This window comes from Crocodylus siamensis, chromosome 6 (genome assembly GCF_052110815.1).
Source record: "Crocodylus siamensis isolate JL-2025a chromosome 6, ASM5211081v1, whole genome shotgun sequence".
In the NCBI taxonomy this organism is placed as follows: Eukaryota; Metazoa; Chordata; order Crocodylia; family Crocodylidae; genus Crocodylus; species Crocodylus siamensis.
In genome coordinates, this window is record NC_143400.1 from 60,310,720 (window position 1) to 60,363,676 (window position 52,957).

The 52,957-nt window shown below is 44.7% G+C and overlaps 1 long non-coding RNA gene across 3 annotated transcripts; it reads right to left on the reverse strand.

The window, feature by feature from the left end:
- Positions 1 to 23,163: 23,163 nt before the first annotated feature.
- LOC149862887 (uncharacterized) lies at positions 23,164 to 52,010 on the reverse strand. 3 transcript variants are annotated; one of them, XR_016443002.1, is made up of 7 exons: positions 50,821 to 52,010; positions 49,593 to 49,781; positions 40,624 to 42,234; positions 25,316 to 25,406; positions 24,583 to 24,655; positions 24,244 to 24,356; positions 23,164 to 23,351 (listed from the first exon to the last, which is right to left on the reverse strand). It is a non-coding gene; the product is annotated as an uncharacterized LOC149862887 (long non-coding RNA). The 3 variants fall into 3 exon arrangements; XR_016443003.1 differs by having other exon boundaries at positions 42,103 to 42,234; positions 49,593 to 52,010; XR_016443001.1 differs by having other exon boundaries at positions 49,593 to 52,010.
- Between the last annotated feature and the right edge of the window lie 947 nt (positions 52,011 to 52,957).

Here is a 52,957-nt window from a genome sequence, read left to right on the forward strand (position 1 = left end):
CTGCTCTGATCTCTGCTTGGCTTTTGCTGTAGCTTGTTTGTTTGTTTGTGTTTTATTTTGTATTTTTTTTTAATCCTTTGCTTATGAATCAATAAAATAAACCTCTGCCACTAAGGAGCATTATTGAACTTTCCTGGATTGGTGGTTTTGTCCACTGGCCTATGGACCCCAGTTGTGCTTGAGTGTTATCATTCTAATATTATAAAAGCATAAGTCTGTCTGTCTGTCTGTAATGCTATATTTGCACTGTGATTGGCTGACAAATAGCCAATCAGAGCGCAAAGAAGCATTCTGACAGAATGCAGCCCGCCACCATGACGGTGGGAACAGGGGAGACAGAGTGGGGGGTGGCAAGGCCACAACAGCTGGCCTCACCCCCCCCCCCCCGCTCAGCCCTGCTCCCTGGAGGCAGCAGCAACAGAGCGCCCTGCTCCTTGTAGGTAACACAGGGCGGGGAGTGAATCTGGGCCCATGCAGGGGGAGGGGAGTGGGCCTGGCCTCAACATGGAGTGGGGGGAGCAGGCCTAAGGGTCAAGTGGCGGGGGGAGCAGGCCTGGGCCCCAATGCAGGGGGGGAGTGGGCCAAGGGCCAACATGAGGGGGAGGGGAGTGGGTCCGGGTCCAATGTGGGGGTGGGCACAAGTAGGGGAAAAGCTGGACTGCTGCAGTGTGGGGGGGAAAACAGCGGGTGCTGTTGGGCCCAGGCCCACTCCTTCCCCATCCCCCTCCCCCGCATCAGCCCTGAGCCCACTCTTCCTGTCCCCAAGCAGGTCCGACACGGGGAGGAGGAGTGGGCATATCATGTTGTTCGTGGTGATGGTGGGCTCAGGGGAGGACTGGGCCCAGACCTGATGCATGGGGGGGGAGTGAGCCCAACCTGGGGGAAAAGCCGGCCTGTTGCGGTGTGGGGAGGGGACGACGGGCGCAGCCTGGCCTGGTCCAGCCCAACATGGCAACTGCAGGGGGAGGGGAGGATTGAGCCTCCTCCCCCCATTGGGCTCAGTCCTCCCCCACCCCAACTCCCCTGCGTCAGCCCTGAGCCCGCTCCTCCCATCCCCCCAACCACTGCCATGTTGGCCCGGGCCTGCTGCTCCCCTCTGCCCCCTGCCATGGTGAGCCAGCTTCTCCCCACCCTCAGACCTGGTCCTCCCCTGCATTGGGCCTGGGCCTGCTTCTGCATTCCCCCCACTGCTGCGGCAGGGAGGGGGTGAGTGGCCCCTGACCCCAATCAACAGGAGGGAAGGGGGAGTGGGCCCAGACAGAGGGGGGCAGGCTCCATTCTCATCTACTCCCCCCGCCCCATCATTCTTTATGGGCAATTGGCTAGTTACTAAATAAAAAGATAAGTGCTTGGATTGAACAGGCCAGTAAGCTGAAAGGTCAAAGACCTTTCTGAAATAGAATTTGAGTTGTTAAACACAGCCAGAGTTAAGTGCGGCCAAATCTCATTTTACAACATACTGAATTGGCTGAGAGTAGGCTACAGCTGTGTTAAGAGTACATAGCCTCAGCAAACAGCTCTCAGATGAAACTATACCACAACCTATTACAGTAGGAAAAAGAGAGGCTGCTTAATAACATTCAGTTTCCAGCAGTCTAAAGTGGTATTCATGGTGCATGTGGGGGTCATAGCCATAGCCCCTTGCTCTTGCCATGTCATTTTCATTTACCTGAATCTTCTGTCAGTTACATTAATGCAAATTACTGGAGTAACTCCATTGATTTAAGATGTACTTGAGAGCAGCACCTGACTACTTGGGCTCAATTATAACCCACAACCAGAACTGACACTACATGGGGTAGGCACCTGCTGAAGCATAAATTAGGGGTGGGCAAACACGTAAAGCAAAAGCATAACTAGGGATGGGCAAACAGGGCATCAATTTAGAGGGAGTGCCAGAATGGTATCCCATGGGGAGACCATACCACTGCTGCTGTCTGCCTGGGCCCTAAACAGGAGGTAATTTCTCAGCATCATCCTCCACCTCTGCTGGCCCAGAGTGCCAAAATTCCTAGCTGAGCTTCTCCATCCTTACACGCTTTCCACCCTTGCAGAAGTCTGTATTAGTGGTTCTCAACCTTTGGTATATTATGTACCCCCTGCCAATCGATGCGGCAAAAGCAAAACCAGAAGTCCACTGTGGCACTTCTGGTTTTGGTGCTGTGAGTCAAGTCCCACTTTTTCCTCATGGGCCACAGCCCAGGGCAAAACAGCCTGCATGGGGCCTCCCTCCCTATCCCCCAGCTGGCGAGTTAAAGCCTTGGCACACCAGACATGGCGGGAGGGGTGGTGGCCGGAACTTCTGGTCTGAGAAGGCAAAGATGCCTCCAACCCACTAGGTGGGGGCGGGAAAAGGGGCCAAACTCAAAATGCAGCACTTGTGTACCCCTGCCCATGTCTCGAGTACCCCCAGGGGTACGTGTACCATAGGTTGAGAAACACTGGTCTATATAATCCAAGATGTTGATTTTCAGTGACACACCTACACCTTCCTTCAAGATGCAATTTATTACTTTAGACACAAAGGTATAAAGGCTCCAATAAAAGGCTTGCTCCTGGTCAGAACAAATGGGAGTGGGGTTAGTGGCCTTTCACTTCAAACCTCTCTCTTTCCTGGAAAAAAAAAAGATACAGACATCATTATAAACCCCTGCTGAATCACATAAGAGGAAGAAAGCTTTTAGCCCTATCCTTGCGGAGGTCTATATCAGTCATAGAGAAGCAGGGCTGGAAGGGACTGCCAGAGGTCATGTAGTCCAACCCCCTGCCTGAGGCAGGATCATCCCTATCCAAACCATGCTATACAACCATAATCTAAAAATTCTACCAAAGACTACCCTCAACCCTGACACAACACAGACATAAACACCCTAACCTCCCACAGGTAAAGCAGGAGAAGCTTGACAGCCAATATCATGATTCTATAAAATGTTGTCAACCTACGCTCAAGAGGTCCTGGGTGGAGAGCCACACCCTCCAATACAGAGGAAGGCAAAATTCCTCACAGTCCATACCAGTCGGACCACGGGGTAAAATTCCTTCCTTGCCCCCAAAATGGAGCTTAATCTAACCCTGAGTGAAGGGGCAAGACCCTCTAAATCCAGGAACCTCTGGCTTTTATCCTAGGAAGAGAATTGGAACACTCCAGTTAAAGTCCCCAGCCAACATCCAATGCCTCCGGGAATGCTTAAAAATATCTTGACACATATAGCAGAAAAAAAGGAGGGGGCGGGGGGATGGGAGCAACCAACAAAGGCCAGAAGCATGGGAAACACCCATGGTAGAATATAGGCATAGCTACACCTAGTTTAAATTCAGCTGTCCAGATCACCCCTGACCAGTGGCTGTCCAACTTCTTCTTGAACAGTCCCAGTGATGGACAGTCCACAACTTACCTAGATAGTCAGTTCCACAGCCTTACTATTCTCACAGTGAAGTTTTTCCAGATATCCAATCTAAATTTACTTTGCTACAACTTCAGGCCATTGGTCCACATCTTCCTCTTTGCATCAAGAAAGAAAAAGTGCTTTCCCTCTCCTTTACAGCAGCCCTTCAGGTATTTGAAGACTGATCTCATGTCCCCTCTTAAGTGCCATTTTGACAAGCTGAACATTCCTAGCTTCTTGAGCCTCCCCTCATATAACTGGTCTTCCAAACCCTTGATCATCTTTGTTGCCCACCTCTGGACCATGTCTCAATTCTCCATGTCCATTTAAAAATGTGGAGCCCAGACCCACACGCAGTACTCCAGATGCCAAGTAAACAGGCACTATCAACTCTTGTGTCTTGCACCTAATACTTCTACTGATGTAGCCCAGTATTGGCCTTTTGTGCAGCTGCGTCACACTATATATTAATATTGAGTCTGTGGTCTACCAAGACTCCCAAGTCCTTTCCCATCCAGCCATATATCCTCTATTTTGTATTTGTGTTTTTGATTATTACTCCAACGATTTGCATTTGTCTGCAGTGAGATTCATCTTGTTAGCTCTCGCTCAACCTTCCAATCTGTTGAGGTCCTTCTGAATTGCACTTGCCTCCTCCAACATGTTCACAATCCTTCTCAGTTTCATGTCATCTGCAGACTTGCTCAAGAAGCTTTCTATGTCAGCATCCACTTCATCAATAAACATGTTGAATAGCACCAGGGCAGGGCAGACTCTTGTGGGACTCCACTCAAAACTTCTTGCCATTCTGACATGAACCTGTTAATAATTACCCTTTGCTTACAGCTATTAAGCCAGTTATCTATCCACCTTGTAATAGTCTTATCCAGGCCAGGTTTCTCCAATTTATTTATAAGAAGGTCATGCAGGACCTTGTCAAAAGCCTTGCTGAAGTCCAGATACACTATATCCACAGTATTCCCTTCATTCACCCAAGTAGTTACTTTGAGAGTAACTCGTATCTAGTTCCTGGGTCCTCCTTCTTGCCTTTTTTTTTTTTAAAAAGGAACAATACATTAGCCCTTTTCCAGTCCTCTGGTACCGGGTCTGTCTCCCATGACTTCATGAAGATCATTGCCAAGGGCTCCGAGAGCTCTTTTGCCAATTTCTTCAGGGCCCTGGGCTGAAGCTCATCCAGAGCCCTGATGACTTGTACTAATTCAGACCCAACAAAAGCTCTCTGACCATCTGTGACAGAGATCTGATCCCTGCCTCTGTTACATGTGGGAACACGGTGTTTGCCAGGCTCACCAATTCATAGTTTCATAGTTTCATAGTTTGTAGGGTCGGAAGGGACCTGAGCAGATCATCTAGTCCGACCCCCTGCCATGGCAGGAAAGAGTACTGGGGTCAGATGACCCCAGCAAGATGTTCATCTAACCTCCTCTTAAACACCCCCAGGGTAGGAGCCTGCACCACTTCTCTTGGAAGCTGGTTCCAGACCCTAGCTGCCCTGACTGTGAAGTAGCGCCTCCTGATATCTAACCTAAATCTACCCTCTACCAGCTTGTGACCATTATTCCTGGTCACTCCTGGCGGTGCTCGGGGAAACAGTGACTTCCCCAATGCCTGCTGATCCCCCCTGACTAGTTTATAACAGGCCACAAGATCCCCCCTCAGCCTTCTCTTTTGGAGGCTGAACAGGTTCAGTTCCCGCAGCCTCTCCTCATAGGGCCTGCCCTGCTGACCCGATCATACGAGTGGCCCTCCTCTGGACCCTCTCCATGCTGTCGACATCCCTCTTGAAGTGCGCTCTTGACATCCCTCTTGACCCTCCAGAATTGGATGCAGTACTCCAGCTGCGGCCTGACCAGTGCCACATAGAGGGGGAGGATCACCTCCTTGGACCTGCTTGAGATGCATCTGTGGATGCATGCCAAGGTGTGGTTGGCCTTCCTGACTTCCTCTCCACACTGCCGGCCCATGTTCATCTTGGAGTCAATGATGACCCCCAGATCCCTTTCCGCCTCCGTACTGATAAGAGGGGAGTTCCCCAACCTGTAGGTATGGTGCTGGTTGTTCCTCCCCAGGTGCATCACCTTGCACTTGTCTGTGTTGAAACCCATCCTATTCTCATCCGCCCACCCTTGTAACCTGTCGAGGTCTGATTGTAGCCTGTTGCATCCTTCCAGTGTACCCACGTCCCCCCACATCTTAGTGTCATCAGAAAATTTGAACAGGGTGCTTTTTACCCCCTCATCCAAATCACTGATGAAGATGTTGAACAGTGCGGGCCTGAGGACCGAGCCCTGCGGAACCCCACTGCCCACGTCCTTCCAGGTTGAGAAGGACCCATCCACCACCACCCTCTGCCTGCAGCCCTCCAGCCAGTTGGCTACCCATTTGACTGTGTGGGTGTCTATACCACAGCCCCCCAGTTTCTTAATGAGAACGGGGTGAGAGACAGTATCAAAAGCCTTCCGGAAGTCCAGGAAGATTATATCCACTGCAACCCCTGCGTCTAATGATCTGGTGATCTGATCGTAAAAGGCCACCAGGTTGGTCTGACAGGACCTTCCACTGATGAACCCATGTTGGTTGCCCCTAAGTATTGAGACCCATGTGGAGTGCTCACCACACTGAAATGCCTACCTCAACCTGGCTGGGGTCAGGTCTCCTCCAGAGACAACACCTGGGGTTCCAGAGTACGGCAGATTCATTGCGGTGGGGAAGGACCTCAGCTTCACCTGGCAGTCAGGGCATGTAGCTGGGGGTGAATCTGGAAGAGATTAAGATCTAGAAGTTGGGGATTCTGTGACTACAGATGAATATGTGGTGTGAGAGTGGGATCTGATTGACCCATGCAGAGGCAGGTCCATTTAAATTAGAAGATCCAGGATTCAGTTCTCCCTGGAGACAGAAGAGGCATTGTCTCCAGAATAAGAGTGATGCATACCTGTGCAGAGACACAGGACTAGGCTGAGCAGTAAGTTGATGAAACCATCAAACAGAAGGCTTAAGAAGGCCAAAGATGAAGGGTGCAGCGAGATGTGTCAGTGAGTTGTGGCAGCCGAAGAATTCCGGTTGGCTGGCAGCACTGGACTGCTATAGGAAACCTGGATTCAAGGGACAATGAACATAACCAGCGCTTGGTAAAACTGTTTGCAGACTTTAATATTTAGAGAAAGGTGGAGGGAAGGGACAGTATTCTTACCTGGGTTTGGCCGAGGGGTCACATTTAGAGGACTGAGAGAAGAGAAGGGGTGAGACCTTGAACACTCAGGTCAAATTCCTGAGGATAAGCTGTAACCATTGTTCAGAGGATTATGAGTGAAAGATGCTGATTGCATCTACAGGGGTGGTAAAGACAGGGTAAAGGGGAGTTTGGAACCCAATGAAAAGGACCCATCACAACAATGAAGCTCCAGTCCTCATTATCTGCAGTCCTTATTATATATGACTATCAACCAATGGCTTTCCATTTCTTTTCCATCAAGGGATGGCAGGAGAGTGTGAGGACGGAGGCTGTACTCTGGATCCTAAAGACGCAAATAAAACCTACCTGTCCATACCATCTCTTTTGGTATCTCCTCCCTCAGCTTGCCGCCTTCCTTATCCAGATAATCCCAATTAGGTGCCTGGCAGCCTAATTACTCTGTGAAGACTGAGGCAAAATAGCTGTTGAGTGGCTCCACCTTCTTTGTATCTTCAGGCATTTTTACACATGCTGCAATACTTGCAGTTGTATAAGCAGCAAAATGTGTGTCATGCTGAGAAAATAACGGTGATGTGCTTTTGAACTAAAATACATCAGAGGTGCTTTAGTTCAAAAGTGTACTGCCTCCATTTTCTGCATTTTGCCACTTATACAACTGCACATGGCGCAGTGCAGTTTGCATCAGCTTGCATGCAGAGCAGACTCAATTAATGGAGTGTGCTCCAGCACGTCACGGGTCTCTTTTTGCCAGGTGCAGCTCATTCTTTATCTTTGCCTTCCTGATTTTGTCTCTGCAGGTTCTTGCTACTTCCCAGTATGTGTGCTTGGGGACCTGCTCATTCTTCCCTCACCTGTATGCTTTCCTTTAGCATTTGAGGCATTTTAGAAGCGCCTTGTGTAGCCACACTGGGATTTTGTCATTCTTGTGTTTCCATTGTGTTAGGACAGTTTCTTGTTGGGCTTCCTATAGAAATTCCACTGTGCCCTTTAGAAGCTCCCAGCCCTCCTGGGTGCCTTTATCCTTCAATCTGTCCTCCCATGATACCATGCTTATTAGCTATGTGAGTTAGATGAAATCCACCTTTTTTAAATCTACTGTCCTAATTTTGCTGACTTCATGCTTTCCCTGTCTCAGGATCTGGAATTCTAGGGTATCATGATCACTTCCTCCCAAGTTACCTATCACTAGGGCTGTGCAAAGCTTCAGTAGCTGATTTGATTTGGAGGAGATTTGGCCTGATTCATGGACTGAACCTCCAAATCCAAATCAATTTGGGAGACTAAATAAAAGCTCTGAATTGATTCAAAGCATCTGAATATATTCAGAAAAGATTCATCAATTCAGCCATAGACTAAACAGGCAGCTGACAAAGCTGCCTCCAGCGGATAAGTCTGTTGGGGTTGGGGGAGGGGGTGGGAAGGGCGTGGGGGAGGGAGGGATTGGGGCTGGGGTTGGGACAAGCTGCCCAACTGGGTTGTGGGGCATGGGACTTGGGGTGGGGGGGATGCAGGGTGTGGGAATGGCAGCACTTGGAGTGGGGGCTCTGCCCTGTAGGGCTGTATGAAACAAGCTTCGCAAGCTTTTGGGTTGAAAAACCCTTTGTCAAGGCTGAGGAACCACATGCAGTTGGGGTGTGTGTGTGCTGTTCCTGGACGTAAGGAATAGACTTCATACACTTCATAGACATTTGGGCTGGAAGGGACCCCAGAGGATCATCAAGTCCAGCCCCATGCCCCAGGGGAGGAAGTCAGCAGGGATCATAGGATCCCAGCAAGATAAGCATCCAAATGTGTGTTAAAGGCATTTAAAGTGGGTGCTTGAACCGCCTCTGGCAGCAGTCTATTCCAAACCTTGGGGGCTCAGACAGTGAAGAAGTTCTTATGTCCAGCCTGAATCGGTCACGGCAGAGTTTGTGACCATTCGATCTTGTCATTCCTTGGGGCGCTCTGGTGAACAGACATTCCTCCAGATCCTGATGCACACCCCTGATAAACTTATAGGTGGCCACCAGATCACCCCTGAGCGTGTGCTTTTCCAGGCTGAAGAGTCCCATGGCTTTCAGCCTCTCATCATAAGGTTTGTTTTCCTGACTTCTGATCACGTGTGTGGATCTCCTCTGCACCCTCTCAAGCTTCTCCACATCCTTTTTGAATTGTGGAGCCCAAAAACTGGATGCAGTAGTCCAGCTGCGGCCTCACCAAGGCCGAGTACAATGGGAGAATGACATCCCGGGATTGGCTTGAGAAGTATCTATGGATAGTCTATAGTAAAGAAGCCAAAGGCTATCTTGCAATGCAGGCAAGAAAGCCAGTCAGTGAAAATGGAAATGGAGGCATCAGGGGGTTAGGGACAGGCTGGGGTGGGGGGTAGGGAGGCGAAGGAGGATGTAGCAGCACAGGTAAAAGTGGAAAGGTACCTGGGGAGTCAGATGTCTGGCAGGTTGTAGTATGTCAGCATTCCAATGTAAGCATCTCCCCAATGCTCTGGGTGATCTCACTCACCTTGGCAATGCACCCCCCTTTCTGTCTGCCTTTCCCCCACTGTTCCAGTGTGGCCTGCCTCTGCTTTGGGGGGGACAGGGGCTTTAGAGCAAGAGGGGGACTTCCCTTTGGGCATGCTTCCACTGGTGCCAGGCTGAGGAGGAGCAAGGGCAATTGGGTGGTGCCTGTGGAGATGCATCAGCACCCCTATGGTGCTCATGTGTTTTGTTCCCTTGCCCTGGCTGGTTTTGGCTCGGCAGCGCAGGCAGATACTGTATATGGGAACATCTGCCAGCTCAAAATAATCCCAGACCACACTACCCATTCGCTTCTGAGGTGCAAGTGCATGTGTGGATGCTGCAATTTCCACCTCCTCAGCAGGCAGAGGCACAGCAACAGGAGGAGCGGACTCGACTGAGACGCTTGCCTCCGCAACCTCTACCTCAGCCTCCTCTGAAGTGCCTTCTGGGGAAGAAGACCTGGCTCTAGGGGAAACTTGAGGGGTGTGGAGCTGATTCCAGCCGATTCCTCCTCTTTCTCCAGAATTTCCCTTGCTAGCGCACTCATATCCAGATCCAGCTCTAGCTCTTACTCTGGCACTGGAAGGCTCAGTCTGGGAAGTGAAATGGGGGTGGAGGAGACTGTCACGCTAGTGCTGCTGCGTGTTGTCATGGTGGTGGTGGGAGGCGCGGTTATGGCTGGTGCACTTGGAGGGGATACAGTCTCAGGCACAGACAGTGGCACTGGCACTGCTCCCCTCTCCTTACTGTTTCTGGAAGCCTCATCCCTGCTAGGTTGTAGGAAGAGGCTGCATCTCAGTTTGGGGGGAGGGGAACTTACACCTCTCCCTCTACCCCTTCTTCTGCCCCTCCCTGAAGGCTTACCAGCTGCCTTTCTACCACACTTCATGGTGTGTTTCATAGCATCTTGTTTTTATAAAAATATATCTCCCTTCCTATATAAATTCTATAATGTGTATGTAATATGCCGCAAGGTAAAATGTATAGAAATAAAATATAAATGCATCTCCCTTTCATTATAAATTCTATAGTGTAATATCCAATATAATTATAAAATTGGAAAGAATAAATCAGTGCATGTAATAATAAAACAAAAGGGTCAAAGGTATTGTGGAATCCCACTTACTAGGCTAGCAAGTAGGAAATCATTCAAAGCAATGGTAGTAGTAGCTTTTTTTGTCTAATGCTCCTGAGCTGCTGGAAGATAGCTCAGTAACTGTCAGACCCCAACACAGAAAGCAGGCCAGTTCAAACAATGCTGCCTTTTATGCTGTTTTTTCCATCCCTCCCCCAGAACATTGGGATTGAAAGGGACCTCAGGGAAGGATCACAGTCACTGGCCAGCTACACAGTCAATATGAGAGCAGTCCTACCCCTTTCCTTCCGCCCCCTCTCCCCCTCCCCCCCCCCCTTACTCTCAGTTTCCCTGCAGGCAAGCCCAGCTTGAGCTTCAAAACTTGAAACGTTTCAAAACTTTCAAAGCTTTTTGACTGCCTTCATTTCATTTTGAGGCTGTTTTGAAGCCCTTCATTTCATTTTGATTTCACTGTTTCGAGCTCAAAATGAGTCAAAACAGCATTGAAACGAAACAGCTGGCAAAATTTCACACATCCCTACTGCTCTGCTGCCGCTTGCCCAGATGGGGGTGAGGGGCAGGGGGGTGAGATGTGGGCGTGGCTCACTGTGGACGGAAGGGGGCAAGTGGCACCAGGGCACAACCCCCGCTCCCAGCACTGCTGTGCCCTTATCCCACACCCTGCTGCACTGGCTGGCAAGTGGCACCAGCACCCACCCCCAAGTATCTTCATGCCGCTGGGAAAGCAGTGCCTGCCCATTCGTGCTGGCTGGCAAGCGGTGGCAGTGCCTGCTGTTCCATGCCAGCTGGCAAGTGACAGCAGGGCAGAGTCCCCGCTCTCAGCAGTGATGTGGGGTGGCAGCACCAGGAGCGAGGCCAGTGCCCTGCTACTGCTTGCCCCCTTCTGCCCAGAGCGAGCTGTGCCTGCATCCCATCCCCCATCCAGGCAAGTGGCAGCAGGGCAGAGCCCCCACTCCAAGTGCTACCACACCCGCATCCTGCGCCCCTCCCTGAGTAACGTGCCCTGTGCCCCCTGCCCCGGCTGGGCAGCTTGTCTCAGCTCATCCCTCCCTCATGCCCCTTCCCTCTCCCCTCCTCAACAGACCTACCAGCTGGAGGCAGCCATGTCAGCTGCCAGTTTAGTCTACGGCAGAATCTCCGAAGTGGTGCCAAATCTTTTGGATCTGATTCGGCCAAATCAAATTGGGACAGTGATTCGAATCTCCAAATCAAATCACTGTCCTCCGAATCAGGTGAATCCAAAGCCAAAGCCAATAATTGCTGCTTCACACAGACCTATCACCTTCACATCCTCCACCAGTTCTTCCCTGTTGGTCAGGGGACAAGGTCCAAGACAGATTATCTCCTAGTTGTATCCTTCACTTTCTGGAAGAGAAAGTTGTCCTTCACACAAGTTAGGAACCGGCTTGACATTTTTATGTTTGGCTGCATTGTTCTTCCAACGGCTGTCCAGAGAATTGAAGTACCATCCCATCGATTTGATGCCTGCTTGAAGAGTGCCTCATCCACCTCCTTTTCCTGATTAGATGGCCTATAATAAATCTCCACTATTATATCAGTGCCACGTCTTTCACCTCTCATCTTCACCCAAATGCATTCTGCTTTGCTGTCTTCTTCCTCCTGAACCAGGGAACAAGAGTATGCATTTCTGACATACAAGGCAACACCACCACCTTTTATCCCAACTCTGTCCTTCTGAAACAAAGTGCAAACTTCATTGTTTACATTCTAGTCATAAGAGCCATCCCATCAGGTCTCGGTGATGCCAGTCAGATTGTAGTTCTTTTCATAGGCTGCAGCTTCCGACTCATTAGTCATGTCCAGATGCAGACTGCAGACACATGCAGTATGTAGCACCATACATGCAGATATTCACTACACTGCAAATTTGTAGCACAACTGTTTTTTGACACTGGGACATCCTGGTGTCAAAAAAGCCCGTACCTAAAAGAGCAGAGTTGCGTATGTGGCAGTAGGATGTACTGCCTGAAACCAAAGCCTAGATAGCTGGAGCCACACTCCAGCTGCCACCCAGGCTCTGCACACTGGATTCCTGCCACTGAAACCCCAGGAAGCCCCCAAAACCCCAGGTAAGGCTGCTGGGGCCAGCCCAGGTGCTGGCCCCAGCCTCCACTATTCCATCCAGGGCAACTTGCCACAAGCCAAAATGCACATGCATGAGCGTTCCCCAGGGACAAGTAACAACGGCACAACTATGTGCCGCTGCTATTTGTCCTCAGGGAAATGCACCTGCATGATGGTCCACATGTGCCATCTTGTTTATTCCCCATACCTCTCACATACATGCATCTGTTGTATTTTACATTTTTACCTCCTCACTTCCTTTTTTGTGCTACTTGTTGCAGTCCTGTAGCTCTTTGGCCCCTTGCCAGAGTTGAGTTGCTTTTTTGAGTGCCTTCCCTGCCTGGACTGAGTGCTCTGTTGCTGGAGGGTTTTAAACATCATCCCCTGTGAAACCTTATTTAAAGTCCTCCTTGGCGAGATGATACCCAAGGATGGTTTTTCCCATTCTTGTCAAATGGATCCCATCTTTTGATAGCAGCCTTACTCCCAGGAACATCAGCCCACTGTCAAATAAGCCAAAGCCTTCACATCAACACCACCATCTCAGCCACACATTCACTTCCAGGATACAACGGTCTCTGCCTGGACCCCTGCTTTCCACTGGAAGGATTAACGATAAAATCACTTCTGCTCCAAGCTCCTTAATCCTTCTGCCAAAAGCCTTAGTGTCATTCTGGAAGTATCATTGGTGCCTTGCACTTTCTGCTCTCTAGGCTCCTGTGTCCTCTGCCTCATGCGTGTAGCTGTCCTCTCCTCTGCCTCTTTCTCAGCAGTTCCACCACAGAGTGCTTGAAAGCAGCTGCTGACTTCAATCTGCTCCTCATCTGTTCTAGGGCCCTTCTTTCTTCAACTAGTCACATGCTGCCACTTCTCCTCGTTGCCCTCTGGCCCCTCCAGTACCAGCTTCTCATAACTCTTATCCAAATAATCTTTCTGGTCCCAGATCCAATGCAGCATGGGTATCTATGCTTCCAATCTGTGAATCTTTCCTCCAGGGCAGACACCAACTTACACTTGATGCAGGTGAAGTGCTCCTGATCCTCTGGGAGGAACACAAACATGGCACATCCCACACAGGCTACAGCAGCTGACCCAGACTCCATTTGTGCCTCTTTTTCTCCCTGGAGCACGCCCACACTGTAAGGATTTTTTTTTAAAAAGGAAGGGGGGGAAACCTGCAAGAACCTGCATGCCAAGAACCTGTACTAGGGTCCTTGCCCATAGTGCCACCCACACACAGAGGCATGCTTATGCACAGTGGCCTGCTCTCTGGCTCCCTCCTGGGCAAACTCCCTGAGTAGACTACTTCTCTTTTTGCTGCCTTCTATCTTGCATGTTACATATTATTGTACCCCTTTTTTGGACTGCACACAATCAAGTCCTCAGCATGATCTTCTCACAGTGGCTACCTATGCTTGGGCTAACCACATAAAATTAATCTTTTCATTTAGTGCCTGGACAACATTGACTTTCTTTTCAGCTTTTATTTTTTTCTGTTTTTGGCTTTCTTCAGCCAGCTTCTGGGTGGCATTTTTGCAGTCGCGTGGGTTGTACCAGAACTAGATGGATAAACTTTAAAGCTGGAATCCAGCACACTGGCAACAGTGTCTCTCTACTCAGACTTGATTTGGCTGATCAGGTCTGACATCACTCCTAAAATGTTTGTTCTTGTGGCTCCAATGCCTTCCTTTGGAATGACAGAGTTTAAGAAAGTTGTCAAGCCTTGAGCACAGAGGATCGTTAAAGAAATGCTGGCTTGTTTGTCTATCTAATGGGTTAACTCCTTCGCAATTCTGAGTACTTGGATTAGAGTTTCTAGGAAGGTCCACTGAGGTGTAGACAACAGGCTTACACTATCATCTTCTGAACAAAAGACACTGACAGCCATTTTTCTGCTGTAGAATATTAATGAAGTTCCTGCCAGTCTTGGCATCTTAAATCAGCCAGGTATAATTCAGTCTTTGTGCTGTGAAGTTCAGAAATCACAGAAGAACATTTAAATGTCCAGGCAGCTCAGTATGTCTGCAGCTCAAAAATGCCTGCAATTAGTGTCCCCAACTGAAGACTGTTGTAATTATGCATCATGGATGGAGAGCTGCGGGACACTTCTGAAATGACACAAGATGTACATTTTTAAGCCATTATTATATTAGTTCTATTGTCCTGGAACATCACAAAGCTGCTATTTTTGGCAATCTGTCAGTTACTGAGAAGACCCAGAAACATCCTCAGACCTGCACAGTACTTCCTGTGAATGCCTTGTATGAGCCAAAGGCCAAAGGAAAATCACTGGCATTGCTGAGTGTTTGTATCTCTGCTTAAAAAAGAAAAGCATTAAAAAAGGATTATCACTTACTGCTGAATATTCATGTATAGAAGATACTATAATGTTCTATGTGGCTTGCAAGAGAAGAGCAGCTAATTAGGGAGTTTTAAAGGCATCTAAAACCAGTGGGTAACAAGCAAGGTTTGTACCCAGCGGGCACAGGTTCCAGAAGTGGGAATGGGAGGGAGGTGCAGGAGTCTTCCCCGGCTCCTGACTGCTGCTGCACTACCACTGCTGCTGTATGCTCTTTCCACTTTGCCTCTTGCTCTTAAAGCAGACCCGCAGTGTCCATGCACCAGCGGCTGCTGCAAGAGCAAGACATTGTCAGTGTGCTAGTGCCAGTGTGCAAACTCTGCAGGATTGGAGGATGATTTTGGTGCCCCTCTTAATTCAGAGCCCAGGGCTGATGCCCATCTTGCCCACCCTTAGTTATGCTACTGTCCAAAAAAATGCCAGTCTTTAATATCCAGCTCATGCAGAGAGCACTTTAAATTCTCCTTACTTCTGGAGAATCTGTTTTTCAGGGTCATTTCTAGGCATTACATTCTTCAACAGTACTCTGAGATGTGCTTGCTGGGAGCTGTTTTTGTGTTCTAAAATTTAGTCCTCTGGGAGCTTTCTGAAATGTCTCAGTAAGCCTCCAGATACCCAATTTCCATGTGCTTTCTCCTATCAGATACAGAGGGTCCTAATAGATTGTATCAAGCATAATCCAAAAGTACAAATAGAACATTAATGAAAATGAGAATCAGGTCTTTCACTGATGATCTAGTAGGAATTAAAATTCACATTACTATGATGTGAGATGCTACAGGAGATGCAAGAATATCAGAGATTAGTACCTGTTCACTCTATTCAGCATGAATCTAACTGGTCAGGACAAGACTATCACACAGTTTTATTCTTCAAATCATTATCAGAGTGATGCTGAAACACTGTTATTGATTCAAAGAAATATTCCAAATCCAAGCTTAGTTACATCTCTCCAAATACATATTATACTTTCAGAATGTGTATCTATACCACTGTGGATGCCAAATCTGTTTGCACAAACACAGTAACTGTACTCATAAAAACTGGCATGTGCACATGTATATGGTCCATCCAGTCATTAAACTGGCTGCTGAGCATTAATTTGGAAACTCACAGCTGGGCAGTATACAACATTTTGAACACTTCTTTTATCTGTCTCTACCCCCTATCAGTTTTTGGAATTGGCTGTATCTTCCCTTGAAAGTTGTTCCAAGTTGTTCTTCAAAATCAAGAATATTAAAGTTCAAAAACAGAAAAGACAGTGCCGTTTTGTCAGTTCTTGCTCATTTCACTCACAATGTAATACACTCTAAGCCACTGCACTCCATATCCATTTTTCCCTGAGATGGGGAGGGAAGGACTGCCCTTGGATCATTGGTTGATAAGGCTCCAATTGACCGAGCACTGGTGCTACAGTCCATATAAGATAGATCACACATAGCCAGCCCATCCAGGGACAAATGTCAGTTCTCTTCAGCCATTGCTGCTTTCTCTGCTCCATCCCCCAACTAATCCTGTTACATACCATTTGAAATCCCAATAATCTTGTATCATCAGTACTTGAAAATGTTCATTGAACCATCAGTTTTGTGAGGTTCCCACAACACTTGCAATATGACAGCACTCACTGCATCGAAGTCTTTAAGCCTTTGTGCCAGTATTAGCAAGTACAGCATCATGAGATATACCAGGACAGCAATGTCTCTATTCACACCTTCTCCAGTGTGTTTTTGATAAGGCATCTACTCTACTTTCAACTCCTTTTCTGGCTTTGACATTCAAACTTTCACCTGGTATTTCTAGAGTGTTAACAGCTATCTCCCTATTCTTGGTGGACTACTTAACTGAGGTTCTTGAAAACAAGTCTCAAACACTTAGTCAGCTGTGTCTAGTGCTGTTTAATTTTCCATAGATGTACCAGCAAAAGCCAGTATGAGAAACACTACTTACTGCATTTGCCCTTAGCACCACTGAGATCCCATTGTGCCAACAGCCATCTGAACACATTATAAGAAACAAACCCAGTCTGCCGGGAAGCTAGAGCATTGCAGGATGTCCCCCCAGGGTTCACCCTTGTCGGGTGCCCTCTGGGCCCACTGGTCTGCCCTCTCCCATCCCCATCTGACCTTTGATACAGCAGGCTCTGGTCTGGCGCAGGGTGGCTGGCTCCGCTGCAGGTTGCCTAGTCCCAGCAAGTGGGTTGGGCCCTGATAGACCACAGAAGATGTACCCTCTTTTCTTCAGGCAGTCTTTTGGCTGGGGCTGAAAGCCCCCCTCTGGTCTGGCCCCCTTCAGGCTCAGGTGGGCCTGGGCTGGTTCCCCCAGCTCACTGGCTGGCAAAAGCAGCGGCAAGGTGTTTCTGGCAGTGGGGCACGTGTCTAGTTCTGGTTCTGGCATCTGACATGTCCTACCACGTTCCTAGTCTCTGGGCTGCTTTTCAGTGTGCAGGTGCCAGGCCATGCTCCGATCAGGGCCTGCCGCCTCAGGCTGTGGAGCAGCAGCTGTGCCACTTGCAGGCTGGACTCTGGGGCTATGGTGGTGAGTAGGCTGGTGCAAAGCAGCTAGTATTCACTTTGGATTCGGATTTGGCTGACTTGGGGGACAGTGATTCAATTCAGTGATTCGAATCATTGTCCTGAATCGATTTGGCCGAATCTGATTTGGAGATCTGGCTACCGCTGAATCTCCAAACCACATAGGCCCACCCCCCGTCTACTCTCTCAGCCTGGCAATGGCTGCCCCACCCACCCCAGCTTCTGGCACTTGGGAAAAAAAGCCCCAACTCACTGGGTGTTGCTGGGTTAGGAGGCAATCCCTGCTACCCCCCACTGCCCTACGCTGCATGGGGGGCTCTGGCTCTGCAAAAGCCCCCCCCTACTCCCTCAGGCCCCCCATGGCTGCCCTGCCGACCCCGGCTTCAGCCCTTTAAGAAAAAAACCCCCAAATCCGCAGACTCACTGGTTCCTGCCCAGCAAGGGGCGATCCCCACTGTCCCTTACTGCCTCTTCCATGAGCCTGCTGAAGCCCGAGGCCACTGCAGGAGCAGTGAGTCCCAAGCTCTTTCTCAGTTTTTTTTCTTAAAGGGCCAGAGCTGGGGTGGATGGGGCAGCTGTGGGGGCACTGGGAGAGGGGGAGGGAGGGCTCATGGCAGAGCCCTCCATGCAGCAAGGGTAGTGGGGATCGCACCCCCCCGCACCCGGCAGCACCCAGTGAGTCAGTGCTTTTTTTTTTTTTACAGCACCAGGAGCTGGGGCCAGGCGGGGCAGCCATGGGGGGTGTGCTGGCATAGCAGGCAGGGGATGGGGACTGACAGGAGTCCCCCAGTGGTTCCGTCCCATCCTCCAGCCCCCACCTCCTGCCCCTCCTTACCAGCTCTGAGGCCACCTGCAGCTCCCTGCTGCAGCCACCAGAAACTGTCTGAATCATTAAAGCTCTCCAAATCTTCTCTGAAGATTCAGAGAACTTCAAAACGGTTCAGACCTTTTTCTTGATTCCCCAATTTGATTCAGATTTGGCCACCGAATCAGGCCGAATCTCCTTCAGCTTGAATCAGCACCTGGAGCTTCACACAGCCCTAGTGGTGAGGTAAGCCGGGCGGGGTCCTACCATAGTCTGCCTCTGGCCTCTTGGGTAAGTCACTTCTATGATCAGGTCACAAAATCCTTGGATACAGGTGTCACAGTGGACGTAGTCTTTCTGGACTTTATGAAGGCCTTTGACAGTCTCCCACCCCATTCTCATTAAAAAGCTAGGTGACTGTGGCATTGATGCCTACACAGTCAGATGGGTCACAAATTGGCTAGGGGGATGCACCCAGAAAGTGGTGGTGGATGGGTCATATTCGATCGGGAGGGAGGTGGGCAGTGGAGTCCCCGAGGGCTTGGTACTCAGGCCCGTACTGTTCAATTTCTTTATCAGTGACTTGGACGAGGGGGTGAAAAGCACCCTGTTCAAATTCACTGACGACACCAATTTGGGGCAAGGTGGACACGCTAGAAGGGAGGGACAGGTTACAATTGGATTCAATACTGGGATTCAATACTGACAAGTGCAGAGTACTGCACTTGGGCAGGAAGAACCAGCAGCATACTTACAGGCTGGGGAACTCCCTTCTTGAAAGCACAGTGGCAAAAAGAGATCTTGGAGTCATTATAGATTCCAAAATGAACATGGGCGGCCAATGTGAAGACGCGGTCGGCAAGGCTAACTGCACCTTGTCATGTATCCACAGGTGCCTCACGAGCAGGTCCAAGGAGGTGATCCTCCCCCTCTATGCAACACTGGTCAGGCTGCAGGTGGAGTACTGTGTCCAGTTCTGGGCACCACACTTCAGGAGGGATGTGGACAACATGGAGAGGGTCCAGAGGAGGGCCACTCACATGATCAGGGCGCAGCAGGGCAGGCCCTACGAGAAGAGACTACAGGACCTGAACCTGTTCAGCCTTCACAAGAGAAGGCTAAAAGGGGATCTAGTGACTGTCTATAAACTTACCAGGGGGGACCAGAGGGGATAGGGTAAAACCCTGTTCCTCTGAGCACCTCCCAGAGTAACAAGAAACAATGGCCACAAGTTGATTGAGAGTAGGTTCAGGCTAGACATCAGGAGGTGCTACTTCACAGTCAGGGCAGCCAGGATCTGGAACCAGCTTCCAAGGGAAGTGGTGCTGGCTCTTACCTTAGGGGTCTTTAAAAGGAGGCTTGATAACTACCTAGCTGGGGTCACTTGAGTTTAAACTTAGTAGGGGTCATAAGAGCTCTGTATTCATTCCTGCAGGGGGTTGGACTAGATCTGCTCAGGTACCTTCCAACCCTACTTCTATGAAACTTCACTTTGTAGCAGGTCTAATCTGTAAAATGGAGATAATGACACTTTCATACCGTTGTGAGGAGGAATACTTTGGTACGGGTATGGGTTCTGTAATACTGTGGTAGAGAAGAACATATCTGTACCTCAGTAATCTGAGTATGGCCAGCTATTGGGTATTATTCAATAGATATGTAACAGCAGCCCCAGTTTGAAGCAAGTATGGGCTTGGCATATGCCACCACTAATAAGGGTCTATTTTTTTCCTTGTCACACTTAAGTGTTAAGAATTGAAAGTTGGGTCATTTGCTTTCAGTACTTTATGCTGATTTAAACTGGCCTCAAGGTAATCAGTATTCCCTTATTTAACAGCTATCTCAATACTGCACCTGGAGCCAATATATTTGGTGTAGATTTTTCTCAGTGTGTTGCCGTCTATGGAAACCTGTGCCAATCTGCTTGTAGTTCACTTTAGCCATTGCTAGTTTTCTATAAAAATTAGCATTGGGTTTTTCTCTTGCAACACTATGAGCTAGGTTCTTGGATAATCGATGAGAGTTGTTTTTATTTCATCACAAGTTTCTGTCCCCACATCTTCTTAATACTTTCCTGAACCTACTTATTATGTGCTTATTTTTAGCTCCTCACACTAAAATATCTAGAAACATAATATGGGATATGACACTTTACAAACTTTCAACATTTGGGTATATTTGCTTTGATATTCTGTACCTGAGGCAGTCTGGCAAATCCAGATGGATTCAGAGCTTTGCTAAGCAAACATTTTTGAGATTTCTTTCATCAAGAACAATGTAACTAATTTAACTTGGAGTGGGCCAAATTAATTTGCAGTGGAACTCTAGTGCAGTCACTGCTTAATCTGGGCCAGTTTTACCACTGCAAGCCTGCTGGGTGGTAGACATTGCTTACTGTCTTGTTTGATGTCCAGGCAGGGGCTTAACTTACCTCTTCCGAGCTGATCAAATGTTACCATTGAGTTTGCCAAGATGAATTGATGGTATTATGCTTTACCTCAGGGGCTGGCAATTATTTCAGGCAGAGGGCCACTTACCAAGTTTTGGTAAGCTGTTAAGGGCTGCATGGGTAGCCCTGCCCCTTGACAGGTTCCCCGCCCCCTGGTCGCCATCTTGTGACCAGAAGTCCCACCCCCTAACCCCTGACCTTTGCCACCAGAAATCCCTCCCCTTGCCCCCAGAAGTACTCCTTTCAGCAAGGGTTTTTGCCATCTCATAACCAGAGATAACCAAATTATATTCTAAAAAGTGATCATCTATAGCATTTATTAATTTGATTTCAAAAAAATATTTTTGTCCTGATTTACATGTGTTTGTGTAGTGTACGCAGAGGTGACTGCACAATAGCTTAAAATGAAGTCTTATTCTTGTATATTGTTGGGGGTGGGTATAGGTTTGTGGGGACTGTAGGTGTGTGGGGTGTGGGTGGGTATGGTGGGGAGGGTGGCTGGGGTTTGTGTATGGCAGTGCGAAGGGAGGCGTAGATGCATGTGTATGGGGGGTGTGCATGTAGGACTTACCCTATGAACACACACACACACACACACACACACACACACACACACACACTCTGCCCCTGTGCCTGCAGACACACACACTCTGCCCCTGTGCCTGCAGACACACACATACTCTGCCCCTGTGCCTGCCAACACACATGCACATACACATACACACCCCTACCAGCACAATCCCATGCTTTGCGGTCTTGAGATGCAGTCAGGAGCCACAGCCATGTTGTGCTGGAGCAGGGCAGGGGTAGGAAAACAGGGAACTGGCCGGGGTGGGCGGGGCTGGGCTGCTCAAGCCTGCAAGCCTGCTGAGGGCTCCCTCTGGGTCCTACTGACCCTGGCTCTGGCCAGCCTTGACAGGGAGCCAGGACAAATAAATATAAATTTATTAAATTTTTTAGGGGCTCCATGGGTCAAATGCAATGGCCTGGTGGGCCAGATCCAGCCTGTGGGCCATATTTTGCCCACCCCTGCTTTACCTTGTCTGATGGTCTTTTCTACCTTACTAAGGACCTCTGGGGTCAGGCAAGAAAATCTGACATTCTGATGACATCTAAGAGCACAACAATCAAAGTTAGTGTTCAGTCCTTCTTGATACATCATACTGACTCTCTGCACTTGGTTTTTTTTCCTACTGGCAAGCTCAGTTAAAATCATGCCACTACCACCTGAAAGTTTGAATGCTCATCTTTAGCTGTAGGCACAATTAAAAATGTATTTGCCACCTACTTATACTCACTGTCCTAAATAAATTATTGGCCCTAATGTCAAAGTACGTGAGGAAATCTTGCTTTCAAGTCCTACAATTAGGAGGTATGATAATTGCCTGTAGTGATTTAAATACATTTACTGCATCATTGTCCCTTATAATGTAGATCAGCATTCTTTAAAGTACCACATTGTAGCTACTCTGAATCCCTGCAGTTTTTCTGCTTCTAAAATAAGGAGGCATTTTTGGACTCCTTTCCTTGCAGCCTTTGCACATCATAGTGAAGCAATATCTTGGACAATTCCAATGCTGTCCAAAAGTGGAACATGCAGACTGCCTTTGCCCATTTTTTGTAACAGCTTTACTGGCCCCTTTTGCCAATGATTTCTACAACAGTGTAATTATATATCTATCTATCTATATATAGATATATATTAATGCATGTACAAGAAAATGAATGGTTATATTTTAGGTTATATCTAAGCTCTAATTTAATGCTGTACCTATCTTAAGAGTCAGAGCTGATCCAGAAACAGGAGTTTAACCTCCAGGTTTCTATTATTGGGAAAAAATTCACATTGTTTCCACCAATCTTGTCACATATTTCTGCTCTGCAAATACCTATGGAAAGCTCAAGACTTCAAACCATTTCTCTTAATGATCCAGCTTGGACTCATTCTGATGTTCAAATGAGTTCTTTTTGTATCTGGTGATGACTCACACACCTGTCAAAATTTGCATGCTGTGGAACCAGTTTTAGACAAGTTAAATATAACTCCCAAAATGTTACTCACTTTTGGGCCCCACCGCTCATCTTCTTTCTTGGTTTACAATACATCTAAAAATGTGAGAGTATTGCCTCACCTCCACATCAACTTACTGCTAGTGTTAAATGACTCTTGAGATGCTTTGACCTTCACTGGTATTCAGGTTAGAACCTTGTCTCTATTTTCCCGCTCTCCTCCCACCTCCATAGCCACATTTCCTTCCAATGTTAACTTTCCAAGAGACTTCATTACTATGCATTACTCTGGGGTAGGTCTCTCTCAGTCTTTCCTAGGGGAACTGTTCCACTTTATATGAAATACTTCAGTAGTCACTGAGACAGAGAAAAGGGTTCCTCTGGGTGGTTAGGACACTCACTCATCCAGAAGGCAGGATACCAGGGTTTCACTGTTTGATCCAGTAAATGTTTTATTGTTTATGCAAAGTGGAAGAGCATCAACAGGAAGAGCACTTTGTGCCAGAATACCTGGTTAGTGTGCTCTCCTGAGAGACACTGAATCGGCATTGTCCACATCCCAGATGAGAGACCGTATCCTACATTCGACCGGGAGAAAAACAGAGGGGGAGGAGAGATTATGAAAAAACCACCACGACCGGAAGGTTTTCTTTATTGTAAGTGATGTAAAATGTAACACATCTTTATAGACTAAATGAAACTCTACATGTTTCATATTGGTGAGGAATTTTACAGACCCTGGCAGGGGAAGCAGCGTGACCACGTAGGTGAGCTCCCCAGGGTAATTGTCTCTGATATGTCCTCCATAGGAGGTCTATATTGAGCAGATTCTTTTTGGTATTGGGTGGTGGAACTGGAGTGTGCTCCATCCACTCCATACATTGACTTGGTATTGCAGTGCTTCCAGGACTGGTGCAAAAAAAAACAGAAAAAAAAAAATTTTTTACAGACCCTTACATGCAGATCAGCTGAAAAAACTGTTTGTACAGTCTTGTCTCTTGCCACAAGGCAGTTTCATTAGTTGTCCCAAAGGGAATATTTCTAGGTTAGACAAAGGAAGGACTGTACCCTGACTCATGTTAGGATAAAAAGAGGGAACTCTGCAGTACCTGTTGAACAGACCTGGCAAGGGACACTTTCCTTGAGCTCCCCAGTGCTAGGAGAACATTATATAGCCTACAGGCATAATACCTCCAGGCACTGGCACTTTAGTGGTATACCTCTTCCTCCTTGCCAGCACAGTTCAACCTGAGGCATTCATAAGGAATGCAACCTTTTGCTTTATTGGGGTTCTACGAAGGAAATAATGCTGCTACCTTTTCTTAGGCAAAATTCATGACCCCTGGCTGATTCTGCTTAAGGATATAAATTAACTAAAGATTAGATAAGGAGCCATGCAGTATGAACGGTGCTGTCTGGAATTTTGCCTGAGTGTGAGAATCACTCATATTCCTCTTGGGAAGTGCTGGTTGCTGTTACTTAATGACATCAACTATGGGCTTTCACTCCAGTGATTGCCTTGATATTGTGTCTGTTTTATAAAAGTGTAAGCTTGGCTAATGGTTACCATGCAGAAATCTGATAGTCCATGTTTTGTATCCTAACTATTTTGGCATCTGTTTTAACTATTCTAATGATATCAGTGTCTTCTGGTCATATAATAATATCTACCTATCATATAGCTCTTTAGATTAGTTGAACAGAAAGAGCATGGAAGTGGAGGTTAATGGCATTGCACCCGTTTTACTGATGGGAAAACTAAAGCATAAATAAATTAAATAACTTGCTCAAGTTCACATACCAAATCAATGGTGGAATTTGAAACAGAACTCAGGTCTCCTGAATCCCACAGCAGCACTCCATCTGCTAGGTCCCATTGCCTCTTCCACTCCTACAACTGTGGTGCCGTAACAACTGTGTATTTTAGCGGCATGAGGATGAAGTAGGAACAGTGGTAGGTGTCAAACAACAAGAAGTTCCCAAAAAACAAAACATTTGGTCATCAACAATCTTCCTAGTCACTCAGCAAAGCAAAGGAATTGGGTAAAAACATGAAGGATTTTGCAGCAAATCATGGAACGAACCAAGAAAATGGAAACTCATTTGAATCTGAATTTCTCATTTCTGCTGCCAAACTCACCCCATTCTTTAATCAACAGGGGCCTTGTTTCACAGTCAGCCATCAGAAGCTTTAGAAAGTAGTTCAAACAAATCTGTAATGGGAGAACCACAAAGGATGTCTTTGCCGTGGCTGTCCTAGAATATGTGATTTTATTGGGCAGGAGTTGCTTCACTGGTGTTTCTATAACATGGATATGCACAATAGTGCTATAGGATACTTTCGTTACTGAGGTCCTAGTTATATAAATACACATTTAATTAAAGCTAGTATTGTAGGCAATCCAGCACCAAGCTTCAACAACAGCACTGCTCCCCACCCTCATCTTTGTTGAGGTCAGGAATTAGTCCTAGAGGCAGGGTGTCTAAGCTTCTCAGTCAGTTAGAAGTCCAACTTTTTCCCCCTGATTTTCCACAACAGCCTTGGTGTTTGATTAGATTTTCAGCATCTAAGAAAATTCTTTCTTCCAGTTGTTGCTAACCTGAAAGGCCATTTCACTATTTCTGATAGCTATGCTTTTATCAGTAACAGTAAAAGAGAGGGGAAGGGGGAGGCAAAAGGAAGGAACCTGAGATCTGATTATTCTGAAAACTTTGAAGTTTCCTTCTTTGATGTTGCTATTTAAATAAACAAGAGCCTACTTTCAAGCTTTATCTTTCAGAGGTACACCATCATCATAAACATGAAAATCTTTCCATTGTTAGTCACTGAAAACACCTTCCACAACTGTGATTTAGGAACACTTGAAACTGACCTGCTGGGATGTGGATCACTCTAGTTTATCAGCCTGAAGTGCTTGTGAAGTGGGAAATAACATCATGGGCAGAGTTGTACTACAATGGTAACTGAACAAAAAAGGAAAAAGAAGAGGTCAGATCAAAACTGAGAATGGGTATACAGGCACAAATTTGCTAACAGCAGGGCTAGAGAGAAAACCAGAAAGATTCGAGTATGTGGCTGTTTATGTGAACTTTGGTTTCAGCCTCACATACAGTACTTTCCATGATAGCAATAAAATTACTTTTAGAGAAGTGTGTTACACTGGATAGCATTATGCTTAGCTGAATGACATGGACTGCGATCAGGAAAAAAGATTTTAACCAGATTTTACAGTGGAAAGAATGTTACTAAAGGCTCTAATGAAAATAAATGCCAAAGTGAAAGTAAATGCTTGTTTTACTCCATGCAGCACTCCACCTAAAATAACGATATTGAATTCCGTAGGCGCTGATAGAAGTGGTATTTTTCATTATTGGCCCCTGAAAAGCACTCTCTAGCCATGCCCTAACAGAAGTGTACAGCTGGCAGAGTGCTTTAGAAGTGCCCAATCACGCAACAAATTAACCCTCATTACATGAGGATTCAGATGAAGGTGCTCCAAAGCAGAACACCTTCATTAACTTCTGTAAGTCCCTGCATGTGAGCAGGGCTGGGCTGGTGCAGCCCAGCCCAGCCCCACTCCTGGTGCTGTCTGCAGGATGGGAGGGAGACAAGGGAAGGGAGCTGTGGGCTGGAGTTTGCCCAGCCTGAGCTGGAGTGGGAGAAGTAAACTGGAGCCCCCTGCCCACCCCTCAGGGGGAGCAGGGGGCTCCAGTCCACCCACCCCTCCTCTAGCTCAGGCTGGGCAAACCACAGCCCACAGCCTCCCTGCCCCCCATCTTCTCCCCCTTTCATCCTGCAGGCAGCACCAGAGCTGGGGACAGAGCCAACCTCAGCAGGGTGCAAGGCCTCGGGCAAATCACTCTGTGAGGGGCCCGGCCCCGATCCCATGTTACCTGGATACAAAGAAGCTGCTGTTGCCTCTGGCAGGAGTGGGCAGGGGGGGGGTTGTGAGTGGCAAGATGTGAAATCAGTGGTGGCAGCCCAGCTCTGCAGGGCCCCCCAATGTGTGGGGCCTGGGGCAGTCATCCTGATTCCACCCCCCTACCCCCGGGACAGCCCTGGCTGGGGAGAGGGTGGAGGTGCGGATAGGGGAGACAGGCTGCAGGCAGGCAGCTCTCCAGCTGGATTGGCTCCAAAGTAGAGCTTGATCAACCTCTTCCTCCCCACCCCGACACAACAGCAAATGTTTGTTGGGTCGGGGGGGGGGGGAGGTTGGTCTAACTCATGGTGCCTTCTGTAAAGTGCCATGAGTTCAACCAGGGAGCTGCATGTCTGTCAGCATCCTATCCTTAGTGTGGCTATAGGCAATTATTGCATACTTAATCTCTATACTGAGAGATGAAAGATAAAGTTTGAGGAAGGAACTAGAGCTAGACCTTCCTCTTGCTGGTCAGGTATGTTAACTAATATAGTAACTACCTTGCTCAGGGATCTATACACGAAGCAAGATTTTGACCTTTCTTCCACCATCTTCCTGAGCATAATGGGAAGAAGAGCAGGTTTACAAGTAGGCAAAGGGACTAAGCTGAAAGCACCACCCCCTTAAAACTCCAGCACACGTAGCCAAACCATATAGAAGGCAAATCAACTGGATGGTAGCACTACAGAGAAGGATCTGGGAGGCTTGGTAGATCACTGACTCAACATGAGACTGCAGATTTTGTGATGCATCAATAACAGCATTAGGTGCAAAACACAGAAGGTGATAGTGCCTCTCTACTCAGCATTCCTTAGACCTCATTTAGAGTATTGTGTGAAGTTTATGCGTCACATTTTGGACATGGAGAAATTAGGGAGGGTCCAGAGGCAGGTGACAAAAATGGCAAAGGATCTTGAAGGCAAGATGTACAAGGAGAGTTTGAAGGAATCAGCATGTTCAGTTTGAAGACAAAGCACTTAGGAGGGGACATGATATCATTCTCCAAAGGACTGCCATGAAGAAGAAGGAAAACACCTTTTCTCACTGGCGGCAGAGAGGAGGACAGGAACCAAAGACTCGAAGCTGCAGTAAAGTATGTTTAGAGTGGATATCAGGGAAAACTTTTGCACTGTCAGAATAGTGAGAAAGTAGAACAGACTGTCTGTGGAACTTGTGAAAGCTCCATCATCAGAGGTGTGACAGGGAACAGCTCTCAGGCCTGGATCTCCTGCTGGCCCACCCACCTGTCTCTGTGGGGCAGTCCACCCAGTGTCACCTGCCATGACCTGGATGTTTCCATAAACTAACAATGCAATGCAAGAAGCTGCCCATTCCCTGCCCCAATGCTAGGGGGTACTATCTGTGGATCTGACCTCCCCTATACCGCAGGCCATGCTTCACAGATGGCATCACAGTTCTTAACATCTCTGGCCCCACACTGGGCCCCATAATCCTCCAGTCTGGACCCCAACTGGATCCTTCCCATCAGGCGGCCTACTCCGCCCTCATACTGGGCTACTTAGCTCCCTGTATTCTTCCTCCTCTTGGGCATGGCCCCCCCCAGGACCTTTGGCCACACAGGTCCTGGCCTTACCTCCAAGGCCAATTGGAACCCCAGGCCCTCGGCTCTGGGCGTCCCTCATGGTGGGCCCTTTTGACCCTTCTAGTCCTGGCCCCAACATTGACCAGTCAAGGGTGTTTCAAGTCAGGATTCTGAGCCTCTAGCCCACTCTTTAACATGGGTTCACCTTCTTGGCCCTACTATAGGGTTACCCACCTGGTTGTGTGAGCTGGGGTTATTAAGGTACCCCAACCCACCTTTCACCGGGGTGGTAACTGGCCTGGTATTTCCTGAGAATTCCTGTGCCACTGGGAGCCCCCCAACCCTGGCAGGGTGCAGTTTTAGGTCTTGCCCCAGGACCAAGAGCCTCCTAGCCATCCCCATAAGCTCTTGCCCTTACCTCCTGGTTGTTCCTGCTTCAGGCGATGTTTCTATCCAGGCTGGCAGCAGCAGATTGCAGCCTGTGTATACTCGGGTCTCAAAATGGCTGCTGCCATCAGGCACCTGATGGATGCCTGACCCAACCCTTAAAGTGGCAGGAACCCAAAGGTGCACTGCCACAGGATGTGTTCAAGAACAGGTTGGACAGATATTGGTCAGGAATGATTTAGGCATAGCTATGTTCTACTATGGGTATGAGGCTGGGAGTGAATTTTTTTCCCTCCTGTTGCTACATGTTGCGGGGGGGGGGGATATGCTTTCCTCAGAGCCACTGGGTGTTGGCTGCAGTCAATGCTGGGAATTTTGACTGGTGTGTGCAAATTCTCCTACTGGAACATAGCCCTGGAGGTTCCTGCCTAGTGAACTTGTCTCTCTGCTCAGGGCCTGGCTGATTGCCATATTTGACACAGAAAATAATTTTACCCCATGGTCAGGTTGGTATGGGCTGTGGGGGGCTTTGCCTTCCCCTCTACTGAAGGGGTATGGCCCTCTTTCAGGGATTTCTTGAGCATATTTTAACAATCTTAGCAGCAGCAAGGTGTTGGCAGCTGTGGTCTCCTTGCTTGTGGCAGATTAGAGTGTTGTCTTGAATTGTGTCTGGGTTGACTGTGTAGTTTTGCTAGGTGTAGACAATGTATTTGTATAGGATGCTTTGGATAGGGATGTTCCTGCCTCAGGCAGGGTGTTGGACTAGATGATCTATGAAAGTCCCTTCTAGCCGTGCTTCTTTGATTCAGATGGAAAAGGTTTCAAAGAGCCACCTGCACTGGCTCTATCCCAAATGGGAATTCTGGGAGTGGAATTTACACAGATGACAGCAGAGAAGACAGAACTACTTCACAATCTCTGCTTGCACATGGTAATGAAGTTCATCAACAAATGGCAAGCTGTTGGTTTAGTCATGGTACAGAGTTTTAACTGTGTTTGAATGTGATGGTGAACAGCTAAACTAGGTGACATGAACTTTACCATAATTTAGCAGTCAGCATAGATCAGGACAAATTATTTTCAGCATCGCACCAACTACCCGTGATTTAGCCCTAAGCAACAAGGTGTAATGCTACACAGATAAGAGCACTGAACACAACTTGCATCTTCTTCCTTGTTTGCTAATTTATGGGCTATGTTGTATCAAACTAAAATGTGTTCAGATATGATACAAGTTTGCAATGTGACACAAGACTAGAAAGAACAAGCATAATACTGCAGGACAGTGAAAGACAAGCATCTGGCTAAACAATGATCTCAATCCACAACCTAATAAGGTCATATGATCAAACTTAGCAGTCCAGACAAGACTGAAACAAATTCAAGTTTGCATAATGGCTATGCATTGTATTCCTTATTTTCGTTAAATATCTGTTCTCAGCTGTCTGCTAAGGTCTAAAACAGGCCTACTAAACCATATTGGACATGCCAATCTTAATTGAGTAAAGCACTTAAGCATTTTGCTGATTAGTGGATGTTTAAGTACTTCAACTGAACTAGGGAACTTTAACTGATCTAGGGAGAGGTAGTTAGCCTCTAAGATGCCACCCTACCCTGCCTTCTGTTTAATGGAACTGGGCTTTCTCTCTTGTTCTCTGCTTGAATAGGACACAGCGCTTGAGGTTGAATGGTAAAGAGGACACAAGAAACAACAGGAAAAGGCTTGTTCAGGTAAGTAAGAAAGTCTGCCATTGAACCACAACCTTAGGAGTGGCAGACCAATGCTCTACCAGCTGAGCCATATATTTTGTTTTAAAGTTACTGTAAATCTAGGCTCTGTCCACATTTTGTAAGGTGGGAGGTGTGTTGCAGAACAACATGCTTAACTGAGAAATAAAGTTTGAATAACTGAAGATACTTTGGCCAAGGGAGCCTTTCTTCTCTAGCCCTTCACTTAAAAATGTACCCCTTAAAATTTTGTTTATATTTTTTAATTTTAAAAAGAAGCATTTCCAGAAAACAAAAGACATGTAAGTTAATGGAGGTAAAACACCAAAGATTTAGTCTGAAGAAGGAGAAAACTTGAAAGATCTCTGAAAATAAATTAATGAAAGCCAATAAATACAACATTTAGTTACCCTGTGCATTTGCTATGGTAAGTTAGGCTTGTATTTATTGGCACCAGAGCATGAAGTACAACAATAAAGAGTTTTATATTGCTCTATTTTGTATAAGTCAGTAGAGTTGTAAATATATGTTTAAACAAACTACATTTGAAATGATTGTGTGGGACATTTCCCATGTAACACTCTTTTTTGGCACTCTGATGCAGGAGGATTTAGATGATTGTGGCTTTTTAAAGAAAAAAATCCTCTATTTTTATAAACTCAGAAATCAATACTAAACTATCAGCATGCATTTTTAATTTACTGTATACTTCAAACATATATAATAGCTTAGTCTTATGTCACTTGTTATACAACAGTGTATTTCCCACAGAATGAGACTGCTTAATGGAAAAATTTGCATTAGATCATAACAGTGTATAAGACTGACAGTTTCAGAACCAGCTGGTATATGCAGAGAAAGATATAAAAGAATAATCAAGACAGGGACAAATGAGCGTGGCTCTCCAATGAGTAAAAGATGGAACTTACATAAACAATATCAGATAAAGAATCTGCATGAAATTCACCTCTGAGTAGAGGACCACAGTAAAAGATCTTTGTTCATGTTTTCTCATAATCACCACACTTACTATTTTACCAGCCATTACTATTTATTTTTCCCATCCTGGAAGGCATCTGGCATCATATTGAGGAATCATCCCTCACACAGAAGGTCACGAAGTACAAAGTGCAAGACTAATATGCACCAATATTCAGGTTGTGAGAAACTTCTTATGTAATTTCTAGCTCATGCATCTAGTTATGAGGCCCGAGTTCTCTCATACATACACCATCATGTACAGTACCAGTCAGGACATACTCATGATTTAACTGTCTACAATATGCAAGGCAGCAAGGTAACATGAGATAGTGACCTACTGTATGGGGATGAGCAATTCACCTCTTATCACATAATCATTTTAAACTGGTCTAGAACTGGTTTAACAAGGACCAGATTACAGGTCTACTCAGTATGATGTGTGACAAGTTCTATTCACTTCTGTGGGATCACAGATTCGATATAGCTCATGAACAAGGGCGGCAGAACTGGACTCTGAATGATTCAGTGCTGTACTTTATTCACAGATAAAGCATACTATGACTACCAAAATTAGGGCAGGCCTGGTATGCTCATGTTCGGATCCAACAAGAACCACCAGCCTGTTTATAGTATAAGCAGCAGCCTCTTCTTACTTTACAGCAAGAATAATAATAGCAGATGGATTGTCATGTGATTAGTGAAGTTCCTGGAAGGTTTAGTTAATATTGTATGAAAAACAGATTCAATGCTGCATCTCTCTGGAAACTATATGAGAACATTTTTGTAAATCAATATGGATAATACTCTGACAGTGAACTAAAACACAAAAGACACGTGTGAGGAAGAACAGCATCTCACAGTAACAGAGTAACATGAATAGGCATTAAAATGCTTGAAGTGTAGGTAACCTCAGGAAAAGGGAAAAGTGGCTATTTTAAGAGAAATCAAGGCATTAACCTTTATCAATTTAACTTGGTCACAAATCATACCGGAGCCAATTATGTCTAATGGAATACTAATTAAGCTAACACATTAATTAGCATGTTGTGAAATGGCTATATACAGAGCCAAACTTTACTTATTGAAACATGGAGACAAATTTTGGTCAAAAGTACAGACATCTTCCAAAGTACTGTAGGGACACAGCTGGGCATCCAGGGCCTAAGGAAAGCAATGATTTCTAGTTGCCACTGCAATCCCAATTGCAATTGCACAGTTACTGCCACCAACTACCTTCTTCACCCCACTCCCAAATCAGCACTTAAAGTGATTCCACTGTTCACTACTTGTTCAAACAGATCTGCTGTCAAGGTAGTAGCAACGTGGGCTGCTATTTTGTACATCAGTAATCCTGTGCATGGATTATTCCAGACAACAGCATTAGCATATTTTATTAATGTATTAATATAAGCCTATAGCATCTTAAAGGGATGCATACCCCAAAAATATGTAGAGCAATTCTATTTACCCTTTCATGCCTAAGTGGTACATAAATAACTGAAATTGCAGTTATTGGGATTCACACGTACGTTGGGATTTCATTTCTACCTGAATTGGAATTGCACTGCCCTAGGATTGCCCCACATGTACATTCACCAGAAATAAAACAGAGGAGTAGGAAATAGGCCTTCCACTTCATAGTACAGTAGTTTAATAGTTAGGATAATTGCCAAGGGAAAGGGAGACCCAGGTTCTAGGCATTCCTTAGCCAGAGATGTTTTGAGCCTAGGCCTTTTGCTTCCCAGCAAGTGCTCTAACCACTGAGCCATAACCTATGCACTGTCAAGAGTGCCCTTCAGCCCTCCCACTCCTCCTCCACCTAACACTTACTAGTCATGGTTTTCCCAAGACTCATGTTTTGGGACTTGTTCAGTGTTATACACTTGACTGGGTTATTCAGTAGGGAAGTGTGGGGCAAGCACAGTTATACTTAATCCCAAACTATGTGAAGTAACAAAAACTGTGGTTATGTGGCTGCACTAGTGCCACTTAAATGCAGGAAGTGGAACTAGAATCTGGCACCAAATGTTAATCCTTAGGACATGTCCTTAAATGACCTAGACATTAGAGAGCAAAGGCTTAAGGAGAGGCCACTTCCTGGGTTCTGGCAAGGAAGACAGGACTGAAGCAGGCCAATCCTTGCACTTTGGGATGCAGGCTCTTTATTAGGTGCCCATTTGGCCTTCCAGAATGTGTTCCATGAAAATAAAGTGAGACAAGTGACAGGCAAGCAGCTCTATGTTATATTCCAATCTCTAACTAACGTTACAGTAAATTTAAGTAAAGTTTCCTAACAGCTTGCTTCCAAAAAGGATGTGTTGTCAGTGATTAAATATGGAATAGGGTCTTTCATGACTGCTACATTCCTCGAAGTTTTCAACCTGTTTATTCAACCTGTCAGTGATTACCACAGAACAGTGATTTTCAATCTGGGTGCCATGGCCTTGAGATCCTTTCAACAGTGCCACAGTGTACCACATAACGTTAGCACTGTTAAGTGGGCACACAAAATTCACAAGATAACCCCAGAGATTTCACACAGGAATCCATAGTGTTAAATACATTCTGACCTGCTGTGGTCTTTCTGAGTTCTTCACAACAAAACAATTGCTTCATTATTTTTCTTTACTTAAAAAGACTGAAAACTAAGAGCTGGGACTCTCTGAGGGGGGCCATGGGTTTAACAAGGGGTACCTTGAGTCTAAAAAGGATGATAATCATTGGCATACAGTCACATGGTATGAAGAACTATTTCCACACAATAGCCAGTTAGGTCTCTGATAACCTGTTGGGTTCTTTGGATATCCTCTCCCTTGTCCATTTCCAGCTGTACTTGGAAGAACAGGGAGAAGAATGGACATTTCTGTAATCATATTAAATTATTCCTACACAAATTTTATATCAGCAACGTTACTTTTACTAGGCAAAAATGAGCATGCTATTGTGCATATTAGAGAGCATGCTATCTTGCATATAGCTGCACAGAATTTTTATTTACTTATATAAGTATATATAATCAGGTTACTTGAACATAAAAAGCTTCTAAAAATATATGGTACCCACATATAGAATGAAATCAAGGTAACAAGCCCAGAGTTTGAACTAGGAGAAGAAAGAACTTCTCTTTTTTCTTTATAAACTAAATAACATCACAAAAATATTATTCAGACATCCCTCATTACTCATCTTACACAGCACAGTCTGAAGGATAACACTGAAGGACAGCATTGAGAGAGCAGAGATCAAGGCTAGAACATGTCCTACAATAATGAATTATGGAAGATGCTGAGCAAGACTCATTCAGTTACACAAGAGTAAAACCACAGTAACTCCTTTATTTCATTGGGGTTACTTTCATGTTACTAACATCAAAGTTTGGCCAACTCTCTCATTTCCTCAAGTTCAGGGATTCATCTTCACACGGTAACTGATTCTGTTCAAACAAGTATGTACGTTATTGACTAATAACTGTCAAGCACAACTTGGCTCTATCAGCCAGTAAGCAAAACCACCAGCCCTGGCAAGGTGAATAATTCTTCCCAGTGGCAGAGTTTTCTTGTATTGATTCATAAGCAAAGGATTAAAAACAACAGAAAACAAAAACAAATAACAAAAAAGCCAAGCTATTCAGAGCACCAGATCCCAACTGCCAGAAGTATGCCCAGTTTCATAGCCATCTCGGAGGAGAAAGAAGTGCATTCGACCTGCCTTGTAGCTGCTGCTCCTGTTCTCCCCCACACTCAACCCTATAACAGACAACAGTTCCAGTTAACCTCCCTTCCACCAGGGTGTCTGAAAAACCTTCAGACCTTGTCACAAACCAACAGGTTTTTTTACTGTTAGTGAATTCTAGATTTTTATCTGACAGAGCTGTTTCTCTCAAGAAAGTTTGTTGATCAGCTTTTAGAATAATTTTTTTTGGTAACCATAATAGACTGAATTAGTTACAGACCACAAGGGAGGAAAACAAATTGTTAGAAGCTGAGCAACTTTTAAAATGCTGTGCTCAGCTCTGCATGTTGTGATCTATGGCTTAAAGAAATCCACTTACCTTTTGTATGTTTTTCATAGTTTGCCTTACTGCTTCAGCTAATTGATTTCAGTGGACTTTGACATGGAAATACCTCCCTCACAGGCTTGTTTCTTCTAACTGATCGTGCAATAAGGCCATTATGAATTGAAATGTCACATCATTGCCATTTCCATAGAAACAGATTACTGTATCACAAACAAAGCCATTGAGAGAGCCTGGCTATCTCAAGGAAATGGAGCATGGAGTCACCACCTCACTTAAGTAACTGGTTTTCAGCTGTAACTAACAGCAGGATAGGATGTCCCTATTACTGAGTCATAAATTTCTGATCAAGGTCTTCTACTCAGAGAGCTTAAAAAGACGCAGCCCATAGGTTCCTACTAACTGATGATGATCTTCTCTTTCCCAGTAGAACATGGGACTCTGTGCAGAAAAGGAGAACATGGAGAAAACAGAGGGAGAATATGGGGAAAATAAAACTTAATATGATTGTCTTACTTATATGGGTCCTCTCATGAGTTTTCCGATCCACTTTAAAAACTGAGGGCTGGGCTCTGGACTTTCAGTGGATTAAAGACAGTGCTGGATTTCCTCATCCTAAGGACAAGAAACTTCTTGGGCTGAGCTGTCTTAAGGCTGCTTGGAATTCTAGTATTTCACACCATTACCCAAAGATACTTCAGACAGCTAAGAATTGCCAAGGTACAGCCACATTTTTCCCATGGCCATAACATTTAAGGCACTGGCCAGTTTGGAGAGTCAAAGAACCCTTTGGTGACTTTATACTATCAGGCAGAGAACTCTTCCAGTGGCTACATCCATTGGTGAGGATATGGACACCAACACTGATGGAGTGGCACCAAAAGACTACAGGTGAAATGTTTGAGGCTAGATCTCTTAACAGCCATGTAGATACTCATTTTCCAGACAAGGAAAAGAATCTTAGACAAAATTAGGACTAAAACTCAGATGTTCTAGCTCCAAACTTGTGTTTGGAGGAGAAAGAAGTGTAGAATGTAAAGCATCAGAAAGAAGAAAACCAGGCAAACACCAGTTGGGAGAGAAGAGAAAAGTTAGCACTGAAATGAAACCCTTACAAAAGGAGCATGAGTGGGAGTGAAGCTGTCCCACTGGGAGAGAAAAATGTCTTTCAGGAAAAAATAATATGGCCTTAGAAAAAATCTGAGGCAGACTTATAAGTGCTTCTCTTCCCCCGCCTAGTTTCCTTTATTCCTCCCACTCATTGGGTCAAATTACATGGTGGAACCTGCAGAAGCCAATTTGGCTTCCCGCATCTCTAGTTTCAGTCACATCTAATAGAACCACTTTGAAGTGCAGACATTTACTGACATAATGTATCATTCAAATACACGTCCACAGTCTACACAGATCAAGCCTAGATAAGTAAGTACATAGCAAGTCGTCCTGTTTCACGCATTTAATCTTTGTGGTGATATCTACTTGTTATTTAAAAAATGATAAACTTTTAGTTGTGAATCCATATTACACAAAGACAGCCTGACACTCTGTTGCTTTACATATACCTTGCAAGGCTTGACTGTGGGTGTAAAACATCATGAGGTTAGGAATTCCCTGCTCATTGTAAAGTGTACTAAAAGGTCCAATTTTGCATACCAGTGGAAGTTGTAACAGGATTTGAATGACCATATGGGTTGGAGAGGAAACAAGTGTTCCATGTTTCTATGGATAAGTGGACTGACCCATTCAAAGAGGAAAAGGGACAGATGGGTTAGAAATAAAATTACATATTTTTAGTACTGGGGACTTTTTAATATGGTTTTCCACACTGCTGATGAAAATTACATGATTAGTATTGCATCTTCATTCTTCATTGTACCCACGTCCCATTTAATCTTAATCCACTCTACCAGTTCGAATCCTGCCCCAACAGCAAGTAATTACCACATGACAGCTGTTTGTTGGCTTATGCAAATAAGTGTTTGGCATCAGGCCAGTTCACAGTGGACCGACCTCCACATCACAAAAACACCATTATAACTGGAATGCTTACTGGCAGTCCTAGAGGATAGATCGAGTAAATAGTCAATAGACTGAACTAAAGTCACCCTTGGGGGGGGCCACTCCACATCAGACGAGACATATTTTCAGGGCACAGTAGGAAAACTTATATTACCACAACCCACACTGCATCTGATCTGTGGATACATAGAAGACTTCAGTTTTGGGGGCTTTCAATCTGGCACATTTCACAAACACTCAATTAACTTGTAAAGTTTAAATAAACAGACCATGAGATTGTAACTTACTTACTGAAGGGAGGGCAACACAAGAAGCTGGCAAAAACGTTCTTACAAGGAGGTCTCTGGTAATCAGCATTAAGACTTACAAGACTTACAGAACCTTATGAGGAAAATGAATTGCTTTTCTTTAAATAATTCCTTTCATATGTTTTCTCTGGCTTGAAAGACTAGGTTTAAAATGGGGACCTATATGCAAAATGGATTCACATCCTTTAAAATTTATATTAGTATTCCAAACCAGCGTAATAAGGACTTATTAGTCCACAAAATGTCTTCTATTAACAGCCTCTATGATGCTGCTATCAAACTACTGATTCAATAATTTAATACAAATACAGAAAGACAATTTAGCTACTGATAGCAAATATTGCCAAGCCTTGTTTGGAACACAACTGGATAATTAAACTTCCTAACAAGACTGAGGTTACTGATGACTAAGGGATATGGTTCTGCAGTTAATTAGTAATGGCTCATTTATAAAGAAAAACTTGGCGGGGAAAGCAGCCTTTATGCAAACTATTTTAAACTATAAATTGGTCCATGGATGTGCTACCTATTGGTTTTGTAGGTCTTTATCTTCATAATACGGGCCTTGAAATATTTTTTCACTTGCTTCTGAAACTGATAAATGCTCTCTGATTTATATAATGAGATCCCTTATGACAGAAATGAAATTCTGACCTAGATTTCAGTGGCTTGCAAAGCTATGTTGATGCATCCTTAGGATGACTCTATTTACTCTTTTAAGTCATAGATAATCTATAAATTAAGGAGGGACACATGCATCCTTTCCAGCTGAAATGCATTCATTTCAGCTTTGCTGTCCTGGCTTGCCTTTGTTTTGTGTTTCAGCATAAATAAACTTTTGAGACAATATAAACTTGGTTCAGCTTTGACAGACAACTTTGTGAGGGAAGGCCTGATCTTGAGAACACTTACAGCCTCCAAAAATTTGGGTCAGATTATCCTTGTATATCTTATAGTACCTAGAAGTTCTACCTAAATTTAGGCTCCAGTGTGCCAGTCACTGCCCATGTACCTAATAAAAGATGGAACCTGGTCCCAGAGCTTAAGGATCAGATAAAAATTGCTATGATGGGAAACTGTGGCAAACATTTTATGGAAGAGATGTTTAGATATTGTCATCAATGGCCAACCTCTGCTCCCAGTGAAGACGGGGCTGTAGGGCTGGAGGTTTTAGGGATCTGACCACTTCCTGTTAAACTATAGATGTGACTAGGTTTTCCTATTGGCAAATGTTTGCCACAGAAGATAGTAAGTTGTTCACTTTTCAACGCAAGAAGTTACCTACAGTTCATGATTTCTGTGTCGACATACTAAAGCATTTGTCATCATTGCCTGTCCTCTGAGACCTTTCTACGCTGTTGCACTTATTTTCAGCAGTGCTATCATATTTCGTTTAGGCCTGTCCTTGAGGAAATACAAGAGTTTTCCCCATCTTATCTACTGCAAATAGCTGTATATTTTCCTTATATCAAGACCTATTTAATGACCAATTTGAGATGGAAGCTTAACAAAGTCCAGTCAGGTCTCATCCAAAAGAGACAGGTTTCTGTGGAGCTAACAGAGACTGATGAGATACAGTGAGCTGGTGCAGAGCTCAGAATTCTCCTGATGTTTCAACTAAAATTAAGAAGCAAGGTTAGGCATTGTATATTTTCACATCAAAAATCTTCTCCATTCTCCCACATCTCCCTTTTACTTCAGTTTTGCCACAAGCTCTTAATCTCTATTTATTTGTATTTATAGGAAAAATGAATCAATTATCACATGTTAATTATGTCATTTTCTGAATTAACAATATTTTATATTTCCATTGCAGCACTGTTCCACGTGCCCAGCCAGGAGTTTTAGATGCAGGTTATGGTAAACTACCTTTTCACAACCATTTATGAAAAATACCTTTCATCAGTTTGCTATCTACATAGCTGTAAATACGCTGCAGAACCAACAGGAGCTGTCATTTGACTGATGCTTCCCTGGAATAGATTTTGACCAATTAGGTTAAATATGCAGGCCCAATTTGGCATGGGTCTTAACTACTTGCTTAACTTTAAAGCCTGTGTGTGGTCTCACAGAAGTCCATTACCTCCTGAGATTAGTCTCACTGAAATGAATGAGACAAGGGGTTCAACTTGATGACTCTTGAGGTCCCTTCCAACCCTATGATTCTATGGCTGCGTGAAGCCTGTGAAAGTTGAAGCATCCAGGCTACTTATGCTTCCAGAGTTAAGGCTGGATTCATGTGCCCCATGGACTGGAGCATAAATGCAGCATATTACTGCAAGCTTGAAAGGCAAGGGATCAACTCTTAATTCTAGCAACTTTCTTGAAAACTCAAACTTACTTCTGCTTTGCAATGTATTCTGATGGGAACTGATTTTGTTTTTCCAACTGTAAGGAAGACAGCTTCCTTTTGATGATTACATCTTCAAAAATTACAGCAGATTTAGTAATTTACTCTTCTTTGTAATCAGCAATTTGATTATCATATAAAATTATAAATTTACTTTGAGGGGCTGAGTCTACCACCCTAATGCACACTGAGCCCAAATCTACATAGTAAACATATCATGCCTGGCAGCAGCAGCTGCTGCACAAACTACCCCCTAAAAGGAGTCTAACTGCGTCTGAAATGTGTCCTGGGTAGGCTGATTAGCACAGAAGTGGGCTAACTGGCCCTATTGCTCAGCAGTGCTAATCAGCCAGCCCAAAGTGCTGTGTGAATGTGGCTCTACTGCCTTCAGTTTAAAAGTCAGCCCATGCAGAGCTGCAATGTGCCACATAGAGATGACATGGGGGTTCAGTGAAAAATGGTTGTGCTATACAAGTTTAGCTTTTTTACTTATAATGGCATGAGGACAGGCACACAGATAATTACCACAGAGCTGACACCACTGAGTCCCTGCTACCTTTTTACTCCCTGTAAGTTGTTTGTCTGTACTCCAAGTAGCTCTACATTCCTTTAGCCATTCCATTCATGCCAGCTGGACTAACTTCAGAAGGAAGCTTTGATTTACAGGAGTAAAACTGGGGAACATGAGTTAACACTAAACAGTATGTTGAGAAGCCAAGTATTAAACTGTCATAATGTTTAGGGACATGGATCCTGGCTATCTGGTAGACTGTCTCCCTTGTGCTACTGTCCCAGAAACCATACTTGAACTATGTGCTCTTGTGTATAAAAAGAGGAGGGACTGGCAGCAAACATTTCTTAGGGAAGAGATCTTGGCTTGGAACTTGCTTTCCCTTTTAACTGACTGAGGTAGAGAGCGTGGAAACTGACCTCAATTATCTGATGGACATTAAGCTTTTGTCACTTCATGGTTGTTTCCTGGAGTCTAGGGAGCTCTTTGCACAAAGGTGCCTGTAATATCAGTTCCAGCAGTTTTGGTCTGTTTCTGTTTTGACCATTTGCTGCCCATAGACTTATTCATGAAATTGCTCATAATCAAACCAACTGTTGTCATTCCTTTCTTGGTCTAAGCAGAGCTGTGATGCACTTCAGTCAGCCTTTTGATAAGAGATCATCTGCCAGAAGGATAGCCTGTGTGCCACGTGAGTGCTGACTGAACTCTTTGGCTCTTTGTTAATCTCCACCTGTGTTAGTACCAGTAGTACCAGTATTTTAACTGATTCTTGAAAGCTTCTTTCCAGTCATCCTGTGTTGTACTCATTCAGCCTTCTGTGCAGAACACTTGATTGGTACAGTCATCTCCTCATTTCAGGGTTGTTCCATTGTACAGCGAGCTTCAGTTCAGTCAGGTTCCTTTATCAATAAGTACGTGTCCTACATATCCATTCTTGATCATCCTTGGCATTTGTTGCAGTTCTATTTAAGTTTCATTTCTTTCATATTCTCCCTTATGTTATGTGTCCTTTCACTGTAGTATTGATCAGCAGATCATTAATAATTGCTTTACCACATCCATTTCTTCAAAGGTACCAGGACTGATGCTTTGATATACCTCAAGTGGAAATCTGAAAGGTATGCCTACCAAAAAGTTATGCTGAAGGTGCACAGACTTTCCATATCACTGGAATTGACAAAGTCTTTCACTTGCATTCACAGTAAAAAATATGGGGGCTGAGAGGTGTCATAGTAGCTGATGCTGGGCAATTTTTTTTTTTTTGGTAATGTTTTTATTCTTTGGAAATGCAGTTGTAGGGTGTTAGAAAGGAAAATGACACAATGTTTTGTTGAAAATATGCCCTCAAACATAATGAAAACAGAGATATGAAGGCGTGGGTGTGAATTTAGTGGCCCTCCTTTTACCAAAGAGTCTTGTTGTCAAGACATTCAGCTGAGATGATGGGGAGAGAGGTTGAAACCCACTCAGGTAGAGGGAATTTAAACCAACATCACTCACTTTCCAAGCTACTGTGCCCTAACCACCCGGCTGTGAAGCCATTCCCTCTCCTGCACATATTCTGGCTCATTCAACATACAATAGTCCATGCACAGGGTCAACAGGAACAACTGAGAGTCCCTATGCCAAAAATGCACTAATTTTGGCCACAGCTGAGATGCTTTCTGTTTTCCCCAAGTAATTATAAAGAGAGAGAAAGTATTTATTCTGTGAAGGGGGAGCTTGGGTGATTATGCTGTTTGGGCTTGGAGACAGATACTAGGAGGATGTTCCTGGTGCACGGAGGGCACATGCTCCACACACACTGCCTCTGAAGCCAGCTTATAGCTTCTCTGGGCATACGTGAAATGTAGTGGTAGACAGTGTATATAAAGTGTATGTAAAGCAAGTCTTACAGAAACACTCCCTCACACCGCACTGAGACATCTGTGTTTTCAGCTACCCTTTTTCTTAAGTGTAGAGAAATCCACATTGCACAAGCTGTGCCGAAGTCAAACATGCAGCATTTCCTGGATCAGATAGGCACACTGTAAGAAATGTAGATAAATGGTTTTAGAAAGTTAGTACAGTCTGTGTGTGTAAAATGTAACAGTAACTTTGGAATGAAGTTTCAGCTGCATAGTCAAATGTTAAAGGCCATTTGGCAGTTCGTAAAGGGCTATTAGAATAGGGTATAATAAACATTGCTATTAACTTCAGCACACTCAAAATTCAAGTGATCAGGAAGGACTATAAGTCTTTTAAACTACCCAATAATACTCAGCCCCATTTAAGTAGAACCACAATAAAAATATTGATATACAGTATGGTCAAAGAGCCGTGGATAATAGTTTGAAGTACTTTCTTTTCCAACTGCACTTGCATCTTCTGTACATGAACATTGTAGAACAAAATAGTCCATCATAAAGTACCTATCAAAAGACAGAAGCAAAGATCTACTACAGAACAGGAACCTACCATTCCATCTATACAGAAAATATTTTTATGTATGGAAATCATTATTGCTTTCTGGGCCTCTGCTCTTCAGAGTACATCTAAAGGCACAGACTGAAGTGACAATTTTTGCCTAATCTGGCTCCTGAAAGCACCCTACAGCCATGACTAAACACAAGTGCACAGCTCCAGAGCACTTTAAAAGGGCCTGATGCTGTACCAATCTGAACCCTCATTGCATGAGGATTCAGGTGAAGACACTCCAAAACAGAGTGCCTTCAGTAATATCTGTCTACTCACACTGCTCCTGGTGCTGCCTTCAGAATTGGGGGGGAGGGAGGAAGGGAGTAGAGGGAGTTTGGTCCAGGAATTTCCCAGCCAGTGCTGGAGAGTGTGGAGGGTGGACTGAATGTCCCAGTACTGGCTGGAAAAAATCCCAGACCAAACTCCCTCTATTCCTTTCCTCCCTCCAGCCCAAAATTCCCTCTACTCCCTTCTAACCCTCTGTAACAGGGAGCCTTCCCTGGGCCAATTTCCCTGTGGCCCACCCACCTGTTTCTGGGCCAACTGCCTGCCTTCTCACCCACCATGCCTTGATGTTAATTAAGCGAGAGGCTCCCCATTTCCTTGCCCTGATGCCAGGGGGCACTATCTGCAGCTCTGTACCTCCCCTATACCGCAGCCCATGTCTCGCAAATGGCATCCACTGATGTTATTCTCACCGGCCCCACACTGGGCCCCAGAATCCTCAGTTCAGACCCCAACTGTATCCCTCCACTCAGGCGGCCTACCCCGCCCTCATTCAGGCTACCTAGCTCCCTGAACCATTTCCTCTCTCGGGCACAGTCCCCCTGGGACCTTTGGCCACACAGACCCTGGCCTCGCCTCCAAGGCCAGTCGGAAACCCCAGGCCCTCCTAGCTCTGGGCATCCCTCGCAGTGGGCCCTTGGCCCTTTTGACCATTCTGGTCCTAGCCCCAGCATTGACCAGTCGAGGGTACTCTAAAATCAGGCCTCTGAGCCTCTAGCCCCACTCTTGCTCCTGGATCTGCTTTTTGGCCCTATTAGCAGGTGACCTACCCAGTTGTGGGGGCTAGGGTTAAGGCTAGGGGTGGTAACTGGCCTGGCATTTCCTGGGGGGCTCCCGCGCCACTGAGAGCCCCATCAGGCCACCCACTCCCAGCAGGGTGCAGTTTTAGGTCATGCCCAAGACCTGGAGCCTCCTAACCATCCCCTACAGCTCCTCCCTTACCTCCAGGTTGTTATGGAGCCTCACAGACAGGCGATGTTGCTACCTGGGGTGCCAGCAGTGAATTGCCCTGTTTATATGGGCGGCCAGAGCTCTAAAATGGCAGCCGCAATTAAGCACCTGCTGGCTACTTGGCCCCAGGTCACAAACAGTGCCCTGCCACACCCTCCCACTCTGAAGACAGAGCTGGGGCTGGGAGGGGTGAGGAGCAGAGTTAGGGGACACCAGCTGCAAACACACAGCTGCTCATCCCCCAATCCCTGGGCTCCAACAGTGAACATTTGTTGAATCCAGGAGATTGCTGTAACTCAGAGTGCTTCCTGCGAAGCACTATGAGTTACAGCAGGGAGCTGTACATCTATCTGTACCTTAAGACTAAAGTTGTGTGAGAGGAAATCCACCACACTGGCAAAAAAGCAATTCTTTGTATAAAGATAAATAGTTCATAAGTGTGATTGTAAAATTACAGAAAATAATCTCTGATTCTTTCTGTATTCTCTCTCTTGAGCTCTTTTGGGCATGTCCCAGGCTGTTACTAAGCTCATTTTTTCTTTTCGTGGCTGCCAACTAGTCCTTTTCCCATCACCTATGCCATCACATTTCTGCTTCTGGACAATTGCTCACTGGGATCCTACTGACATTTTCACTTTTGCTAGTTGCTTTGAGGATTTCCCTCACTTTATCCTGCCCCACACCTTTTGGCTGATAGATTTGGGTGTGAAGGGCATGTTTCATGATACTTCTAGTTAAAAAGGTTTCTATTTACTCACAAAGGGACAAAGAAGCTAGTGCTAACTTTCATCTGGCAAGATTCCATATATCCATCAACATTTTAAGCAAAATGGAGGCTACAGGCCTCATGTAATCATATGAGGTGAACCCACAGTGCCTAAAGCAACGGTATGGTCTAAAGGAATAAATGTGAGATATGGAATCAGGTACTTCTGAATCCTAAGCCACTGCCTTGTGTGTGGTCTTGGAAACATCATCTCTGTATCTCTGTTACTGAAAAAAGGGCAACATTTCAATAACTATATCATGGTGAAGGTCCTAAATCCTGTACTTAACTCAGACAAAGCTTGCCTTGACTTAGTCAGAGTTCTGCCTAAGAAAGGCAATCAAGACAGCACAGAGCCTGTAGAATTAAATACAGCATCAGATGAGGATACTGATTGTTTGCTAGCAGGCTGCTCGCAGATACATATATTCTATAATGAATAATGAGACAGCGCTTTTTCTCTCCAGCCTCACAAAAAAACCAGAATTTGTTAGGAGTTTCATCTGAATGTTTACAGCCTTCTCTGGAAATTCCTTTGACTTCAATGGATTTAATACTTACAGAGAATTAAGGCCTTAAATTATATAGCACCTCTGATAAGTTTTAAGAATCAGCAACAAACCACAAACTGGCAGCATTTGCAGATGCCCTAAAAGTGATATTATATTCTTTATGTTCCTCTAAATCAGAGCCACCAAAATTCTTTAAATGATGTTGGCACTGCAGGCCTATCAGTATTAAATCTTCATTTATGGGCACATAAATGTGTATTTCATTTCTTGTCACATTTAGCATCTGTAATGATTTCTCATATACACATCTTTCAACCACCATTATAATTACGTTCTGCCACTTTTTCTATCCATTCAACTTTATCGCAACATTAATAGTTTAAAAATAATGATGTTTACTGGACTGTAGATTTTGATTTATTAGGAGCTAGCAATGGCTCTTAACAAGCAGTGTAGAAACCAAGCATACTCAAATGAATGCAATCTCTCTCAAACTAATTAACATCTTTGCCTACCTGGAAGCAAGTATTTCCATTACAATGATCAGAAAATCTTTTTGTTGCTTATGTTTTATTTCTTTAAAATAAATCTAACGCTAAATAAAAGCAGAAAATGTCAGTGATTCCCTCTGTTCTTTCACACAATACTTTAGTTCATTTTAGTTATCTCTCTACTTCCTCAGAACAAATAGATTTCTCCAGCTTTCTTAGATGTAAACCCCTTAAATTCCCTGATAGTCTTTCTGCATGTCCATTTCTTATCCCAGATTAGTATTATTCCTTCATTCCTTCAGGTGTTAGTGGTTAAAGAGACACTGCCAAGCACTGTAAGCAGAAAGAAAAATTGGGATAAGAGAGCAAAATGTGGCTTTTATGCCAGTAAATCATTTTTTACATTCTCAAAGTTATGGTTGCTATTAAAAAGGAAAAGGGAAAAAACCCACCACAAAACACTTTTAAGACTAATTTTGTTTCTGTCCTTAGTTTATTGGTCCATTTGCATGTACAATCCTCTGATTTTTAGATATACTTGTAATAAATCCATGTGCAAATTACCCGTAATTATGAGCATCTAAGCCACTTAAAGATTAAGCACTTATATGGACTTATATGGAATAATTAGAATTCAGAGATAATACAAAAATGAATGGAATCATTTAGGATGCCTCCAGAAGTTTAGGGCCCCACTCTACCTCATAGCACTTTACATAAAGCACCATAGGTCCCTTCCAGCCTCTAACATCTATGAAACTATGAGTTAGAGCCTTCCCCACCACTACTGTCAGCCCAACAGATATTGGGTCAGGGGGACAGGCGGAGGGCTGGAGCCTGTCTGCACCAGCCCTGGTCAGCCAGGTGGGGTGAGGGAGCAGCAGCTTGGAGCTTCTGGCTGCATTGAATGGCCAGAGCTGAGGGAGGGGGCAGGGTGGAATAGTGTTCCTTTGCTGTATGGACCCAGCCCAGCTCCCCCCAGTACCCCAGCCAGGGTAGCTGGGAGGGGAGCCATAAGGCAAGGGGGCTCCATTCCACCCCACTCCCCCACTCACTCAGCTCTGGCCATTTAAAGTAGTCAGCAGCTCCATTCTGGCTGCTCGCTTCCCCTCCACCTCCTCCCCACGCTGACAGCCCCAAGGGTGTGAGCACTAGGCCTGTCTGAAGCAGCAAGTATTTGCTTCAGATTCAGATTAAGCTGATTCAGAGGGACAGTGATTCAATTCAGTGATTTGAATCAATGTCCTGATTCGATTCGGGCGATCTGGATTTGGAGATTCGGCTGTATTTTATAATGGGGAATCACTAAAACACCTATAACTTTGTTATTTTTTTTCAGATTTGGATGAAGACAGCAGAGATGACAATCCCTTCTGAGGGCATGAATCCTGCTGAGTTTCAAGGAGATAGGTGTGGGGGTTTCTGTGAAAGTGCAACTCAAACTGTTGAAAGCAAAACTCATATCGTGTGTGTGTTAAGACAGAGCGGGATGAAAACAATAGGAAGGGTCCCTGCTGATGGTAGGGAACTCAGAGAAAGATCACAGTCATTGGCCAGCTACAGATATCAATATCAGAGCAACCTTTCCCCGCCCCCCAGCCTTTTCCATATATGAAAAATCACCCCATCCCCTCCCTCTTCTCGGCCTCTGTTTTCTGCAAGCCTTCCGAATCTCCCCAAATTGATTTGGAGGCTTCCAATTTGACTCAGACCTTTTAATGGGTCTCCTGATTTGATTCAGATTCAGAGTTTTGGCTGCTGAATCAGGCTAAATCTCCTCCAAATTGAATTAGCTACTGAAGCTTTGCACAGCTCTAGGAAACACCAGCCCAGCTCTACAAAGCATGAAAAAATTGCTTTAGAGTGCCTTAATCTAATAACTCATTTGACCAGAGTTAATTTTTTGCGAGACTGGCCATTTTAAAAGCACTCTGCAGCCAGGTACATGTTTTAAGTTACAGCTGCAGAGTACTTTCAGGGGCCTGATCACACAAAAAATGTAACTTGTGTAATCACCCTTAGATGTCATGGATGTGCTATCAAATCACAAGTGAAAAGTTTTCATTGCAATCAGGAATAGAACTAAAACAGACAGATATTTCATTTGCTCTTAAATGAAACATTAAATTTTGCAATTTGAGTCTGATGTCAATGTCAAGTGTGCATCAAGTGCTCTAGGAACTGACATATTTTAGCAAACACATGGAAACAAAACATAGCAAACAAAAACTGGTTTTCACAAAGTCAGCTGAAATGACCAACATATGAATTGAAAAGGTTGTATTTCCCTTTTCCCTTTTAGAAACAATCCATCCAAAAATGGACCCTGAAGGATAAACGACAGCATGAAGGCAGAAACGACATGGGGAGAAACAGCATGCACCCCTACATTGGCTGTAGAACTAATTCATTCTTCTTAGTGCGCCTCTTTCTTTCTTTTTTAATACCACTTCACTGAATGGGCTTGCACTAATGTTGTCTATACTCTGCTCACACTGGGAATAAAAAGGACTTAATTCTTTGGTCCTTTCAGTGCACATGCCAGCCTCACTTAGAGGGCCAAATTCTCTGCCCATGTAAATGGGTACAGCTCCATTGACTAGAATAGTGTTGTGACTAACAGAAAATGTGATGCATAAGCACTCCAATTTTGTTTCAAGCTCGTGATCAAATAGTATGGATGTGGCATGATAAAAATTACTGGTTGGCAGCAGTCTAAGTAAGGGTGGGTGAGTGGGGCATCAGCCCCAGACACCAGCTTAGGAGGGGTGCTGGAATCATCCCCCATCCCCATGGAATACCCACCCTGTCAGCAAAAGCAGCCCCATGGTAATGCTCTTTCAGCAGCAGCTGGATGCAGTGACATCATGCTGCTACTGTAAGAGCAGCAGCTGGGGTAAGCAGACCATGCCACAGAGGCAGCCGCAGCTGGGGACTATTTTTACCTGCCTGGCATAAATGAGACTCCTGTCCCCTGTCAGAACCTGCCCTCCTCTGACATTCCCCACCCTACTCCCATTCCCACCTGCACCCCCAAATGATGTGCCCAGGGTACAAACGCCACTTGTTATGCCTCTGTTGGCTAGTCTTTAAAAGCTATGACTTCAGCTTGGTCTAAAGCCAAAATCCTGGCACATGGTCCAAAACATCTGGAAGAATGCTGGTGCCCAGATATCAAACTTATTTTACTTACTTCTCTTTAGTGGGCTGCAATTTTGCTTTTAGTGGATTGTGATCTATTTCCTGAGCTCGTCTCTTAAATTTGGCCTCAGAAGAAACATGTATAAACATCAAAAGCTATCAGTTGTTACTGTGGTACAGGACTGAATTTAAACCATTTAGCATTTGCATAAATAAATATACTGTGCCAAACTGTGTCAGAAATCCTTTCCCAAACAAACAACATATTTAAATTCCTGTAATGAAAATATCTGGGGGAAAAATAAAAGGAGTTGAGCTAAAAAATAAAAATGATTTGCTATCCAGATATCTTCATAGAAACTGATGACTTCAGCTTCTCAGTGATAAACATCAATGGCATAATGGATGCCAAGCAACCATAGGGGTAGAGATCACCTTCTCTAGTCTGTGTACAGCACCCACCACAAAGGGATCCTGGTCCAAGGCCAGTGATACTTCAGTAATACCAATAATGAGTAATTGTTATTGAAATTTCACATGTGATGGGTATGCCATAGATCCCAGGGAGCTAATGTGAGTTACAGGCATTAATGAGCCTACTTAAACAACTTTAATCCCCAAACCTTAGCCACTAGTTCTTACAATTAGGGATTCTAAGTCAAGAACTGAGTGCAATGGCTAGAAACAGATAAGGAAAGCCCCCCTTACCCTAACAACTGCAACAGACAAACATACTGAGGGGTAAATATTGTTCACCCACTCTGCCTCGTCCAGTAACTTACTTGAGTTCTTGGATGGGAAAGGAAGTGCATTGAGGACTTGGTTTCTGTGCTGTCAAGACTGGGTTCTAGCTGACAGTAATGTGTCCCATTTTCTCTGATGCTGTATGGAACTGGTCCCTAAGAGGACACACACAAAAAACACAGCGCCTCTTTTTTTCCAGTCTTCTAGGTCAAGTCACTGTTAAAATGCTGCAGAAAAGAAAAGAAAAACAAATAATCCAAAACAAAGGCATCTTTTCTTCCCAACCAGTTACCAAGAGCCCTTCATGTTGATTTACTGACTTGTCTATGACTCCTCCTCCCAAGTGAGATGGGCAGGTTACATCAGGCCACTATGTTAAAGGAATAACAGTCTGAAGGATGCTTTCTGTCAGACTGGATTTGCCCCCAGAAATTCAAAGGGCCAAAAGATCCCAGCCCCAGGGAGATTAGTGGATAAGTGCCTGAAGCCTGGTGTCAAGGTAACCTTACTCACTATGAGAATAGTGGGATAAATATTAATGGATTTGGAAGACTTTTTTTGAAATGGATACTTTTACTATACTCTAAGACCCAATGCTTTGCCTACAGACCAGTCCCCTGACATGGGATAGAACCTGAGACTCTCTCTAATACATTACCAATTAAAGTGCTAGTCTCTAATGAACTTTCATCTTCCTTTCCCCAGATTTTGCCTCAAGAGTGCCACTCCTTCTCAGTGCTGTCCTCCCTGCTGCTTCCTGATCTGGGGGTCTCTACTGGAAAAGGCCCAGATGCTCTTTAACCAACTCCTTTGCTCATGAGAAGTGAAAGCTAGATTTTCTCTTTGCCCAATTCTGTGATACCTTGAGGGTTCAGTGGACCATGTTTGCTCTGCTGACACTTCCTGGCCAAGTTTTTTGAACTTGAATGCCTGGGTGCATTGACAAGTGGATGGTTATCCAAGCAGTGATGCCTGAAGGCTACTGGAAATCAGGTCACCTAATTAATTGTGTAGTGAATTTTGGGTCTCTAGTTTTGAAAGTGCTGATGGGGCCAGATATTTTTTTTTTATTTTGGTGCTAACTAAATTCACTGATTTTAAAAAAGCAAATTTATATATGTTAAAAAAAGCTAAGAAAAACATTGTATTACATTGACTATTTATATAATAGGGCTTTCAAAGCAAGAATTCAATTTTGTCTTTCAATACAGCCTTGAACAGTCTGTCAGTGTACAAAAGGAACGAATAATATTACAAATAACTTACCAGTAAATATGTAGCTGTACCATATCTGGGCTAAGGCTTTCAAAAGAGACAAAGGATAATTTAGGGATCAACTTTAACTGAACATCAACAGGAATGGGAAGCTTAACCCCCACTGATGCTTTTATAAGTCTTCTATCCTAACTTCCCTTCTCCCAGCTGTTCTAATAAATTGTGACCTGAAAGGAAAGACTACAAAAAGAAACAATAAACATGTCCCATAACTCCTTGTGCACTAGTTGGAAAGTTCAATAACTAACCATTTTTACCATGATAATCACTATAGCATCAGGGGTCTCAAGATGACAGTAAAGTTATTTGAAGTAACCTCAGTTTTCGAGGTTCCACTTTATTTAAATTAATTTCCACCTTGATTATTCTTAATGCCTTTAAAGTGAATGACAGAATGGATTCATAGTAGCTACTGACAGATATTCAGTTAAAGGCACTGTTGAATCTGATCTGTGATCCCAACAATTGTGCCTCCTGCCATGCCATCTTTGTGGGATCAGGTATCAGGCCTAAATCATGCCCTATTGCAGGGCTCATAATCTTGGGCTCCCCCTACACCAGCAAGTAGCAACCCAGGTGCCCCGTGCTCCTAAGGCTTGGATTGGCTTTTCCAGCTGCAGGGCTGCGCTGGAGCCTTGAAGGGCTTTGGTGTGTTCCTGAGGCCGGAAGCAGTGATCAGGTGATCGGCACTAGGCACACATTCAGTTTAAGGCACAACATGAACCTGCCACAGATTATTACACGTTTTATTCAGGAGGACCAGGGGAGGGGGGGAAATGCATGCAAGCATTGGTGCCCGGGTGCCAAAGACCCACAGTACGTCACTGCAAATATGTCAAGAATGTGCTAATGGGAGAATCTTAAATCAATGTCTTCATTCTTAAATGTGTCACTGGACAAAAATTTCAGACCCTGTATTGGAAACATTAGAAAGCAAACATTGGAACCCCCTGCTGAAGTAATCCTGGGAAAAATAACACATAGAAACTCATTCTAAGACAAATCCTCTTTCCAGCATCTTAGAGGAATTAAGTTTCTATAGCATTTCTGTTAATGATAAATATTTGCCTGTTCACATAGCCTGATATTTGTGAAATTCCTTTCCTGAATCCCTACGAGTTAATGCTTTCCTTGGCACAGCTGTTTTAGGAAGCTATATCATCTTTTTTATTCCCATAGCAGAAGCCATAGAGACCAGCTGATAATTCCCATGACAATTCCCAACATCCCTCCCCTCCTCCTCCCCCCCCCAAAAAAAAAAAAGACAGTAGTGAAAATCTATACAGGTAGGTATACACATAAGAGCTAACACAGATCAGTTGTCGTTTCACAGCTTAACACTGGCATTGCTTTTTCTGAAACAAGAATTCTTGCCTTCATTCCTCTCTCCAAGATATTCACTTGTTTAATGAGGTCTGGAGTTTTGCACAGATTTCCAGTTTTTAGACTAATTTGCATGCAAAAAGAAATGAGAAATGCAGCACACAAATTTTGCATAATCTTTCTAAGTGTGGTCTAGAGATAACACGTAGATTTGATTGAGTTAGAAATAAATGCCATGGAATAATCCCAAAGTAATCTGTACAATAAGCAGAATACAACAAATAACTTTTCTTTTGGCCTAGATAGATGGAGACTGCAACTTTTCCCAGTGTTCAGATGTGTCAGTCCCAAAATGCAGCAGACTTACTTCATCAGCATAAGAAGAAAAATTAGTAAAACTTTTCGTCTTGCACCTAAACAAATGTGTTAGGACTAACCTTTTCTGTTAGACTTTAATACAGTGATGTCCCAGTAGAACAAAGTAGATTTTGTAGTTTTTCTAAAAAACTAGTGTTTAGTGAACAGTAGAAGCTTTGGGAAGCATCTTGTTTTCTTTTGTGCTGTTTAAATAAGCAGGCCTTGTTCAGCTTAAATATCCTTTCTGCACAAAGCCTCAGAGCATATTAGAATGTTCTCTTAGTAGGAATGTTGCTTTGAAATGCAACCTTGTTTGCAGTCACATCTAGAAAGTCAGATGTCACTGTCAACAGTTCATTGATAGGGAATTCAAATCAACTGAGAACTTGTGCAGATAGTTTAGAAATGTATTTCCATAACTCCATTAATAGTATTGGATACATTAAAG